General features: G+C 34.9%; 5 protein-coding genes, 1 long non-coding RNA gene and 1 pseudogene across 18 annotated transcripts in view; 3 read left to right on the forward strand and 4 right to left on the reverse strand.

Moving 5' to 3' along the window:
* Positions 1 to 5,434: 5,434 nt before the first annotated feature.
* On the reverse strand, positions 5,435 to 18,372 carry LOC18423101 (stem-specific protein TSJT1). Of its 3 annotated transcripts, XM_088871558.1 has the most exons (5): positions 18,080 to 18,372; positions 15,450 to 15,608; positions 14,683 to 14,892; positions 7,086 to 7,206; positions 5,435 to 5,732 (listed from the first exon to the last, which is right to left on the reverse strand). In XM_088871558.1, exons 1-5 carry the CDS (start codon positions 18,320 to 18,322, stop codon positions 5,533 to 5,535), a joined length of 933 nt encoding a protein of 310 aa, XP_088727684.1. In that variant the 5' UTR covers positions 18,323 to 18,372; the 3' UTR covers positions 5,435 to 5,532. The 3 variants fall into 3 exon arrangements, with proteins under 3 accessions (XP_088727684.1, XP_011626193.3, XP_006827778.2); XM_011627891.3 differs by lacking the exons at positions 14,683 to 14,892; positions 15,450 to 15,608; positions 18,080 to 18,372 and adding exons at positions 7,863 to 8,103; positions 9,831 to 10,115; XM_006827715.4 differs by lacking the exons at positions 5,435 to 5,732; positions 7,086 to 7,206 and adding an exon at positions 13,308 to 13,753 and having other exon boundaries at positions 18,080 to 18,369.
* A 2,777-nt stretch (positions 18,373 to 21,149) lies between these two features.
* LOC18423137 (MLO-like protein 14) lies at positions 21,150 to 30,809 on the reverse strand. 7 transcript variants are annotated; one of them, XM_088871561.1, is made up of 16 exons: positions 30,409 to 30,809; positions 29,521 to 29,630; positions 29,179 to 29,236; positions 28,742 to 28,980; positions 28,389 to 28,505; positions 27,545 to 27,605; positions 27,157 to 27,251; positions 26,762 to 26,818; positions 25,242 to 25,327; positions 23,784 to 23,833; positions 23,479 to 23,519; positions 23,202 to 23,372; positions 23,051 to 23,086; positions 22,477 to 22,544; positions 22,332 to 22,392; positions 21,150 to 21,714 (listed from the first exon to the last, which is right to left on the reverse strand). In XM_088871561.1, the coding sequence occupies exons 3-16, from the start codon at positions 29,186 to 29,188 to the stop codon at positions 21,340 to 21,342; spliced, it is 1,467 nt and encodes a 488-aa protein (XP_088727687.1). In that variant the 5' UTR covers positions 29,189 to 29,236; positions 29,521 to 29,630; positions 30,409 to 30,809; the 3' UTR covers positions 21,150 to 21,339. The 7 variants fall into 7 exon arrangements, with proteins under 7 accessions (XP_088727687.1, XP_088727686.1, XP_020525744.1 ...); XM_088871560.1 differs by having other exon boundaries at positions 26,762 to 26,836; XM_020670085.2 differs by having other exon boundaries at positions 26,762 to 26,836; positions 30,289 to 30,809.
* A 5,087-nt stretch (positions 30,810 to 35,896) lies between these two features.
* LOC110007717 (DNA-directed RNA polymerases II, IV and V subunit 12 pseudogene) lies at positions 35,897 to 36,060 on the forward strand (annotated as a pseudogene).
* Positions 36,061 to 36,754: 694 nt separating this feature from the next.
* LOC18423139 (DNA mismatch repair protein MutS, type 2) lies at positions 36,755 to 46,041 on the forward strand. Of its 2 annotated transcripts, none has more exons than XM_088871563.1 (4): positions 36,755 to 38,679; positions 41,468 to 41,992; positions 42,793 to 43,269; positions 45,708 to 46,041. In XM_088871563.1, exons 1-4 carry the CDS (start codon positions 37,249 to 37,251, stop codon positions 46,005 to 46,007), a joined length of 2,733 nt encoding a protein of 910 aa, XP_088727689.1. In that variant the 5' UTR covers positions 36,755 to 37,248; the 3' UTR covers positions 46,008 to 46,041. The 2 variants fall into 2 exon arrangements, with proteins under 2 accessions (XP_088727689.1, XP_011625477.1); XM_011627175.3 differs by having other exon boundaries at positions 42,793 to 43,260; positions 45,696 to 46,041.
* A 346-nt stretch (positions 46,042 to 46,387) lies between these two features.
* Positions 46,388 to 58,464, reverse strand: ALN (allantoinase). Of its 4 annotated transcripts, none has more exons than XM_011627179.3 (16): positions 57,942 to 58,464; positions 55,999 to 56,092; positions 54,817 to 54,934; positions 54,407 to 54,480; positions 53,332 to 53,408; positions 52,866 to 52,902; positions 52,565 to 52,650; positions 51,989 to 52,048; positions 50,932 to 51,089; positions 50,711 to 50,837; positions 50,323 to 50,478; positions 50,062 to 50,172; positions 48,903 to 49,013; positions 48,317 to 48,415; positions 47,932 to 48,079; positions 46,388 to 46,627 (listed from the first exon to the last, which is right to left on the reverse strand). In XM_011627179.3, exons 1-15 carry the CDS (start codon positions 58,026 to 58,028, stop codon positions 47,954 to 47,956), a joined length of 1,521 nt encoding a protein of 506 aa, XP_011625481.2. In that variant the 5' UTR covers positions 58,029 to 58,464; the 3' UTR covers positions 46,388 to 46,627; positions 47,932 to 47,953. The 4 variants fall into 4 exon arrangements, with proteins under 4 accessions (XP_011625481.2, XP_088727692.1, XP_020524580.1 ...); XM_088871566.1 differs by having other exon boundaries at positions 46,388 to 46,772; XM_020668921.2 differs by having other exon boundaries at positions 46,388 to 46,808.
* On the forward strand, positions 49,012 to 51,482 carry LOC148781459 (uncharacterized). Its single transcript, XR_016059028.1, has 2 exons — positions 49,012 to 49,584; positions 50,846 to 51,482. It is a non-coding gene; the product is annotated as an uncharacterized LOC148781459 (long non-coding RNA).
* Positions 58,465 to 69,448: 10,984 nt separating the features above from the next.
* The window catches only part of ATNUG2 (GTP-binding family protein), a 10,528-nt gene continuing 8,667 nt past the window's right edge, over positions 69,449 to 71,309 (reverse strand). The window contains exon 13 of the mRNA XM_006827719.4: positions 69,449 to 70,142. Coding sequence (XP_006827782.1) covers positions 69,853 to 70,142 — 290 coding nt within the window. The 3' untranslated portion in view covers positions 69,449 to 69,852. The remainder of the gene's footprint in view (positions 70,143 to 71,309) is intronic.

A 71,309-nucleotide genomic window follows, 5' to 3' on the forward strand; every position in this document is an offset into this window, starting at 1 on the left:
CTCACAAGTTTGATCACTTGATAATTCGTATAATTTTGTGTGTCTCCTTTGTTGTTGTAAATAGGTACTACATTATTTTTTCTCTATTTATCTAGACTTCTCGCTGCACAAGGGTAGTGTGGCCCATCACTTAAAAAGAGCACCCAAATATGAGTATATAACATTGATTCAAGGTTTATGATAAGATGTTATAAAATTTTATGTTAGCTGTCTACTTAACACAAACCACTTGTTTTACTGAGACTTGGGACATAAAAAATTTAATGTCTTTTACCATAGACCCTAAAGTTTCATTGATTGAAAAGTCAAAAGATATCTGACTTGACTAAAAGATTGTAGGCTGGAAAATTGTATCTATTGATATTACTACGACCCCAACTTTTTAAAATGTCTTTAAAAAATATCATCTTAAGATTGAATATAAGACCAACTGCCACATTCAAGTGTCTATGAAATTAAATGCCCAATTCCATTTTTTCTTTTAAACACTCAACTTGTGATTTTAAAGTATCTTAAATTTTGAATTTTAAAAAAATGTACAAATGGCCTCTTTCATAAAATCCTCCTAAGGGACCCTATAGTGTAATCTCCCTAGAGTAGGCTGTAAGCTTCTAAAACCTGGGGCTAGGGGTCTTGTTTTCATAATAATTCAAGACGTTATGATAACATGACGTCCTTTCACTTTGACCAGCTAGCCTAGTGGAGTTAAGTAATTACCATAATTAAAAAAAAGAGTTGTATACTATAAAACCATTTATTTTTTAATCCAACAGGGTTATAATCATTATTATTCATTGAATTTTTAGGTAACGGATTAAATGTGTCACAACAATTTGAAAAATTTTATTTTTGATATTGTCCCTGACGCATCCTTGATCACCCCATTCTACATCGAACAATCAATTAATAATTGTGATAATTTTTAACCAAAAATAAATAATCTTATTATACATATTTTCAATAAAAAAAATTGGGGAGCATAAAAATGGTCTAAATAAGTAAAAAATGCCACATGTATTTTTAGATATTATTTACAAAAAAACCATTTATCTTTGGGTACAGTTTGTATATATCTGAGGCTCTAAACAATCAAATTTGAGCCCACCTTCAAATAGTATCAAGAAATATGGTTTTAATATTATAAAACTTTGTAATAACCTTAAAATATATTTTCATCTTTAATTATAAAATTTAAAACTTCAAAAATAGTATAGATTGAGTAGATTTATGAACTGTTGAAAATCTTGAAAATTGATAGTAAAAAAATGCGATACAAGATGCACTATTTCCAAAACTTGACATCCATTTTTTTCTCATGTCCATGCATGTTGATGTCGAGATGATCAATTTGATGTTATTTGGGTGTCAAAACAACCTCATCTGGTGAAATTTTTGAGGTAGGCTCTAATTTGATTGTTTAGAGCCTAGGCTCTACATAAACTTTCCCTTTTATCTTTTGTACACGGATGTCACAATCATTCTCACTCATTAGATGTCAAATTGGATGGCTTGATGTGAGTCATGAAGTCCGAAATTTTTTTTTTTAGAACTTTGTGTTTATTCAGTAACACTCTTACAACGATCCATTTTGTATACATTTTCAATAAATAAAAACAACAAGGAGCATAAAAATGGTTTATTTAGGGAAAAAATGCCACATATATTTTCACGGATTGTCTAAAAATAGACCATTTATCTTTTGTACATGAAAGTCAAAATCATTCTCAATCATTAGATGTCAAATACCCATTTGTACACTTTGTGTCTATTCAATAACATTCTTACAAATACCCATTTTAAAATTTAAAGAAAAAAAATGATATATATGAAAAAGAAATGATCTCTTTGTACACAATCCCATACTGTACAGCATCGTTTACAAAATGGATTCACGCCCATGATATTGATATTGGTTTTACTGAAAAAATGATACTTGAAAATGAAGAATGAAAATAACAGCCGTTACTGTAAAAATATTGAAAATAACGGTCATTGTATTCAAACAAAATCCTAGAAAAGTTTAAAACAAAATTTTCAATTGTTTCCCAAAATTTCCCTTCCTTATTTTCCATTTCTTTTACCATTCTAATACTTCATCCCTTCCCGTTTTTCATCTGTGTTATAACGACCATCACCATTGTAAAGTGGAAAAGACGTAGCACCCGTTTTTTTAACTTTGTTCCTAGAAGTGAACCGCTTTGGAACCTTGGTTTTAACTTTTAACGTTGAGAGAGAGGGAGTGGAGTGGACACGGAGATGGGTTACGTTGATCTTTCCACGTTTCTTTCCAAAGTTATCATCGTCATTAATTCGGATTGGTCCTATTTTTTTGGACTAGTTCATTTACCCATATGTTTTTTCAAAATGTCACTAAAAATTTTGTCTATTTTTCATCGCAACTAAGAAGCACTACCGCGCCTTGTTTATGAGAAACGCTCTAGTTAACCCTTACTCATTTCTCACTTTGCTCGGGTTATGATACAATGTGCTGCTTCAAGGAAATACCTGTAGGTTCTTGATTCATAATAAGTTTTGATAAAGTTTTACGTTAACTGTCTACTTAACACAAATCTAATCTCTTTAGCTGGGCATAACAACATTATTATTTTATATTGGTATTGTATATTATAGAACAAGTTAGGAAAAATTCCGTATAGACATCTAATTCCTCATATTATTTCATAGTAGACCCTCCTTCCGTTTTTCTTTCAAGTAGCATAAAGAAACCGTTAAATATTTTACCGTACCCCCTCATCTCTTATCTCCCTCTTTTATTAACTTTTGACAATAAAAATTAGCACGAACAAATTTTTTTATACCATTTCAACTCAAAAACTTTTTAACATTTTTTTTTCTTTCCACCCATTAAAAAAGTCTTTGAGTTAAAATAATATGAAAATATTTGTGAAGGCTAATTTTTGTGGTCAAAAGTCAATAAAAGAAAAAATTAAGAAATGAAGAAGTACGGTGAAATCCTTAAAAATTTCTTTTTACTGCTTGAAAAAAAAACAGAAAAAATACCTACCATAATAGAATATGAAGAATTAGAAGCCTATACAAAATTTCTCAACAATTTGTCCCAGTGCAAAAAGTCACATTTACTCATGCCTATCATATATAAAATTCATCAATATAGGATATGTCATAAAGTTGAAAAAAAGCTTTTTAAACTTTAATTTTAATTAATAGTACACTCGTAACCACCGAATTTCATAAAAATGGGTGAAAGAGAGAGATTGTGGCATCTTGTATTAAAAAGTAAATAATGACACCTTTCGCATTTTAGTGAAATTAAAAGCTTGATGATAATTTGAAGCTAAAACCTCCAAATACAGTGAGCCACGTCGATCCTTATCACTCTTCTCACTTTTTTAAAGTTTAATGTTCACGATATTTGTCTACACTGAGAGCGATCTCTCGGGTAACCAACTTAAGTCTTTGACCAACCTTTTTAATGTTTAAAAAATCTGATCCGTGGGGTCGATGGTCCATCTCCAATCTCGATTTGAATGGTTGTATTGACAATTTGGATTGTTTTCAAATCGTCTAGATTGATTATCCAAAAAATTTTAAAATAAATAAAATTTAAAATAGAGGTTTATAGGTTGGTGATCTAGAAGAGACCACAAACAACATTAGATAAACTTAAAAGAAAAAAAAAATAAATGAAAAAGTACATTTCAAGGAGGAACTAGGCTAGAAGTAATGTCATTTCAAAGCTGGTTCAGTCCTGACCGATTCACATTCAAATAAGAAATTGTCGGATTTTAAAACACTGCTCGTTCTAATTGGAACCTACTACACTTGAAACTTAAGAGACTAATGACAGGAAAATAACAGGAGGTACTCGAGCGATCTTTACAGGCGAGGGAAACCCGTGAGCAGTGAATATTGATATACATTTCAAACTCGAGTAGATACCGGGGGTAAAAAAGGAATAGAGAAAAAAAAAAGCAATGGCATTATCCCATCAAATCAAAACCAATTCCGGGATGGTATGGGTCTTGGCCGAGTTACCCTTTTCGGAAAATTGACTCGATAAAGGTACTCGAGCACTCACCGATGTGATTTACTCGAACGATTCCGAATAACTTACCCGAATCCGACTTAATTATTTTTTTTAAAAAAATAAACATCAAAGCCAATTATGTATAGTACAAGCGCCGCTTTTTATCTTTGAGTACCACATTGGCTATCTTTAAGTAACACATGGGCCTGTTGGTTATTGCTCCCTCTATAAATAGACCTCTTTACAAGAAGTCTTGAGATTGGTATGCTGGTTATTGCTCCCTTTATAAATAGCCCTCTTTATAAGAGATCCACTATCGTGGAGGCTATTAGGAATGACCGAAAAGATATTTTAACATATCTAATTTAGATTTGAAATATTAATAAAATTAAACTAAAAAATAGAAATGTACAACCAACGCGCCCAAAACTCGCCTCGTCTATAAGGTGAAGTCGAATTGCTTCACAATTCTATTGAATTACTCAAGTGAGTTCACTGTTAGATCAATATATAGGCTTCTCTATCAAGATCGCAGACAGTCGTTGAAGTTGGATCTAGCAAGAATTTGGAAGTTACATGTTCCTGTCAAGGTACAGCTTTTCTTATGGATCGCTTTCGAAAGTAAATTGGCCACTATTAATAATTTGAAAAATAGATGATTCATTTTGACAAACGATGCATCATTTGCAAAGCTGATAATGAAACTGTGGACCACCTCCTTCTTCACTGCCCTTTCACCATGGACCTTTAGAATTGGGGTAGGAAACTCTTAAAACCTACATATCCAAACCCTAAACATCATTAGAATGGTGCTACAACATTGGATGACCCCTAGGATTTCCACCTGAAAGAAGTATCAAACTTAACTTTGATGGCAAATCCCGCTAGTTTTTGAAAAATTATAAGAAATAACTATGGTAGATCCCTTTTTCTTGTTCTAGGCCTTGTAGTTCAACTACAGTGAGTAAAAAAAAAACTAAAGACCTGTTGAAGGGACTCATAATCATTTCAAATCTCGAGACGTATAAGATTATTGAAAGTGATTTTGCCAATGGGATCAGTCATAGTTTTTTTATGAAATTAGAGCAATGATTAAGCTAATCTCTCTGCTAAGCTTTATCATTGCTGTCGAGAGGCTAATTGTGAAATAGATTCTTTGACTAAAGGTAGTGTGCACCAGTTTAGTGAGTCAACCACTCTTTATATGTTATGTACGGTCCCCCTTTAAAATCTAACATACAAATACATTTAGCCAAAATTTTAGAGTTTGTTGATGATAACGAATTTGGAATTTCTTTTTTTGCAAAATAAAAACGATAGTTTTAAATATTCTCTCTTATAGTACCATTATAACTTTTATTGGATGTACCTTTTTTTTATGTCCATCTTTAAAATGGACGTATGATGCATTAGAGGACGCACATGTTTTGGTGAGGTCCATGCTTATTTTATCAACATTTAGTTCAAAGACAAGAGTATCCCTCTATTTTAAGGCAAAACACATTGTTAGCACGTGCAAAAACCTATTCGCCTTCATTTGTTGTGGTACTCATCCAATTCGCTGTGCTCCCCACACGTGGGATGCTCTTCACACGGTTGAATAAGTCCACTTGGAAGAGGGCTCCACACTTGTTGTCGTGTGCGTCCACACGTGGGATTGCCCTAACCTTATGTAGAGGATGGATGAAGCTTTGCAACCCACTTTGGTTCCAGAACATGAACCCTAGGTCACACAACAAAGGAGATTAAGATTGGCATGCCAAAAAACTGATTTACTTAGAAGTGGAAAAAAAATATTGGTGATCTGCCAGCCCACATGGTCTTGCACCGAAAAAGTATTGTAAACAGGTTGCAACTTTAAACAATTAAAACGAAAATGAGGTACACCTCCAAATTTTATAATAAGATGTAATTTGAATGTAAAAAACTTGGCATGAGAATCTATTTTATCTATTATAAAATTTTAAAATTCAAAAATGGTTTAAATTATTGTTCAATCGTGATCGTGCGATGAATTTTGGACGGTGATGAGAGTAGACAAAATCACTGTTCATTTTCGCCTATAGGCATTTAAAAGACTTATATATATATATATATATATATATATATAAGGAGTCACTATTGTACAACCATACGCGAATGGCCCAGATTGAATCTGACCCATTACGTGACAGATCTGATTCTCACAAATGTCCAATAGTATTAGAATTTTAATTTTTTTTTTCTACAAATCTAAATCACTGGAAATTTTAGGCGTATGTTCTTCACATCAAGGCGCACCTAAAAAAAATAAAAATAAAAATTGATGAATAACAAATTGATCAAAAACCCCCCAAAAAGTTTCATGGGTATTTTGGTCAATTTATTTATGTCAAAATATTTTTTATATTTTTCGTAGATTCACCAATTTTTGAAGAACACACGTCTAAAATTTCAAGTAATTTAGATTTGTAGAAACAAATTCAAATTCAAACACTATCAGACATCCGTGATCGTTAGATCGGCCTAGATTCAATCTGGGCCGTGGACATTTACTGTAGTAATACGCACCTAGGCGCACATCATATTTTCTCATATATATATATATATATATATATATATATATATATATATATATATATATATATGAGTAATGATCCTATAGGACCATCCCCCACCCGTGTGTGTAGGACCTCAAATGATCACCCCCACCCATGTGTGTAGGACCTCAAATGATCACTAATAAAATTGATACGGATCTCTAGAAAAGTTATCACATGGGTGTGAGACTTGACTTTTCTATAGATCCGTACCAAATTTAATGGTGATCCTTTGTAGTCCTACACATATGGATGAGGGAGGGTCTTGTAGGATCATTTATTTATATATATGTGCTATTTTTATTTTATTTTTAGCCATTTATGAAAAATATATGATTTACAACAAATTACTTTGAATAAATTGAAAGCATCCTTTAAAAAATATAAACTTATATGTAAAACTGCCTATATAAGTTTATCTTAGATAACTTTACAATAGATACTACTAAACAACATAAAACAATAAATCAACCATGACATTAGGTCAATCCAATTACCTGCTGGGAATGGAGCCCAAGAGTTCTCACAAACCTTAAGTATAGTATCAGATTGATCCGAGAAAACTAGTGATTGATCTTTGCAAACTCCCCAATTTAAATTTGCTGCACCACCACGATCCTACATTCCAATTGCAATTGTTAAAAACCTAGTAAAACTTCTAGAAAACCCAAGTACTATCGTTTCAAGCCCAAGCATTCTATATCATTATTATGCATTTCATATGAAAATGACATTACACATCAAGAAGATAAAAACAAGGATTTCATACAATAAGATCATTACTTTTTATATATGAAAGTCACAAACAACCCAAGCCATCGATATAGATATAAATAACTAGGGTTTATCATTTCTCTACACAAAGCCAGGATAAAAGTTCTATGGACTTCAAGAGCTACTAATGGTATATCCTCAGCCACCCAATTTTAGGATTAGAGGTGATTATGATATATTTTACAGCTAGAAATGATTGTGACCATTTTCTACCAAAAATAATGTCTTATCATACACTTTCCAATAAAAGTATATGAAGTTATAGAATCAAACAACTAGTTTTCGTATACAAAAGTCACAAATACCCCAAACTATCACAAGTAAAATTGCACTGTCAGGGTGTGTTATTTTTCCCCAACAACTTTAAAGAAAGGTTTCTCATACTTCAAGGGCAGTATTTTTCACCAACAAGTCGAACGTTAGTGACATGCCTCTAGCCGCCCAATTTCACATCCAATAGCTGGAGATAATTGTAACCTTTATACAACTAGAAAACTTACTCTAGCCACAAAAAGGGTGCCTTTCTTTGTGTCAAATAAAATGAATGCGAATTTTCCCACTAGATCCCCAACAACTTGATCAATAGGGTAAGGTGCTCTTTCTTGATAAACACTATAAAGCTCCACCACAAGCAATGCTTCATAGATGTGTCTAGAGAGGCCATAGTGTCTCCTAATATCACAAAGGTTGTCTAGGCTTCCCATGAAGACACAAAACACATCTTCCTTCACCACAATTGACCTGTTGGAGAGTTCAATAACCAAAATAAGGATAGAGGGATGATAGACATGTGATAATCAATATGATGTAAATTGGAACAATTAGGGTTGGTGGAGCCCATATCAACAATAACAAGAGCAATTGATTCCTAATATAGGGCTGATAATTTTCTGGTTAGGGTCTAGATCCAATCGAATTCATAATGTTTGGATCTGGATTCGGATCCTAAACCTATTCATAGGATCCGAATCCGATCAATTCCACAATTCGATCCAGGATTAGGTCTTTAAAAGTTAAAAGTATTATATACATTACATATATAAATTAATAAATATAACATATATACAATATTACAAACTATTTTAATAACTGAGTCGGATCCAAATCAGATCCACCTGTACCTGGATTTGATATGAATTTGAATCCAAAGTTTAGATCCAGGTCCAAATTTCATATCCAAATCTTGGATCGGTACCCAGATCAAGTAAATTCTCTGTCCTATCCTAAGGGGACTTGTTTTTGTGGTCTTTTAGTTTGAACAAGTAGTTTATGCCCCCCACCTTTTCTTCATTAGTTGTGAAAACTGATTGTGCTTTTTATGATGGGAAATATTTGCAATCAGTGCCTTATAATTGAGCAATGCCTTCAATCACATGGGTTATGGAGATAGCACCCCAAAGCTAGTTACGTTGTGATTTCCACCACCGACACCTTTATAAAATAAAAATAAATAAATAAATAAAGCTAACTCCCTAATATGAAACAAAAGGCCTATCTTCCCCTACTAAATCACCCCAAAAAAAAAATTCACTTAGACTTGCTCTTGGTTTATTTACCTTAAGTCTAAATCCCCTTTCATTTTCTCATTTTCTAAAATTACAACAACAAAAAAAACCCAAAAGATGCATTTCACCATTTGTTTTTTCTTAAAAAGGAGAGATTTCAATGCCCGTATAAATTATATATATGTCAAAGGCAAAAGTGACTTGAACAAGATCTTGATCAAATGGTTAGGAGTAAGTTGACAAAAATATCACGATTGATTTGATACGATGAAAAGTGTGTTTTTAGTTGAGAACAAATTGTTTTGGTTAATTTCGTAGGGAATATAAGCCCAACCTGTTTTTTCATATAATTTGGGAGTTAGTTTTTTTGAAGACTTACTTGGGACGTTCGTGGGGTGGTATCAATAGGTATAGAAACCACAAGACTAGGGTGTAGGGATGCTAGCACAGTGACCCCACCCTTTTCTCTCTCTTGATGTGTAAAGATACATGAAACATATAACGGTTTCCAAATTTTATGGAATTTTGACTTGCCAAAAATAAAAATTATATAAGGTTCCAATCCTACACAGTAAACATAAGGTTTACCGAAGAAGTCTACTCGATAAGATCATTCCCATGCTGGCCAACCTTTCAATCGATCATCTTGACATCGACATTCGTGTATATATAAAAGAAAAGGATTTTAAAGTCCTAAAAATGATTGCCACATCATTTCATTTATTTTTATAATTTTCAAGTACTTATAAATGATCATCACACGAAATTTTGAATTTTAATCATAACTAAGTACGGCAATAGATTTTGATGCTATCGCAAGAGGCTTTCTGGCACCTAAACTGCATCTTTCAGACATAGTTATGAGCTGCACTTTAATAGTATGAGGTCCACAGCTTAAACAACATCGCCTTAAAAAAAAGGAGGCAAATTTAGGCAACACATATATAATAACACATAAAATACCTTAATTCAGGCCTCTCCCTCCGCAAAAAGGCCATGAACTGGCCACCCAAGTGACTGTAGAAAATGGAATCCGGCCATAAATTACTAAACATCTCTTGGATTTCCGGCCTGTTCTTGGACTTTTCCGGCCATATTGCGGGAACTCTCAGCTCTTCCGGTGCTTTCCCGATCGATTCCTCAAAAACAGCCAGCATTTTGCCGAAATTTCAGCAGCATCAATAGCAAAATTTCGGCTATTCCATGGTACTATCTCTATGAAATTTATAGCTTATTTCAAAAACCAAAAAAGGACTTTCAAAGTTTTTATAGACCAGGTGACGTGTCAGTTTTTTGGCTTCAGTTATGATGCCACGTGTGATTGTTAAGATGACGTGGACCTCGCCCTAGATTTTTGCCATTTGCGGAAAAGGTTTTAGCTTCTTGCCAAAAATAGTTGGGATTCGCTTTGTTCTATCTCCAACCTCTTTTTTATTTTATTTTATTTTATTTTATTTTAACAAAATGATTTGATCACTTATCGAAAATTACACTTCAAGCATTGAAAAAATTTTATATCGATCATCTTTTTTTTCTTTTTTTTTGAACGTTCACACAACTTTTATATTAGATTCTCGGCTTGAACATTATAGTTGTAAAAAAATAATTAGGATTTTAAACTCTATAAATAATGTAAATTGTAATAAATTATCTAGAATGTCTATTTCATCCCAAAAATAAGTGTTCATAAATCCGCAAGATTTACAATATTTTTTTAGTTTTATATCTTATTTTTAGTGTTAAAAATTGATTTTAAATCCATCATGTAGATTTTCATTACCAAAAGTGCTTTCTAAACGAGGATTTGATGTGAGGTTTTATTTTGTTTTCATAAAACATAATCCTTTATTTAGCATACAACGAATTGAACCGATGCAGGTAGGGTTTGATACTCATGGGTTTTGACTAGAATTGGTTTAGGTATGGGCTAGCAGTGGGCCGGAGCCAAAGTTGGCTTGGACTCAGGCCCATTGCCAAACCTATAGTTCCAAGTGCAGTCCAGACTTTTCGAAGTTGGCATTGATCAGACGCGTACACACATATAATTTTATGAGTTGGTTAGCCTATAGCATAAGTTGGACGGCTCAGACTGAATGAGAAATGATCATCTGAAAAATAAAAAATGGATATGAATTTTGACCTACAATTTTTTTTTTTTTTTTGGCACCAGATCAGACCTACATGTTCCGACAAAATTTTATTCATATAATGTGTAGTTTATTAAAAGAATGGAAATTAATATGCAAATTTGGCCATTCAATGCTTTCTCCTCCAACTTGGATCGTCCAGTCCATACTATGCCATAACGGTAGTCAGCTTGTATATTTTTTTTTCACTCACACAAGGCTGGTAGTTGGCTTGGACCAAGCTGGGGCCATAGACTAAGGCCCATAATAAGGGGCCTACAGGGCCCAAATTACTTTCGGCCCCTAGCCAACCCTAGTTTGACCTAGAATATATATTGACTTTTGCAATATATTAAGGCCCGCAAGTGAGCCCCTGCAAGCCCAATTTACTTTCAGGCCCGGGCCAACCCTAATCCAACCTACGCCTCTCTTTCTCTCTCTCTCTCTAGACATACTCGTACAATTATTCTTATCTTTCAAATTTCAAATCGAGGAGTTGTAAACAATTCATTGACTAGACTTGAAGTTAAAAAAAAAAAATTCTCAAACTTTGTGATATACTCCAAACCATCCAATTTGATATCTAACAGTTGTAAATATTTATGACCTCCTTATAAGAAAGATAAATGATCTCATAGTATTCAATCCCTATATATATATAGTGGCCCGAGAACATCTTGATGGTTTTTCAAGGCCCAAATTTTTAGATTTAGGTATGGGTTGGGGCTAACATAAATCCAAATTTTCGAGTTGTAGCCTAAGCAAAATTAATTGGGATGGGTTGAGGCCAAACCTAAGGCCAGACTAGTTGAAACTTGCAACCAAACACACACACACCCACACATTAATTAGCTAATAGCATATGCATTAGCACAAAGAGAATAGACGAAAGATATTTTTTGAAACATTAAATCAAATATATTGACATCATCATCATCCAACCATTATCCCAACTAGTTACAATCGGCTACATGAATCTTGGTCCATCATTCCACTCTATCAAGTGTTATATCCTCAATTAGATCATAAATCATTATATATTTTCTCAATACTTCAATCAATGTATTTTAAGACCTCCTCTTGCCTTTTTAAAGCCTTTTGTTCTAAGTCGACATTGCCCATGAGCATACCACCTAAGTCTACTTTTCCTCATTTTATCTCTATTAAAGAAACCCTTAAGTCCCCTTGAATGTGTTCATTCTAAATTATATCCATATCTTGCCATTCACCCATCTCAAAATCATCATATCAACTATACTCATTCTATGGATAAGTTGTTTCTTGACCATAAACACCCATAAAGCATGACTGATTTTACAGTTGTCCTATAAAACTTTTCTTTTAATTTTATTGGTATGCGACAATGATATAAAACTTCAAAAACACATCTCCACTTCATCCACCTTGCTCTAATTCTATGAGCAACATCTTACTCACATTAAATCAAAAATGCATTTTATTTTCTTCTATTAAGTATTATTCTAGTAATTGTTTAATTTTGTCTAACATTTTCTCATTTACATTGAATAATTTGAATATGATTACTTTTACAGAACTTATTTGTATAGTTCCTATATTTAGTAAGCATAATTAGCATATAAATGTCATTTCTAGATTTCTTAGTAAATTTTTTCACTCTTTTTTCTTCACCATATTAGATTACTTTCTCAACTCAAAAATTTGAACAAAGCATAATAGAGATTTTTAAGAAGAGATGGGTAATTTTTTTGGGCAACTTCATCATTAAATTTAGAGAACCAATCAAATAAACTTTCAAGTGAAAAGATTTGACAGTCAAAATATAAAAAAGAAGAGATGATTTAATATATTTAAAAGTTAAAATATGAGCGAGAGCTCTCACGCGCAAGAAAGGCAATTTCAATGACTAGAAAGAAAAACCATGCAAATCAATTAATTCGGGAGTGGAACATGCCTCACATTCAGTAATGCAACATTACAATAAAGAAAACAGAGTTATCAAGAAGTTTTGTATGAACCTATTCCATGAAGGAGTAGGTTTACATAGGCACACCTCAAATCTAGCCAGAAAACACAATCTTGGCATCTAAAAACCTGTTAGTCATTCATCTTCACTATAATCTAGAAAAATTATTAACGCTTTTTTAAGGCCTAAAAATGATCCATCTTGCATCACTTTTTTTTGCACCATCTACTTCCAGCTGTTATTGATCTACATCATTTTTTCAACGCTTCAAATTCTATAGTCAGAGGGTGGATTTGCAAGTCATCAAAGGGGTTTTTGGCAACAAATTCGGTTTTTACGGCAGGCTCTGAGGTGTGAAATAGCTTCAACTTAAAAAAAGCCTCATTCTTCTTGCATTAAACAAAGAATCCATAGCATAAAAGTAAGTTAGATTACCAGGCCACACACACACACAAACTCATGCAACAACATATTCAGGAAAGAAGAGTTATTAAGAGAATTATAGTATTATACAAAGAATGGATGGTAAAGGAAGAAGCCAAGTTACCGGTCCAAACATAAGAGCAACCAAGTACACATCCTATTATAAAGAGTTGTAGAGAATTCTCAATAGAGCAGTGAACTGCACTAAAAGCACATGCACTGATCACAACTGCTTGTGTCCAATTTGTTGTTGAGGCAATAGAATTCAGAAGAAAACCCCTGTATACAATTTCCTCCAAAAAAGGAGTGATGAAACAGTAGACTAGGAAGCAAGCACAGAGAGAGATGGGGCCACTTTCTAATACCTCCTTCATCATGTCATTATTTACAGCCTGTGCGGGCAAGAAAACTATCAAAACCTTTGAAAGCTCTAAAACTCAACTAAGAGGAAGAACGTGCCACTTTTAAAACTCCCTTCCATAAAGCTATAGATAAAAGTAAAGAGAAATGGACAATCCGTTAGTTCTATAGGCCATCAAAGTGGTGAGAGGTTATGTGGAAAGAGCTTATGTTACCCAAACATAGATAAGCGTATCAGAAACCAATATTAAAATTATCCTTTCGAACACAATATGTCGGTACATCATTTAAAGAGGAGGTGGCAGCGCCGGGGGTGGGGGGTTAGATGATACCAAGTACTCTCGTAGGAAGATGTACCTAGATTTCTAAAGGGTCTGACACGGCTGTCGTGCACCTCGTGGTCGAACATGCAAAAACCATGAACAAGTGTGCCCAGGGAAGAGATATACAGTCTATGTACATTAGAACTGCAAAAACATATACAATTCCCTGTTCTTAAATATGCAAAGTCAGTAGCACAAAGTGGACGAAAACCTAAAATCATTTGCATGACTATATTGAGGGTTTTGCCTACATTCCCATTTTGAATATTTGGCCATTTATTTCCTAATCAAAGCAAAGTTTGAACACGAAAGTGTCTTGCATTTTGTGGAGACAGAGGTAGAGCATCAGTTGTTATGGGCATGAAACAAACTACTACAATCTTTAATGTACAGGAATTGACTTTTTCTGCCGTATACCCCAACTGTTTCTCATGGAAAAAAAATTTCTGAAATACTGATCAGTGATCACCTAAAATGAAAACCACAATTGAGAGTTGCAATATCTTCGTATCATTCATCAATTTTCAACACCTTTTCACCATTTCCTTATTTGCATTATCCCTGTGTTTTCTTTTCTTATAATTTTTTGGATCAGCTAGAGAAAATAGGAACTGTCACACAATTGAGCTTGAACTCACCTTTGGTCCTACCACTATGTCAGCAAGGAGAGATGTCAACAAAGCTAATGAGATCAGGAAACCAGAACCCAAAGCAGATACTTTTATCCAATCTCTTTCTTTTGAATCTTCAAAGAAGTCGGAAAGTTTAAAGCATCCATTTGCAGTGTATTTCAGAATTACACAAACCCCAAGAAGCTCCAAAGTTTGGGTGACAATCAAAGATAACGCCTGCGCAATCACAAATGGAAAGAATAAAGAAATTGAATATCCATCCCAAATGCAATAAAAGATGGCTATGAAAAGCATTGTTAAAATCAATCTTTCCAATCTAAATTTGGAAAAAATAAAAAATAAAAGGGGTTCTTTTTCCTTTGTAATATGTGCCATCTAATCTCTTGCATCCTTCTACATATCAAGATCAAACTGCTTTTTCACAAAGCTATGAGAACTTTTGATATTATGGTAGCAAGAAAACTCTTACCATTTCCTAAAATGTATCATATCTTTGAAATATTAGCCTTTTATATTCATCGAGCTTTCTATGTATCCACGCAATATAATTGTGTATGGAGAAATCCAGCCATCCTACCTTGATCGGACTGCTGAGAATGAGCTAACAACAACATCACGTGTTAATTATGACTTGACAAACACAGTTCGCATCAACCTGTGACATTGTTGTCAGCTCTCTCCTATCTATCCTATCTGTGGGTATTCAAATATGTGTAAATTATATATGTATGGAGACACATAGGAAGACTTCCCTTTTATGTTTGCAAGCTTACCTTGGTTTGAGGGCTAAGGTCATTGAGATGCAATATTTGCTTGACCATAAATAGGCCTCCATAGCCTAGAGGAATGTGAAGAGTGAGTATGTATACAGCCAAGGTGCTCCATGTACTCCCCTTGTCCCATGGAATATCTGGTGAAAGCATTGAGAAGGCCTGTTACTAAAAAAACAGAAGTTCAATTCTTGCCCACAAAAGTGCAACTACCTCACATGAGAGTGTGAGAGAGGGAGTTTGATGGAAATAGAAACAATATCATAGAGAAGACAGTCACGGTAGATATGCCTTATCACTTTTCATCTTGCTCCATAATAGGGAAGCACAAGAATACCAATCAAAAGAAACAGGTACACAAAAGATGAAACAAAACCTTGAATTTAAGAAACTGAAGACTCGACAATGAAAAATAACCCTGAACCAAATAAAGCACAACCCTAAAAAAAAAAAATATATGAGAAAAAATCTAGAAAAATAATCCAAAACTGCCTTTTCAGATTTTCCATCATTGACATTGACTTGTTACTGGAACAAATAAATTCATAACTTCAAAACAATGCAAAATCATTGATATTTCTTTATTTAAAAAAAGATAAAGAAAAAAAAAGATAAATCATAAATTCAAAGGATCCAAGGAAATATGTGAAGTTTCAGAAGATAACCGAAGGAATCAAAATAACGAAAAATCCTAAACAAAAGTACCAACTTATGAGGAAAATGCACTTTCCATATCTCTGATAAAAAGCACAAGCTCTCTTAAGTATCTAAATATAATTTCATCTCTAAAAGAGAATTAATAGCTATCTAGATTAAGCATGAATAAAATAATTAAACACAATGTTCAAAAAATCGACTCAACCAAGGTACTCGGGCCCTCGCCGAGGCGATTTGCTCAGGCGAGTCTGAGTTACTCGCCCGAGTCCAGCTCATTTTTTAAAAATAAAAATAAGAAAAGCACATTTTATATATATATATATATAGGAAAAAAATGGGATTAGCCCACTAGCTCATATGAACATATGAGCCCAACGTCCCAGATTGAATCTGAGCCGATCTGACAATCACAGATGTCCGATAGTATTTGAATTTTAGTTCTTTTTCTACAAATTCAAATTGCTTGAAATTTTAGGTGTGTGTTCATAAAAAATAGGTGAATCTTTGAAAAATATCAAAAAACTATTTTGCATGAAATTAATTGACCAAAATACCCCTAAAAAGCTTTGGGGGGTATTTTGATCATTGTTTTTTTTGTGGATAATTTGTTTTATATTTTTATTAGGTGTGCCTTGGTGAGAAAAACACACACCTAAAATTTCAAGTGATTTGGATTTTTAGAAAATAAAATAAAATTCAAACACTACCGGACATCCATGATCGTCAGATCGATCCAGATTTAATCTGGGCTGTTGGACTCATATGCTAATATGATCTAGTGGGCTAATCTCATCTTTTCCCATATATATATATATATATATATATATATATATATATATATATATGGTGCGCAGTTTCTTTTACATCAAATAGTTAATGGCGTGTTGGTTGTCCTGCGGGATAGTGGCGTCCTCCCTAGCAGACGTTGCGGGGCACTAACCAGAGTGTTTTAACAAAATATGATTTTTTTAAAGCTTCTACGAATGAAAAAAAGTGATACTATTTATAAAAAAACGGGATGCTCTGGCGGGATTCGAACATTGACTATACAAAATCTTCAAAATTTTACACGTGAGCGCTAACCAGAGTGTCTTAACAAAATATATGACTTAAATATGACATATAAGTATACATCTTGTTTATAAAATTGTTGTACAACTGACTCACCTTAAACTCGCCTCTCCAATAGAGCGAGGCCGAGTTACTCGGCTGATTCCGAGTGGCCTCGGTCGAGTTTCAAAACCATGATTAAATAACTTTTCATGTTAAGTTGCTTAGAGTGTCCTTAAAAAAATATATATTACTTAAATATGACATATAAGTATACATATTGTTTATAAAATTGTTGTACAACCGACTCACCTTAAACTCGCCTCGCCAATAGAGTGAGGCCGAGTTACTCAGCCGATTCCAAGTGGCCTCGGTCGAGTTTCAAAACCATGATTAAATAACTTCTCATGTTACCTTGCTTAGAGTGTCCTTTTTTTTTTTGAAGGAATTTTTAGTGAATACTGAGAAAATCATGTAAATGGAATGGATGCTATTGATCTTGATAGAGGTTCAATATCAATATCACTGGGTAAAAAGGAAAGATCAATAATTAAGGTGAATATCTCTGTCAAAAACCAATTAAATCTCCCTTATTTCCATTATTAACAAAATTTACAACGAATTATATTCACAACAAATTCAGCAAAGCGAAATAACATCTCGAGAGAGAACAATCAAAGGAAGACAAAATTAGGTCAAAATTTATGGATAATTCATTTAAACTCTTCAAACCACGTCACTAACACCAGAAAGTGAGTACCAGAATCAGAGAAGCCATAGATGAAGACTGTGGTGCCGAAACACCTCCATGTCCCATTAGGTTCTCATCACCAAAATTAGGTCCAACTTAATGATAAAACTGAATTAGATTCTCGGAATTTTGCTTCAAACCACAGTACTAGCACCAGGTAAGTATATAAAAATACCTGCCATATGTCGTTAGGGTTTTCATCATCGTCCATGGTCGAGCACCTAAGGAAATTTTTAGCCCTAAATCTAGAGGAAATGGGGAGGAATGAGAAAGCAGCTACAAAATTAGCAGGAGGTAAGCTCCATCTAAAGAGAAGAGATATTCGAGAAGGGAAAGGGGAAGGTGAATTAGAGGAAGTTCCTCTAAATTTAGAGGAAGGAAAAGAGTAGAAGAGAGTCTGAACCCTAGTGAGCTCCATGACTGCAAATCGTGAAGCTTGGTCTAATAAATCTTGATTTATACTGTTTTTGAAAACTTTTACCTTTATTAGATAGAGAACGGCTAGATTTTGAAACGTGGGGGAAATATCGACCGTCCGATTTGCGCAATTTCCCGCGTGATTTATCCATTGCATAAAAAACGAGTTTTGAAAACAAAGAACTTAAGAGGAGTAAAAATAATTATTATTATTTTTAGAAAATATGAAATGAAATTAGAGAGGGAAATTTTGGCGGTTAAGATGATTTCCGTTGTACTTAGAGGTATTTAAAAAAGAGTGCAGTTGGCATACGGATGCATATGCAGCTGTAGAGGTAAGGTTCACTTTCAAAATTTATTATTGTGTATAATTTTGATGTAAAATGTTTTTAGGATTATCTTCAAATCTATTTTTCTATCTAATTATAAAAATTTCAATTTTAAAAATAGTTAAAATCAAGTAGATTTATAAATATATGAAAATCTTGAAAATGGACAATGTAAATAATATGTTGTAAAATGTATTATTTTTTAGACTTAAAATATTTTTATTTTTCATGGTCATACATCTCAATATTGAGATGATCAATCAAAAGGTTTTTTAACATTAAAACTACCTTTTTCGATGGATTTTGAGGTGCATCCATAGTTCTACATTATAAAGCTACTACCATATATAAACTTTTTCCATTTAAAAAATGATGCAGTTGGCATTCGGGTGCATCCTTAGGTGTAGAGGTAAGGTGCACAATCAAATTTTATCATGGTATGTAATTTTGGAGTAATGATCCTATGAGCTCCTTACATATGCGGGTTGTAGATGACCCCCCTCTATCACTGTTAGATCTTTGTCCATATTTCGATGACGCATCGGGGTGCTAAGTCACCAGGTAAAAAATAAGAAGTCACTTGGAGAGAGAGAGAGAGGTAGGTCCAAACGTTGTAGGCACACTTTTCAGTCTCCTTCCCGAGCACTATTCTCAGCCTCCTTCTTGACTACATCACGCTCAAGAATCTATGAGCTTTGCCCCCTCTGCCCAAATTTTAGATCATTCTGATTTGTAGAAAAGAAATGAAAAATAATACCAGACAATCGTGACCGTACGATGAACTTTGAACGGTGATGAGGGTAGATGAAATCACTGTTCATTTTCGCCTATAGGTGTTTTGTAGTATATATATATATATATATATATATATATATATATAAAGAGAGAGAGGAAAACACTACAAAAGTCTTGTAGATGAACACTGTCTAAATCTAAAGTTTATCACATGGTCACAATTATCTCATAGTATTTTAATTTTAATAAATTTTTTATCATCCAAACTTATCTAAAATTTGGGGCATATATACACATGACCTAATCACACCAAAATAAAATATAAAAAAATAATAGTGATAAAATAAAATGATGAAAATACCCTTGAAACTTGGGTATTTTATGTCATTTTTTCATCCAACTTATTTTTTTATATTTTATTCAACTACATCTCACTAAAGCTCACACGCCTACAAAATTTCAGATCATTATGATTATTAAAAAAATATTAAAATTCAAACACTATCCGACATATGTGACCGTATAATGAACTTTAGACAATGATAAAGCCGTAGGTGAAGTATTGTAAAAGTTAACCTATTTGGTGATTATAACGTTGATCAAAAACATTTAGATTAAAAAAAAAATTTCCTCCTAAGTAGTTATTTTGCTTGAGGTAGCAAGTATAAACTTGCTCATGAACCAGAGACTATAATTCTAAAGAGTGAGCTAAGGCGCAAGACCCTGAAAGTAGGGGTGGCAATAGACGCAGACCCGACCCGAGACCCACGTCCGGAACTAACATAGGTCCGGGTATAGGTCCTAGAATTGAATTCGACAGGTTGAGTCCATATCCAAATATTGGACCCAAATACTATTTGGGTCCGGGTCCATGTGGACCCAACCCAAATAGTGTTATTATATAAATGACATTGAATACATAATATTTTAATATTATTTAATTAATATCTCAATAAAGACAAGCATATATTTTTAGTTGTATATATTTAACATAATGTTTAAATATATTTAAATACAATTTTTTTTTGGGGGGTCAGGTCCAATCTGGTCTAGGTTTGACCCCTACCCGACCTGTTGCCACTCGTAACTGGGTGAACCTTTACACCCTATAATAGGGTAGCCATGCTAAGTCATGTAATAATGGAAGAGAGAGAAAGTCTGTCGGTCTACAATACCAAATTGTTGTGCCTGCATAAGCCCGCTACGAGAACATCAGCTATCAGCTACCATGTTCGGCTCGAAAGACCATATAGACCACATATGGGGCGAGAGACTTGAACAGCAGGTATCATGTGACATAGCAATTTTCATAGTATCTACTTCTATCTCTATCAGGAAATAGCCCATATGAATAACTAAGAGAATGCCTTCCTTTAGAGCCTGGAATTATGCATAATCATTATACGCAACTCCAAGTGCTAACGCATTTCTGGATGAAAAAGAAAAGTTACAAGTTTTACATGAATTGGGAAAAAAGTGCTAACGCATTTCTGGATGAAAAAGAAAACCTACAAAATGGAAAAAAGAAGGTTCTCCAAAAGTCTTAATATCACTTTCTGTGATTCAGAATGGAGAGAGAGAGAGAGAGCCCAAAACTTAGTCCTAACAAATGCCCCTCTAGTGGAAGAGAAAAGAAAATATTGCAGACATTAAAACACTGTTCTGAATCCTTTTCTGCTGCAAAAGAAAATAAAAATAAATAATTAAAAAGAGGAACAATATTCGTTACTGCACATATAACTTTCTTACGTAAAAAGGGGTGTCTGTGTAGAGATAGTAAACTATTTTACTTACGCCACTAAAACCAGAGGAATTAGGGTTACACATGTTCTTGCATACATCATATTTATCCAAAAAAACCCATAAAAAAAGAAGAGATACATTGTAACACACGCAACACTCTCTTTCTCATACAATTTTTTCCCAAAATCAAGAATATGTGCAAGATACCTTCTTACTCTCGCCGTACTGGCATAGACATTGATCTCTGTATGTTCATTCTATGGCCCTCTGTTGAAGTGAGAGGAACCACCAAACTTGAGTTTCTAAGAAGTGGAGCATTGCTTGAGTTTGAGTCCTCATTAGCAGCAATGGGCACATTTGAACCCGGTTGTAGCTCCACTTCTTCAATGACTCCATTGTTTTTGTGTTCTTCTTTTGGTGGATCTTGCTCATCTTCACTCGAATGTATCGTGCTCGTATCTGTGCGCACTGTCGAGTCATCTGTTATGAAACCTTGTCGACGTTTCTTCCTCGCTGCTTTTTTCCATCCATGAATTGTTTCTCGTATCCTCCTTGGAATCAATGCTGCTTTGTAGTTGGTACCCATCTGCCCAATAGTAAAACAAGCAATGGATTCCACCATCCCATATCGTCAAAACAGAAAATAATCTCTCTCTCTCTCTCTCTCTCTCTCTCTCTCTCTGTGCGCGCTACCATGATTTTAATTCTCAAAGCATTTGACTGAGGTCAGAGAGCCCCCTTAATGATAGCACAAACACAAAAGTAGGTTCTTACAAGGTTTGTATTATTAATAGATATTATATCATATAAGCCTATTTACTTTTGGTATAAAAATGTCCCAATCACTCTAGCCATCAGAGAGTAAAATCAGGTAGCTATGGTGGCATTTTTTCTGCACAAAATCCAAGAATAATTTTCTCTGAATTCGAGCGCCATCAATGGTACACCACCAAGCATCCAATTTTATATCTGATAGCTAGGAATCATCATGAATTTTTAGTACCAGAGGTAATGATCTTATTATATGATTTATTCAATATAATAACCCTTATGTAAACATTGCACTATGGATCTTCACGATATACCAAATGCTAGCATTTCCAATGAGCACTCCAAAAAGTCAAATTTCATTCTAAATGGGACTCGACATGGATATAAGTTATGAAACTTCATGAAGTAAAGTGCAAAAATAGCTACCATTACCTGAGTCACCAATGCATAGAGTGGCAAGGTACTGTAGCTGCATAAAAACTGACCAGCAAAGCTGGGAAGGCAAAAAAGTTAACAAAAGCTGGGTTGATAAAATCATCAATTGAAAGAATCAAAATGGTTACATAACACGACTCACCCCAGAACGAGGCGTACATACACAAGCAAGTGGTTCTGGATGAAACAGGAATCGTACCCAAACTGCCACTGAAAAGGTTAAACAGGGCTCTAATTAGATTTTAGAAGTGTCCATAGAATTTTAATTATACCAACAACTCAAAAGAGTTTGTGTTTTATTCGAGTGTCACTAAATTTAATTTGCACAGAGAGGTCCATACTGAGTTTCCAATCCAGAACTTAAGAAAACTTAAAGTGGACCAGGCGACACTGGCTGGTTTGATTGACTAAATAAGTCCTTACAAAACAAAAAAAAGCAATCTCACTAGATCGAACCAGCTGGTTTATTCCGGACTGGATTGCAATCAATCGAGTTCAGGTCGAACCAGCTGATTTTAATGAGTTCGTATAATCAGAGCCCAAAGATGAGAAAAACTTTAACCAGACAGACTAAACTGGACAACCACCTTCCAGTCCAATTTTATTAAGATTTTCTTTTCTTACAAAAATCAACTTAGTGAACTGCAATAACAAATAGGCTACAAAATGCCATTGACCAATAAGGGAATAGAAGCAGGCTGCGTCAACATACATACCCAAAACCAGAAAAAGGAAGCCAACTCGAAAGCATTCTGCAAAACCATAAAAAATCCAAGAAAAATTATTTAAGCAGCATATGGTTAGATTGTGGATATTCTCAAACAGATGGATATAAGTTTCAAAAACCTCCATATGGAGCCAACCTACCTGAAAAAGAACAAAATGAATGAAAGAAAGGAGGAATTCAGGTTTCCTAAACCAGAAAAGATCATCCCGAGGCCTCAGATTTGTTGCTCTAAAGGAACCCGTTATACCTGCATTTTCTAGGGCTAGGGTTGCAATGACATGCTGTAACTTTGCTCCTACCAACAGAACTAGCTGTATAAATGATACACCAATTTGAACTCAATCTCATGCCAATTATCAACTCAATATCACGTAATAAGAGTATACTCTCCAAACTAATCTAGTGTAACAAACTTACAGTAATTGGGATGATGGCTATCCAAAAGTAAAGATTAGAGCCTGCAAGCAAACAGTGAGCAAATCATTGTTTGATATCTTGTCAGTGCTGTGTACCATTTGTACTGGTCAGAAAGAAAAAAAGAAAAAGAAAACCATTCTTAGTTATTTAGAGTTAGATGTAACATTTGTAGTTGATTACAGCTGAGGCTGAATGATGACTGAAAGTTTATGAAATAATGGGAAACAGTTCAACTTATGAACAACTTCATATATATGATATGTCTAAAATAGAAAAGGTGAAAATTAGAACAGAGCCCAGCTTACCATTTATGTTAAATAACAAAAAAGCAACAACAAATCCCCATAGAGGCGCACTGCAAGACATTAAAAAAGGACATCATTAATTTGAAGTGCTACATTAGCAGGCATTCCTAACATGAAATTGATATTTTCCTACTACAATCTTAGTAGTGAATCACAATGAAAAACCAGAAACAGTTTTTGATGTCTTTTTTTTTTTTTTCATGTCTCATTATGTGTATCCATAAGACGAAAAATAGGAATAAATAGAATAAAATTCAGTGTTTTAAAACTCGCTGAGTCCGACACAGACTCAGCCAAGTCAATTGGACCCAGCAGGATGCTGGCTCATAGTGAAAAACCTTAGAAACTGACAGAGTCTCACCTGTTTCCAAGGTTTCCAGGAGTCAGACTTGCTGACTCAGAACCAGGCCATATCCCATTTCAGGTCTGAGTCCAAGTCTAAAACACTGATAAAAAGGGATGGGAAAGAACCAAGACAGAAGAAAGGGAGCCTGAAACACTTTCTTTGACTACAGAAAAGGTTTAATAAGAACAAAGATGACAGGAGTTTTAATGATGCATATGGGATGTTCAACCTGAAAGTCTCACGAAGGGGGCTTAGTTTGGCTACCCATGTTTTAAGTATCCACGCAATATCAGTAAAAAAACACTGCATAGCCAAATAAAAATGGGTCTAGTATTGTCACCCACGCTTATAGTGGCAGGATCAAAAACATAAGATGGCTTCTTGAAACGCAAGTGCCCAACGTAGCCAACATCAGGAAGGCAACACTTACAAGACAACTTCTGTAAAGTTCAGAATTATGCACAGAAACTCGCACCACTTTCTAGGTTCGAGTAATATTCTTGACAAGAGATGAAGAGACAATTGCGGCCACTTAAATTTCTGCGAGCTAGTAGACTGTGAATCTGAGGCTTAAATATAGGGTTCTGCCCCAAAGGCATAGGACAAACATATGCAAGATGAGAAGGAAATAGGAAGATTTCTGATATACATATAATTTATTGTGAGATGCTACAAAAAGAAAATTTCTATCCGGATCCTTAGAAATTTAAAAACTGCTTAAAATATCTGCACCTTATAAGTTATAACCACTTCAATGATGAGCCAATAAAAGAAAAAAAAACAAGAAAGCTTCTTCGCTATGCATTAAGTAAAAAAATAAAGCTTCGATCATGATTACTCACGACTTTTCACGACCCATGCATGCGTTCAGTTTAGGCTCCACTTTGGTTCTAACTCCTAACAATATATGGATTCAATATTTTTTATGCTTAATGTTTTAATTTATTCCCAAACCAAATTCTTAGTCTTCATTTATGAAAGCAATTCTTAATGTTTCATTTCAAATAAACAAATTTTTATTTTATCGCTTGACCATAAACTTTCTAGCAGAAACAAAAAATAAAACCACTGCTGCACTGTATTGAGGCCTTTCTTACTAGTGTATGGCTTACCTAACACCAACTATTACTTGAAATTCTTCTTCCATGGAACGAATCATATAGCTATGAAAATCATAATTTGCCATGAGTTTGTGATTCTGCAATCACAAGTCAAGAAAATGGTGGAATGGAAGACAATGAGCACTCACAAACACTTCTACATGAAACAGATTGCAAAGAACAAGCCAATTGATCAATTTATATGAGCTGATTTATGATAATAAACAACCTAACAACCACCATTTTGGATAATGCATTATAAAGAAGATGATAAGTATCAAAAAACAAGATACGCTTTCCAAGCAATGATATCATGCAAACTAAGACCCTACTTTCTCTTACATGAAGCACAATTTCTATAACTAAGAATATAAACTGATCCCTTAGTCACGTTTATGGCCCATTTTAGGTTATTTCAGACTTTAAAATGACACTTTAAGAAAAAAAAAAAAAAACCAACCATTTGTATTCCATTTTCTTTATCCTGGAAGAATAAACCATCACTTAGGACTCCAACTTTCATGGAAAGAAACAGGATTCTGTGCGACTTCTCTTTGAACTTTGAAAGGAAAAGAGGGACAGACTAACAGCAGCATGAAGCCCACTATTTATTGTTATTTTTTCTACTGTGAAGGAAATTTAGAGACTCAGGGCCTAGAATCAACCACTTTCTCCTGTGCTATGAAGAAAGGACAAGTGAAAAGTAAGGACTCCAGTTGCTAAATTAATATCAGATGCCACTTGGGATGGAGCCAGACCTATAGGTATATAGCAAATATTCTTGGTAAATAAAGGCTGAAAAACTGCACATAATGGAACTAAGATCTCACATATGAATATGCCAAGTTGTAAGAAGGACAATGAACAATGTGCACATAATAAAAACATCTCATACATTTTTTTCCGTTTTTTATCATTAAAAAAAACTTTCATCACTAAGACAGAGGTAAAAAGAAATACCCTTCTGTCAAGGCTCATCCCAGCCGTGTCGAACAACTTATGTCATTTGCTAAGATGTATGCGTGCATACATGACCATGCAACTTGTGGAAATGGTAGTAGAATCACCAAGCTTGCTTTATTTTTTAAATTAGAAATTGTCCATTGGTTTGTTTGTTATTCTCTCTCTCTCTCTCTCTCTCTCTCTCTCTCACACACACACATACACACACACACACTCTCTCTCTCTCTTTCTCCCTCTAGGTTGTTAAATTAGAAAGCAGGTAGAGAGACAAGGATATAGATAGAGAAAAAAGGCCGTATAACTAAGATTAGGTAGGGAAGCTCTTATATTTGCTCGTGTATTTCACAATGGGGTAACTAGCCCCTATTTATAGGGCTTGGTACTTATACCATTGCCTTGATGACAACTAAGGCAGGTTTCACATCCAATGAATGATATTTATCCTTGCCTAAGATCTATGGTTAAACTTCCCATCTCTCTCTCTCTCTCTCTCTCTCTCTCTCCTCTATTTTCTTTAGTTCCAAGTCTGCTATCAAAGACTGTATGAAATCCAAATCTCTATGACATACCGAGATGAAGCCCATGCGAAGTGTGAGGTAGTCGGCCCGAACCACAGAATGACCAAACTGCCGGAAAAAGCAAGTCTGAAAAAGCCTCTCAAATTAGGAGACACATTTCCAATATAACATGCTTGAAAAAAATGCTATAATGTTACAAAATCTGCATATGTATCACTTTAAGGAACAAAAATATCACACCACAATCTAAATGGTAAACGAAAGCCATTATTTACTTGGGGACAAGTACTAGAAGTTTAAACTACATCAAATGCCAATACAACAACAAAATAATATAAAATTATGAGAATGCTACAGAGACATCCAAATTGCATGCCTCTCTCATGAACTGAATCAAGTCCTACATAAATGTCTCTCTTGATAAATAAATAAAATACCATACGTACCACCCATATAATAAATCTATTTTGGCTCCAAGAACTTGATGTGCGAAATTTTACAAATGTTGATTGCCTTCGCATTGTCAATGCTCTAGTGATTTCTATAAGCAAGATTTGTGTTAGATAATATGAATGAAAGATTGAAGTAATCAATTAAGACAGCACTATATTTAATCATGACAAATTAAAATTTTAATCAGTCCCCCACAACAAAAGAAAGATAGGAAGGAAGACAAGAAAAGGAAAACAAAGTAACAGAATGAGAAACAAAAACGAATGACATGATAACGAAACAACATAATACATAGCCAAATATGAAGCATGGTCATCAAACAGCATGATTTAGAAATGTTTAGCATCCAAATTGAATCAAATTGGAAAAAAAAACCTTTACCTGTTAATGAATCATGATGGGCCATTTGAGCCTCATCTTCCCACTTCCTCCAAGTATGGATCTGGCAAAAGTAGTACAATATGTATAGAACAAGGCATCTATGTTCTTACAGATCCAGAGTAAAAGGCGAGATCTAAGTTCAAAGAAAAGATTTAGGTTTAAGTTTCTAGTTAACAACACTGAGAATGTCCCAGGAAAAATAGAATTACAACACCTAAGCAGAAGAGATTCAAGAAATGAATTATTTGGGCAATTACAAAAAATCAGTGGTTTAAGGCATGCTAAAGATCTTCTAAATGATCAAATTCTACTTTATAACTGACATGATGGAATTTATTTTATTGTCTCACCCATTATGTGGCCCCTTTTTTAGATAACTTATCCACTTCCCGTTTTTTGTACAAGTCATGGGTCTACTAGAAACCACAAATAACCACTGCACAAATAATAAAACAACCAGATATTTTTTTTCAAGTCTAAAGGCATCTTTCTCATGAACGTCTTTTGTTGGGATAAATATGGAAGACCTTAAAGATAATGTGAGATTTCCAATTTATCAGAGTAAATTGGAGTCTTTAAGGCTCTCGATATGATAAACCCTTGGTGAGTACAAAGACATAATCATGACAACTCCCACTAACACAGCCATCTGCCAGATTAGAACATGTTTCAGTTGCTTATGATATCCTCTACTATGACGGAATCAAACTACAGACCTAGAATGGCCCCTAACATAAATAAGTAAATACTTCCCAAAAACTGTCAACCTGATCCATGCATGCAAGGCATTCAAAGACTTATATATCAATAATCTAGAAGGCATCAATGAAGTGGATTTGCTAACCTTTACAACAGCCAGAAGCATGGTTAAGCAACTATAGAATACATGAGTTATTGCCATGATAAAAATGAAGCGATGAAGCTGCTCCAAACCTTCAAATGAGACAAACGGCTCATGACCCTGCACAACAGTTTGAGATTTAACATGCGTGCAATTTCTATTTCAAACTCTAGATGAAAGCAATAGAGGCCAAAACATTTTGATAACTATAACTGAAAACATGACTTTCATCTAGACATTCCAAAAGGCCAAAACCAAACAAAAAAGGATGGCCTCAGTTCCCAGGCAATAAAAACTACAAGGATTTTATACACTTGAAAACAGTGCACATTCATTTGAATGATTCTATTAGTTACCTCCTTGCATGTGTTATGATTTATGGCACCCAATGTCCTCCTAGATGCGTGATTGAGAAGGTAGCCCATCAATCTCCGCTCTTGAAGTGTACTATTTTTAGCAGAGGCACCATCATCAATCTCAGACCTGGTACAAGGAGCAAATCTGCCATTATAGAATTTTGATTCGATACAAATGTTGGAAATTAAGCTTGATGTGGCAGTAAGAAGAAGGGATACAAAACCCAGCAACATCAGTTCTGCAATGAACAAACACAGAAGATGAGAAAAAGGATAAAGTAAGAAATGGATGAGACTACCAACTATGAGAAATCGGAAACTTTGTTCCTAATTTTCCAAAGCTTACAGTAAATCCTTTTCTCAATAAAGTAAAAATAGAGAAAACTGAAAAATCTTAGGAGTCAGACTCGCAAAAGAGAATGGAATACTACAGGTACCTTCTTTCATTTTCTCCAACGCTTCAAACAATGGATTTCTATTGGTTTTCTTCAACCACTGCAAAAGTAAATTTCAATAAGAAATCAGGAAACAAGAACCACACTCCATATTCATATTCGAAATAACTCACCCTTCAAAACCTATAAAATAGGTCATAATACATAAAGAGAAGAAAGAAAAAAGGAAAAAACAATTTGAAATTAAAGAAAAAAAAATCTACAAATTCTTCCTAGTAACCAAGAGAGACATAGCTCTTTGTGTCAAACCCTTGGTTTTCAGGTGAAATGCCAGTACCATTTAGGATAGGAAAAGCATAGAAAAGTGAATAGAATTGTACTTACAGAGCTTAGACGGTGAATTAAGCGCTCGACAACAAGGGAAACTGCAACAAAGACTGTCAAAACAGCGGCAACTGACCATGTTGGGGTCAATCCCAGTGACCTAACTTCATCTGAATCCATTCCCGACATTGTCACTGGCTATATATTCAGAAATACTTAAACCCCATTTTCTGCAGATTCATGGCTATGCCTATGACTATACCAGCTAACTCTAGCACTAATTCCAGATAAATATACAAATATTCATGAGCAGCAATCTTTTAACCAAACAACAAAAAGCTGCAACCTTACTTGCTAATTCTACGCCCCTAAATAATAACAACTTCGGCTAACTCCACTTGAATTTCAGCATAAACTTCAAAATTCCTGACCCTTTCATCACTATAATGTTCAAAATTTATCAGTAAACTGCTGAGACTTGACAAGAGCAAAATCTTGAATTTGCAGTAAATTTTCCCAGCTTCAAATTTGATTATCTCGCCTTCGTTTTCTTAATAATAATCAGAAAAAGTGAGAACCCAAAAACATTTTGTTGCTAATATTTCTTAACTCGGACAAATTCATCAGAGTTTAACCAACAATATCTATAGCAGATGAGACCAGACATCGAGACCGTGCATTCTAATAAAACGGAGGATCCCAAGGTCGTTTTTCTGTCGATTAAACAGAAGGCATGGCGAAATTCATCAGAGCACAGCCCTTGTTTTCTAGAGAGAGAAACACCACATTTCTCTAGTGAGTGAAAAATAAGCTGTGGTCAATGCTCACCTTTCAAAACCATGAGTTCTCATAGAAGCCATGGAACTTCTATGGAGCTGAAAAGGAGACCATTTCTCACCGATCTATACTGAATGCTGGTTTGTACTCCACACTCATGGAGATTCCTACCTTCTTTAATCGCGCTTCCGTAAAAATGTTGAGCATGAAACCGGATAGAGATCCAAAATTCAGCAGTCCAAATCCGCCATTTTCGTTGTCATTTTCAACCTAGAAGCTCCAGTTTGTTTCCACTTTCCACAGTTGCAGTTGTCTGCATTTGCCTTTATACTCGTATCTGGATCGCCCGAAGCCTCAGTTTATTTTCTATCTCTAAAAACCAAAACGCAGGTTTACTCTCTCTCTCTCCTCTCTAACTACCCAGTTTATTCGGTCTTCTCCATTTGTACCAAGCTCTCTCTCTCTCTTCCTAAAGACACACCTTCCTCTCTCTTGAGAACCAGTTGACTCTCTCTCTAAAGACCGAGCTTATTCTCTCTCCTCTCCACTGGTGGTCATTTGAAAAATTACACCTACGAATCTTACTTTCCAGGTGCCCCTCTCTCTCTTAAATATCTCTCTCTCTCTCTCTCTCTCTCTCTCTCTCTCTCTCTCACTTTCCAGGCGCCCCTCTCTCTCTCTAAAGTATACGTATCTGTGCGCTCATTCCGCGCCCTTTCTCTCTCTAAATCTGTGAATTGTGAGTAATACTCTCTCTCTAAATCTGTGAAATGTAAATAATAAAAAATTGTCCGTTCTCGGTCTCTGTTCTCTCTCCTTTCCCCTCAAGAAGCTGTCCAAATGTCGCCTCCCCTCGCTCTTTCTATCTCCAACAAAAATTTATAACTAGCTCACTCTCTCTCTAAAGTTTTTTTTTTTTCGATAAATATTTCTACTTTTATTGATCACTTTTAAAAATAAAATAAAAAATTACATCTTTTTAAAAGTTTATATAATATTGCAATCTTAAAATGTAGAATCAGATCCACCTCAAAAATCTATTGAAAATATTGTTTTAATATTGAAAAAGCCCTTAATCAATCATCTCGACATCGAGATCTATTAATATGAAAAAAAAAAAATTTGAATCTCGAAAATGGTGCAGCTTACAACACATTATATAGACAGTCCATTTTCAAGATTTTCATATATTTATAGATCTACTTGATTTTAACTATTTTTGAAATTTAAAATTTTCTAATTATGTTTGAAAATAGATTTTAAAATAATACTAATAATTTTTTAACAATAAATTTACATGTTATGATAAAAATTTAAAGTCCACCTTAATTGGATTGTTTAAGGTTACAACTTTATAGAAACCACATCCTTTTTTATTGATCACTGAAAGAAAATTACATCATTAGAGATAACAAAAGAGGCAAATAAGCACCACCCTTAACTAAAGCATCGGTTAAAGAGATAAACAAGGAAGCTACCAAATCCATAATCTCCAACTATAAAGACCGAAGTTAGCAAGTAAGTCGCTGCTTTTTATTACACCATCTAATTGCATTACACCATCTAATTGTATACAGATAAGGGTGCGGTTTGCATACGGATGCATCCGTAGTTGTAGAGGTAAGATATGCCTTCAAATTTTATCATGGTATATAATTTTGATGTAAAATGTTCTTATGATTATCTCAAAATCTATTTTTATATCTAATAATAAAATTTTAAATTTAAAAAATGGTTAAAATAAGTACATCTATAAGCATTTAAAAACCTTGAAAATGGACGGTGTAGATAATATGTTGTAAAATGCACTATTTCTGAGACTTAAAATCTTTTTTTTTTTTCATAGTCATACATCTCGATGTCGAGATGATCAATCAATGAGTTTTCAACATTAAAACTACATTTCCAGTGGATTTTTGAGAGGCATTTGTAGTTCTCCATTATAAGGTAGCATCTTTATATAAACTTTTTCCTTCAAAGAATCCCATTCAATCGTGCAACTATTACCAAGATTCATATCAATGAAGATCTTAAACCCACTTAGTAGAGCATTAAGCCCGGCACAGTTATTGGTTGGGTTGCCTATCATGCCGGAATGTTACCACAACAATCATGCAACACTTCAGCAATTCCCGCTAAATCAGGATCACCAAAAGAGCTACCATCAAAATTGAGCTTCAAACTTTCAGCAGAAGGCGCACAATCCAAATACTTTTCTGTCTATCGCTAAAACAAATAATAAGGAAAAGACTATTGAGGTTAACCATGACATCTACCTTTTAGATTTGTACAACAAACACACATTTGGTAAAACTTTTTCCCTTTTGATCAAATTGTCAATGATTAAAACCTTATTCAGAGCAACCAACCAAATAATAACTTGAACTTTATGGGAGAATCGGTCATTTCCAAACTTGAGCAATATGAGGACAATACTCTCTTTCTATAGTTATGAACTTTGTGGAGAATTGGCTATTTCCAAACTCGAGCAATATGAGGACAATACTCTCTCGCTCTAAAGTTATAAAAGAGAGAGCAAGTTTTATAAATTTTTGAGGGTGTCATTGTGTACAATATGAATCGGATGATTATTTGGCAATGTACAATATGGACATTGCCAAATAATACATGATAAAAAAAGTTTTTACAAGTGCAATGCTCTAAACAATCAAATTAGGGCGCACCTCAAAAATTTCACTAGCAGAAGTTGTTTTGATGCTCAAATATCCTCAAATTCGACCATTTTGACCTCAAGATGTATGAACAAGAGAAAAAAAAAAAAATGAAAATAGTGCATCTTGTAACACATTTTTTAACTGTCAATTTCAAGATTTTAAATTTTCCATGGATTTGCACGATTTTCACTATTTTTTAAACTTTCAATTTTATAATTAAAAATAAAATTATATTTTATTGGCTATCATAAAGATTTTAAGTATTGAAACCACAATTCTCAACATTATTTGAAAGTGTGTTTTACTTTAATTGTTTAGAGCATCGACTTTATACAAACGGCACATTCATTATCAGTATTAACTGCCTTTTCTGCATAACGTATATTTTGAAGTATTGAGAGAGGGAATATCCCTTCTAGAGAGAGAGAGGAGAGAGAATATTTTATTTCGAATTATTGAGTATAAGCATTCCTAGATAAATAATACATACATAGTAGTGATTTAAAACCTAGAGCTAGATTTGAGCAATATTGAATTTGAATAAGGGTGAGGTTTGTATAAGGCCGAGGCTCTAAACAATCAAAATAGGGTGCACCTTTAAATAGTATATAAATATGTTGTTTTAATATTAGAAATCTTTATGATGGCCTGAAATTTTATTTATTTTTTTAATAATAAATTTTAAAGTTAAAAAACAATGTAGATCAAATAGATCTATCAACACTTGAAATTTGACAATCTAGATAACACATTACAAGATGCACTATTTTGAACATTTAAAAAAAAAAATTTCTTATGTCCATACGGTTGAGATGATCGAGTTGAGGGCTTTTCAATATCGAAACAACTTTTTTAATGAATTTTTGAGGTGCGACTTAATTTGATTATTTAGAGCGTCGTGTTTATATAAATATATGGCTTTAATATATATGTTGTGATTAGTGGAGAGAATTAGATCACCCACCGACCAAATCCAATCAAAATAACTGATTCATGATCTGCATGGTCGGCTTTTAAAACCTTGGTATGTACTATGGTTTAAAATATAATTTTTATAAAATAAATAATGGGTGTTATAACACTAACACCCACCTAACTCTGATGTTATGTTAGGATGGCTTGTGGCGTAAAAAAGAAGACCATACAAAAAACAAATACCACTTTATTTTATAATGACGATTATATAACGGTAGATATATGGGAAAATAGGATAATAAACAATTCAGATAATGAGTTACAAGATACATTATTTTTTGGTTGAAAATATTTTTTCTTCCAAATACATATATCTCGAGGTCGAAGGTGCTAACACAATATTTTATATGGAGAGGTACACCATATTGCTACAATATAAAGTTAATTCCAGATCAAGTTTTTTTTGCCCTTTTTAAGTTTTGAGGCAATGCATTAACACACAAATAACTGCAGGTTCTTTAAACTCTTGTGATGGAATCCGACAACAACATTGGTTACAGTTTTTCAAGCAAGGTGTGGAAAGTTTTGGTTGTGTAGTACTGTCGCAATGTGGCAATCAAAGTTTTTGTCAGAAAGATGACGACATTCAACGACATTCAACGACATTAATGTCGACTTTGCGAATTCAGTTGAGTTCATTGCATTTGAGACAACAACCTCCATCACCCTAGACCTGCAAACTCAAGAAAGAGCAGACCTCAACGTTTTGCATGTATCGATGGATGAGATGCATTCGCAGATCGTTCGTGACCTCAGTTGGGAAATAGCTCGTGTCAAGACGCGCTTCCTTGACAAGCCCAACATGCAGGTATAGTTGCGATTCTTTCAAGAGAGAGAAATTGCAGAAGGTAACCACTCCAATCTCGAAACCGAATATGAGGATTTCCAAAAGATGAAAAAATTCCCAATGCTAAAACCGAATATGAGACCCCCAAGAAGAGGAGGAAAATCCTGAAGTTGAAACCAAATATAAGGCTGCCAAGAAGAGAAGGAAATTCTCGAAGATGAGATGGACGAAACGGTAATAGAGCTCGAGTTTCGACAATTCATAGAAGTCACTTCGTGTTACATTTTTGAAGGTGAGTTTCGACAAATGGAAACCGAGCTTCTTATAGCCATTGAAGCATAGCAATGACTGATATCGGGACGGAAGAAGAGGTTCTTTGCACTGTGTGCATGTGCAATATCAGTGCTTGCAATGGAGAAGGGAGGGTACTCCCGTGCTCACACATGTATCATGAGAATTTGCATCTTCACGTGGTTCGGTTGAGAAATTCATGCCCAGTCTGCCAATTCCAGCTTCCTCTTACTTGAAAACGTTAAATATTTGTTTAAGTTTTAAATGGTTCGGTTGAGAAATTCATACCCAGTCTGCCAATTCCAGCTACCTCTTACTTGAAAACGTTAAATGTTTGTTTAAGTTTTAAATGCTACTTTTTGTGGTAGTTAACGATGACAGAGGGAAAAAGAGCAGCTCCATTTCAATGCAATTATATCGATATCTAAACTTGTTTTAGGGAATGTTTGGCGAACCATGATATCCTAATATTTTAGAATATCGTAGCATCTTAAATGATTTCGATCTTAAAAATATGGTAAGCACTATCGACTCGTTTGATTGACCAAAATAACATTTTCTAATATTAAGATAAAGCATACTTATCTAAATTCCACATAATTCAAGTAATACTTGAAGTTTGCGGGATTTAATTATCAGTTTTTCAAGTCGAAGATGATGTACTCCCTTTTTCCCACGAACCCATATCCCTTTTGGGCTTTTCTTCTTTAAACGACCTCGTTAAAACTCAAGTCTCACCCTCCCATCTCTCTGAACCCTGACCCTAGCTCTCCAAACCTTCTTCAAATCAACTGGCTTTGTAAAACTTATCAGCTAGCTATAGAGTTCCCTCTTCTCAAAGACACCAATTAACAGAGGCCCTATATGTCCAAGCACCAAAAATATCCTCTCCTTAGAGCGAGATTTTGCTACCCAGCAATTAGAAGCTCCCATGGATCCTCCTCATACTGAACCAGTAAGCTACATCTGGGGAGATTGTGCAGTTGAGAATACGTTGAAGCCTGGGGATGTGATTCAATGCAGAGAATGTGGTTATCGTGTTTAGTACAAGAAACACACCTGTCGAATTGTTCAATATGAGGCTGGTTGAAGCTGTAATGGATTGTAATCCCTACTGGTGATCTCCAAATCTGGCTTTCTATGATAATGTCCATTTCTCTTTTGTATACGTGAAGGGTCCCGACCCGTTGCGACCCCTAGCACACTACGCACCTTCCTCTACGTTATGGACGTTTTTTTTAAGCATCTTCCTCAAAGTGTTATACGATTTTTGGTAGTTGCAGTTTCACGCCGCTTCCAAAACAATGTTAGAAAGTGGAAGTGGTGGGTTCCACTGGGGTTGTGGAAGCACCTTGGCAATGGGTCTAGTTCGGGTCGGCCCCCGACTCGACTAGGTTTTACCTAGTCTTCGGTCAGGTCAAAGTGGCTTGGTTCAGAAACAAACCGAGACCAGGTGGCGGCCAAGTCATTTGAAGGCAGACTGAGGTCTAAAAATAAAAAATAAAAAATTATTTAATATATTATTTAGTATGTGTGTATACCCTATAGGGTTCATGCCAGACTCAGATCCGATCTAGGTCGGCTCCAAGTCATTAGGGCCCAGACGCAACCCACATGGTCTGAACCCAAACCAAAAAGATGGTTTCTTTGTAGACAATCCATATTTTTATGCTCTCTGGTCTATAATGTAGGGAAACAACCAAAATGCACCCATAGATAATTATGCTCTCTGGTCTATAATATACATTTTGATCCGGTGGGCCCACGATTGCTTTTCAATGGATCATGGTTCTCTGAAATCTTATCGTTATTTCCCTCCAAAAATGAGTGCACTTGTAATCGCAGTAAAACGCCCTGCTATCTTCTCTCTCTAACCTCAACTACACAGCTTCTCCTTCATCAACGGAGGTCTATCACTTCTGCAATACCTTCACGAAAACCCTAATTTTCCCCTTTAAAAAGCCCTGCACTTGACAGTTCCTCTCTCTACAATCCATTATTTCTGAAAACCCTTAGTTAATGGTTGTCTCTCTCAATAACACCTTCTACAAGGCCGTAATTTTCTTTTTTGATAATGTTAACTCTGACAAGGCCCTAATTTTCTCTGCAAAAAACCTGTACTCGAGAGTTTCTCCATCTGCAATCGACTCTTCAAAACCCTAAATTAATGGATGTCTCTCACCTCCATAACACCCAGTACAAGACCTTGATTTTCCCTGTAAAAACCCCTGTATTTCACAGTCTCTCTATCTACGGCCCAGTCTTTGTTAGAACCCTAAATTAATGGATGTCTCTCACCTCCATAACGCCTTCTATAATACCATAACTTTCCCTGTAAAAACGCCTGTATTTCATAGTTTCTCCCTCTGCAATCCACTTCTCCTCAAAACCATAAGAGCATCCAACCCTCCATTAAACCCTAATGCGACTGGGGTTCCAGTGGATCTCCAATCTGAAACACTAAGAGCCCTAGAATGGAAATCCGTTTGCTTACAGCTCTCAGCTTTCACCTCCACAACCATGGCTATGAACCTTTCAATAAATGGTAACGTCCCTTCAGGGCAAAACCAGGAAGAGAGTGAGAAGCTCTTGGATCAAACGTCTGCATCAGTTGAGCTTCCAAATCCACTAGACTTCTCTAACATTCAAGACCTAACTGAGATTCTGAACACTTCCATTTCAGGAAAGTTATGCACAATTCAAGAGTTATGCACAGTGAGCCAAACTCTTCGATCTGCGAAGAGGGTCTTGAATCAGTTAATGGAAATTTCATCAGATGGGTCTTTGAAAAGGTACTCACCTTTGCTTGATATCCTCCATGGAACTGATTTTCTACCCGGAATCGAGGGAAAAATTGGGTTTTGCTTGGAGTGTAACCTCTCTGTAATTCTGGATAGAGCTAGCACTAATTTAGAGAAAATTAGGTTCGCGAGGAAGAAGAACATGGAAAACCTGGAAAATCTATTGAAACAAATCTCAATCAGGGTTTCTCAGGCAGGAGGCATCGATACACCATTAGTAACCAGGCGTCGAGCTAGAATGTGCGTTGGCATTAGGGCAACACATAGGTCTTTGTTGCCTGGGGCCATAATTCTTGATACCAGTGGCTCTGGTGCTACTTATTTTGTGGAACCAAAAGAAGCAATTGAGCTCAATAACATGGAGGTTAGTCTCTCTGGTTCCGAGAAAGCTGAAGAGCTCTCTATATTGGGTATCCTTACCTCTGAGATAGCAGCTGCTAAATCTAGAATTGGAATTTTGATGGACAGGATAATGGAACTGGATCTAGCCTCAGCTAGAGGTTCTTATGCTCGGTCTCTAAATGGGGTTCGCCCCATTTTTAGCAGAAATCTCCCCAAGTTTATCAGAGTTCATGGGAATGAAGGAATAGAAACCTTTAAAAAGCAGAATTTGACTGCCAATACACCTGAAGAAAGGGATTTAGCTGTGGATATAGAAGGTATCAGGCACCCCTTGCTTCTCAAGTCTAAAGATAACAATGAAGAATTCGAGGTAGTGCCAGTAGATATAAAGGTCAAGAAGAGAACAAGGGTGGTGGTGATATCGGGGCCAAATACTGGAGGGAAAACTGCAACCATGAAGACTTTGGGATTGGCTTCTTTGATGTCAAAGGCTGGTATGTTCTTGCCTGCCAAAAATAGGGCAAAGCTTCCATGGTTCGATTGTGTTTTGGCAGACATTGGTGATCATCAGGTAGTGCAAGAAACTTAGTTACTTTTATCTACTTTTCTTTTTGGATGATGAAAAATCATGTGATTAAGAAAGATATGTTTCTCCATCTCACGTGATCTTTCCTTTTTTCTGCATTTCCCTGCTTTTTTTCTAGAAAAAGAATAATCTTATGCTTTTGTTTGAATACAAATGCCTGTGTAAGCTATTAATTAAAGCACAACTGATGAAAATACAAGAAAACTAATAAGTTTTTGAAACAATCAATACAAAACTTGTTTTTTTCTGTAAACGTCTGATATTTTGATGAGGGATTCTTTTACAATTGTGTATTCTTAGTTTATTGAATAATTACGCGGAATTGATATCTCCGGTGATTGTGAAGGGAACCAGCCAAATTCTCACATTTTTTTATCATCTTACTTAGGGTGAAGTAACTAGAACTCTACCTTATTATCAATTTGACAGAAATAAAAAGAGCCCATATTTCCTCTAGGAGAGTCTATACAGATGGTATGATATTCATTTTGTTTGGATTGAAGAAATAAAAAACTTAAACTTCAACGTCTAGGCTGAAGCCAATATGCCCTTGAATCTCTCCAGCTCTTCTTGGCCTCTTTGACCGAAAAGCCCAACTTGTTTAGCCTAATAGATCACTATTGATTCTTGTAACCTTTTTAATTTGGCGGATACACTTGATTGCTAATGTTTGCCTTATATTTGTTAACTTACCATTTAGTGGGTGTGGTTAAAAGGGATGCAAACCTCTTTCTCAAGCAAAACAATGTTTTCTCTCATCTGTTTTAACTTCCATGTTAAGACTTCTAAATTTATCAACAAAAATTGAGCTCTAAAAATTTTATATTTTGACCAAAATATCAAAATAATTATCTCTATCGGGGACATTTGGTGGTGGCATTGGGTCAACCATCAACATAATGAAGAACTGGACTTGAGATCAATTTTTTGTCTCTGTTGTCATTAACAAAAAACTTTATTATTTTCTAATTAGTCTTAAAACGCTTTTTTTTAGTTCTTTTTCCTAACTTTGTTCATTGGAAAGAACTGGGAATGAAAAACCATGAAAATTGAAGTTATGTGGCTGACAATAAGGGCCCCCATCCATTTTGTTATGTAGCAGCAATGGGCAGACCATGTAGCTGTTATGTGTATCCAAGAGGTGTCTTATTTTAATTTACCCAAAAAAATAAAGAAGAAAGAACAGGCATTACATCCATTATAAAATCTATTATGCTTTATGCATGTTATTTCTTAATAAAGGAACATGGTTCTGTGACTGGCTGAATCGCTCCGAGTTGTAGTTCCTTTTCTTAACTTTGTTGATTGGAAAGAACTGGGAATGAAAAACCATGAAAATTTAAGTTATGTGGCTGACAATAAGGGTCCCCGTCCATTTTGTTATGTAGCAGCAATGGGCAGACCATGTAGCTGTTATGTGTATCTAAGAGGTGTCTTATTTTAATTTACCCAAAAAAATAAAGAAGAAAGAACAGTCATTACATCCATTATAAAATCTGTTATGCTTTATGCATGTTATTTCTTAATAAAGGACCATGGTTCTGTGACTAACCGAATCGCTCCGAGTTGTGTGTACAACTTGGAGCACATAAATTTTTTTAAAAAATTCAAAAAAATTAAATGAATGGTGTATAATTTTTTTTCATATGATTTTGACGTTTCTAGAAATGATTGGGGACTGTTTTTTGCCATAATCCCTATTTTTATGTTACCCTTCTTTTGGATTTTTTTTAAATCTCCCCATTTATAAATCAGCTTTTTCTAGATCCATTTATTTTATACTTTTTAAAGCTTATTTGGACTTTTTAAGGTTGCTCTTAGTTTTATTTTACTTTTTCTACCTTCATTATATTTTTTATATTTTTATAAATTTTTAAAAATTTCTAGGGCTTTTCGCCACCGTACAGGACTCGGGTGAGTCCACCAGGACTCGTCCTTGTCATTCAGCTTCCCCCATTTAGAGTTGCAAATGCCGATAGCGAGGTGTCTTTGTATGGCCGCATTTCGTGGCTGGAGGCACTGGACACAGCCAAGGGATGAGCACCTTGGCCGGATTGAGTTTCAAAATATTGTTTTATATCCATTATTATGTAAGTTAATTTTTGAAAATGTAAGTAATATTCAAGTGATAGAAATATAAATTCCAATTATCCATTATGATGCTGTTATATCCATTATTTTGAAATAACATCCTTTATCACTATAGTTTAAATTGTTAAATCGTAAATATTTATTGATTTCCCCATTTTATAAATGTTATAATGGTTGTTAACCTCATGTAATGGCAGTTGCTTGGCCTGTTGTGATTCATTATAACAGATTGTTGAACATTGAAAAGAACCTTGAAGTCTGTTCACAAGGATGGCTGAATAACAGAAGAGCTTCTTTCCCTGCCATACATTCTCTAAAGCAAATTTATAACGTTGATATCCACTCTTAAGAGAGATACCTATGTGATCTCTATATATATTTATTTTTGTTTTCTTTTTGAGCCAGGAATGGGGGGCATAGAGGGAGGAAGAAGGGGTAGTTTTTGGTGTGTTTTTTGGGGGTGGGGGGTGGGGGCGGGTAGGGGTGTGGGGGTGTGTGTATGTGTGAATACTTCACGAGTTAATATATATACTGTGCCCATTTATTGATAGCCATATATTGCAAACGATAATATAGAATTCGTTTTCACATAATTGTGAATTCTTTTGCCTTTCTTCTGAAACCTGTCTTTCGGTTATCAGTTATTTGATCTCCTCTTCTGAAACACTTCTTTCGGGTGAAGTCACTAGAGCACAATCTCTCCACTTTCAGCGGACACATTTCACGTCTCTGTAAGATATTGGAAGTGGCCTCAAATGAATCCTTGGTTCTCATCGATGAGATTGGGAATGGGACTGACCCCTCAGAAGGCGTGGTCCTCTCTACAAGCATTCTACAACATCTTGCTGGCTTGACTAACTTGACTGTGGTGACTACCCATTTTGAAGATTTGAGCATTTTGAAAGATGGTGATATTCGTTTTGAGAATGCTGCTATGGAATTCGACCTTAAAACTTTGCAGCCGACCTATCGCATAATGTGGGGCAGTAAGGGAAATTCCAATGCTTTAAGTATCGCTAAATCTCTAGGTCTAGACCAGGCAGTATTGGACCGTGCACATGCATGGGTGGAGAAACTGATGCCTGAGAAACAAAGGAAGCGAAAAGGTTTGCTTTACCAATCCCTAATGGAGCAGAGAGAAAGGCTGGAGGCTCAAGCAAGGAAAGCCACTTTCCTTAGTTTACAAATCAAAAAGCTATATCATGAGGTACCCTTCTGTGTGTGTGTGTGTGTGTGTGTGTGTGTGTGTGTGCGTGTGCGTGTGCATGTGTGGGTGGATGGGTGTGTGTGTACATGAACATGTGTGTGTGTGTGTGGGTGGGGCCTGCATGCTTGTGTGCATGCATTGTGTGCACGTGCGGGCATGTATTAGAATATTTCATTTCTTTTTTTACAAAGTTATTAAAACAATTATACTAGTGTGGAGAAATCTATTCCTATGTAATGTCTATCTTCTTCTAAGTTACTTGAATTACTCATAAGTGTGTACTGTAGTTTCTTTTCACATTTGTATTTTCATGGTATTATGTGTTGGCTGCTGGCTAGTACAATAAAATGGGTATATCAACACCCAATTTATGTACCCATAAGAAAAAGTTGGACTGTACTTGCCCCAGAAGAGGGAAAACCCTGGAGATAACTGGACCACCTGCATAGATCATGCATGTGGTTGATATACTTGAAACATCACAATAATTTGAGGACTCTCATTTTCTTGAAATGGCTATTTTACCTTCAGTCGTGTCCTTTTTTGCCCTGATATATTTAACAGCAGATTGGAATAAATTAGCCATTTTAAGAAGCACATTGTTTCTTTCAACTGCTGTCTTGACATTTCAAGTTTATGGACCACCTGCATATCTATTAAGGTGTTACTGGTTCTGGTCCCAATGTTTTCCTCCCTAAAAGGTAAGAAGTTATATGTACCACAAATTATTTTGTTCCTCTCTTAGTTCTGCATGTGTTTTTTTGTATATTATTCTCACTGCCTTCTTTATACTGTGCAAGATCCTCCAAGAGGCTGAAGATCTTGACAAGCGTGAGGCATCATTAAAATCAATGGAAGTGAAAAAGGTCCAGAATGAAATTAAAATGGCAGCTTTGGAGATGGATGGAATAATCATGGAAGTCGAGAAAAAACTGAGTAACTCAAGTTTGGATCGCTTTAATTCACTTCACAGGGAGTCTGAAGCTGCCATTGCTTCTGTTGTGGAAAAGCACTGTGCTAGAGACAAATCTTTGTTGGAAACTGAACCAGATCATAGTAATTCCTACATTCCTCAAATAGGGGATCATGTGCGTATAAAGGGGTTGGGGGAGAAGTTGGCTGTTGTTGTTGAAGCACCTTTAGATGATGGAAGCATGCTGATCCAATATGGGAAAATGAGGATGCGTGTTAAGAGAGATGACATCAAGGTGATTTCAGGGAGCAAACAGAATGCTAAAGCTGCTTCTGCCTCAGGTCTACGAAGTCAGGTATGTTTAGTATTGGGCTCTAATAGTGATATTACCACTGCCTGAATAATTATGTAATCCATTTCATTTTCTCCCATTTTTCCTAAATATTTTTAAGACTAACACAATAATTCAGATAAAAGTATGATGGGAGTGCATACTCTAATCCAGTGATTATGTGGACAGCAAACCAAGAGTCGGCAAATTGTAATGTATCTTTCCCAAGTATGAGTATAATTAACTGGAAATGAGTTGTTAACTCCCTTATACACAAATAGATGTGAGTACAAGGCCAACTAACCCTTGCCGGGTGATTAGAATAGTTGCAGATGATATAGTACCCATATTACGATCACCTTTTTTTTTCTATAGATAATTCTTTTCTCCTTCGTCTGAGATATTTCTGGATTGTTGTCAGGCTGTTTCTTTACAAAATACAGAACAACAAATGTTTTTAGATGTTTATGCTATTTTACATCTGTACACTAAGAAATGAAAATCTTTTAGGTGTACAAGTGAACTAAAATACGACACTGTATTGGGTTTCTTTATTTTGGAGAGGAAGAGGGAGGTGGGGAGGGGAAGAGTGCAAGGGAAGCATGAAAGAAGTAAATGTTCTTCACCTATATTAATGATCATACCCCTTATGCTATTGGGGTTTGTGGCCTTTAAAGCCCATGGGAGCATATAAATAGAGAATTATAGTGGACTATACACTTCATTGGGAGTGTGTGTTGGTTGATTTTATATAGTGTTGGGTAGTCTATGGCATTGGTCATGTCCAAAACCCTTAGCCCTAGGCATTTAGATAAGTATGTCTTGTCTTAATTTTAGAGGATGCTATTTTGGTCAATCAAACAGGTCAAAGGGACTTATCACATCTTCTAAGATCGAAATTATTTAAGATTCTACAGTATCCTAAAATATTAGGATATCATGGGGTTGCCAAACATACTCTTAAGAAATTTTTATGTGAATTTTAGAAATTTTTTGGAAAATTAAAAAATAATTTTCCGGCAGTGAAAACCCTTGTAATGGCATTTTAGAAAGTTTTGAAATTGTGGAGGAGCTAGTAGGAACACGTGTGAGGCCCTTGGATCCAGCCCCACACGTGCATCACACCTACATCTGTGGGATGTGGGGCCCATAGGGTCCACACATCACACAGAAGTAGATAATACTGACCAAATCTTTTTGACTTTGAATTCCTCCAATGTTTTGTGAGAGAAGGAAATTCTATTCAAAATAGAAAATATGTTTTGATTGGTCGTAATCTTAGGTTGACTAGAAGTGGATGTGGGTCAAGGTTCTTGGAATCCTCCCTAAACCATGATGGGTAATTCATGGGGTGGATGGCTCCTATTTGTTTCTCTTACCTCACAGATTACCTAGAAGTCCTATGGCCAAGGTGAATTCTAAATTAGATGGGCTCTTGAAGGCTATAATAGAGGGTACCCCTATCATTCTCACCATCTGGCTATCTAGCATCTCTTTCTCTCCTCTCTCCTCTCTCCTCCATGCCATTCTCTTTTTCTCTCCCTCTTTCTCTAGTCTAGTCCCTACGTGGTGGCAAGCACCACCCTAGGAAGTTTGGGATGGCACGCCACCCCACAAATATAAGAGAGGGGCATGCTATGTTCTAATTTGATCAAGAACGGTGCCACTTGTGGCATGCCCCATGTAGGTCTAAAAGGGGTCTAAAGAATAATTTTGTTTTATGCTCTCAAAACCCTAGATTTGAAAAGGTAGTGCGCAAGGAAGATTCCCAACTCAGAATTCAGGAGGGCCAATAGAATCACGGTGAGCCATCGGTCAGGTAATCGGGTGTACCAAGACCTAAAAAGGTGACCCTAGACAAAGTCAAGTAAGTCTTCCCAGCTATTCTACGTTTATTTTCAGTCATTATTGCTCAATTTATTTTAATTTCCAGGAATATTGTGTTAGACTTCATAGTTAAAGTTTGTATTCAGGTCCTTGTATTGAGTCATATTTATTTAGCAGTAAAAGAAATATTCTAGGTTGTATTTAGGGTTTGTGTTTCTTGTTACAGTATTGTTTAGTAGCTCTTGTAAGTGGATTTTAGATTTACTAATAAAAGAGAAAAAGAAAATTTTGTATTTTAGTCCCTGGAATTCTACATAGCCACTTCTTTCATATGCTTCTCTTTTGTTTCATAATTGACCATGTGCTTTCACTGTAATCAGATTATGCTTGGTTTTTGACTAGGTATAGATGAATAATCATAGGCGTGATGCTTCAATCTCGTTTTATAATTGTCAAAATCCTTGAAAAATTTATTTATGCTGATATTTAAAAGATCAATTAGATATCCTGGTTTTGACTAAGAAGCCAATTCAAGGACAACTATCTTTTGTTCTTATTTAGTTTTTTTACGTACAGACTAGCAGTCTGTTTATGAATCAGTGGCCTAATATCAAAACAATAATTCATTCTAGGTGATAAGGAAGAACATGAAAGAATCGTCTACCAAACCGGACAAGGATGGGGAGGTCCCATTCGGCCCAGCAGTGAGGACTTCAAAGAACACTGTGGATTTACGTGGCCTTCGAGTTGAGGAAGCCTCTCATCATCTCAACATTGCATTATCAACAACCAGTTCCTATGGGGTTCTCTTCATTGTTCATGGAATTGGTACTGGGGTACTCAAGGAGACTGTTCTTAACATATTGAGAAAGCACCCACGTGTTGTTAAATTTGAACAGGAAAGCCCAATGAATTATGGATGTACTATCGCATATATTAAATAACATATTTAATTTAACTTTATTTATTCTTGGATAATCCATGGAGTAATATGCCTGTGTTATTTTCTTCAAGTTTCATGATGCATCGTGTCCTCAGCCACCTACTTATGTGCAGTTGCTCTTTTGTAATGCCTGCTGAATTGTTTTAGGATGCTTTAATGTAAATGAGAGTCCTAGACATTTCATTTTTTCTCAGGATGATGTTGTCCAAGATTCGATTGTTGACATATTTTTTTTTCCAGAATAAAAATGTTGTGTAAACTTATTCAAAAATGTTTTCGAAGAAATAACTGGTGCACCTAACTGTTCATGGAAAGAAAATAGCACTATGATTTTTCGAGAAGGAACAGTAATACTCTGTCTAAATCACTGACATTCTGTAATACTTGGAAACAATCCTATTTCATTTACATACTTGAGAATAAGAATATTACAATAAAACATATATACAAAGAAAGCATCAGGAGCCAAAGTATTTGACTGTTTCTGGAATGGTAGATAGAGAATTCACGACTTCAAAAAATATATAGAAGATTTTCCAAGTCACAAGCTTCACTATGTCATCTCCATTTGTGTTATGCTTCCCAATTCTTTGGCTTCCCCTTTCATTGCGGTTCCTGGTCCTGACATTTATCATATCTATGAGTCCAACTGGGATATATTTAAGGGAAAGTCCACTGTAGTTTAATGAACTATGATATGTTCGAGGTACTCCATGCTACATATACTGTCAGTTCTGGCTGATGGATGGATGGTGATTCACTGTACCTGGTTGTACCGAGGTAAATGTTGTTACTGGCCTCACTGTAGTTAATATCCATCCAAACATCAGTGGAAATTGACAGTGTATGTTGCGTTAGTGTCACATACCATAGTACATCAGATCATAGCATATTTTCATTCTCAATAGAACTACAAGTGGAGGAAATGCATGATCTATTTGCAGCATACACAGTATATCTTAGAGCTGTATATGATATAAGGTTAATATGTATTAACCATGAAGTGCAATATGTTACAGAATTCTAGCAAATAATGCATGTTAAGAGTTGATATTATTTTCCTTATGTCCTATTCTCTCATGATATTTTGCATGTTTTCTTCTGGTATTTCACCTTGGATTTGGCAGCCCTTAATTTGGGAATATGATAGGGCCGTACTTGGAGGTTTGAACACTCTCTTAAATTGTCCAGCTGGTTCAGAATCTCGAAGCATCCAGCGGTACTTGGACATGTCAATTTTCTAGAAGTGACTATTCAACCCCTGTCTTTCAGATTAGGGTAAAATGGTCATCATTAAAAAATCGATAGGTTCATATACGGTTGCGATATTTCACGTTTTTGAGCCACCTACATATTTCTAGGTGTTGTCCTGATCTTGGTCTTAATTGTCCTGATATTTACCTTTTTCTTGTTTGGCTCGTCATTGCTCATATTATATATGAAATATGATGCTGGATTATCAGTAGACAAGGTTTCAGTTTGTGACAAATATGGAACAACATATCCAAAGTTATATGAACATATTTATTGATTAATCCACAATTTATATTCGATGGACAAAATGATTACATGTGAGAAGTAATTGACTTCAGGATGCAAACTTTTGAAAACTCGGCAAAATATCATTTTTAAAATCCCTATGAATGTATTCGATGAGTGTGTCTCTGAAATAAACTTAGTTCATGCAAACAGCTAATTGATTTTTTTTTGGACATGGTTACATAGGAATGGAACTTGAGGGGTTGGGCTATGAAAACCTAGCCTCTACCGTCTTGATCCAAGCCCATTTCTAACAGCTAATTGATTTTTCGATTTGAAAATGTTAAGACTCACTCTAACTGAAACTAGTTTCTTAACTTCTGAGGTTATTTTTGGTGAGGAGGGGTTTTACTTCTGAATTACATATTAGAAGGCAAGAATTTTACCTGATTGGAGACCTGCATATTTTCATTTTGCAAGGATAGGAATACCACATGCAGCTGGAGCATGCTCTCCTTCACGGTAAACTAAATTGCCTCTCACAAAAGTCGCCAAGACTTTACCGTGCATTTGCTTCCCCATGTAAGGTGTTACCTGAAGAACTCAATGCATGATTTGAATTAATTGGAGCATTGGGAGATTTTATGTCATAATGAAAGCTTATGTATCAACACAGTTTAAAAACAGAGAATTTAATGATAGGTTAACTCTTCTACCAATATGAGGGACTGAAATGCCAAACTTTTACCCAGCCTAAATGTCTAAGGATCATTAAGGAGGAAGAGTTTGGGAAGAATCTACTTAAAAGGTTATCATATAAGAACTACATACCGGGTGTTTGTGGTAAATGTTATAGTTCTCATCAAGTGTGAAATCAATGTCTGGGTCCCATACAACAATATCTGCATCATTTCCCTTTGCTATTGCTCCCTGTTTCAAGATAAGCACATAATCATAAATCAGTTATCATAATGAACTCAATTTATAGCACCTCCCATGATCAATAAACCTTTACTTGATTACACCAATTCGCTTATTATATGTGGACGATTGAGTAGGAAAAGGTGTATCATGAAGATGTTCCTTATTATCCATAGAATAATACGACTAGTGTTATTTGAGGATGATAAGAAAAAGAAGCCACTGATACTGTAATATATTTTTTTTAGAATGTTAACTTTCACTGATACTGTATTTATACTTTTGCGTTATTTAATGGGCAACAATCCGAGTTTAAAATACATGTCTCTTTCCAAAGTGCAGTATATGTACTTAAGAGACATTACGATTATACTTTCTCACAGTTTATAGCCTTATTCAAACCACAGGGTATGTATTGAGGAAACATTAAAATAGTACCTTCTTACAGTATATAACCTTGTTCAAACTGTGGAGTATGTAAACATTACATTAGTACCTTGAATTCTTGACCAGCAAGCTTGGCAGGCCTTGTGCTCCACCATGATGCTAATTGATCCAACGCAATTCCATGTTCGCGTCCATATGACCATGTTGCAGGAAGAACAAACTGCATTCCCACCTCATCATTAGTATTATTATTTAATCTCTGCTTAAGTTATATTATTCTCAGTAAGATATCTGCTGCCTTATATTGAGACCAACTAAATGAAGGAACGAAGAGAAATGATGAACTTTGACCCTCTTATGTGGGACCTTATGAAGGAAACACTATAGGATTAGATTAAGAATCCATGGTGTTTTTGGGCCAAACTCTAGATGAATGTGACATTGCCTAGTGCACTCATGGAGAGTGTCTTTTGGTTATGATGGAATTGAAGGCTGTTTATAAGTAGTAAGCTTAGATGCTACTTCCAACAGAATACTTTTCTCCTCATTTAGTGCAGTTCACTATCTGATTTCAATGAAATTATCTATTGAGCCACCAAAGCATCACAATGAGATAATTGTAAAGTATAAATTGTTACAATATTCTAACTAGGTATATCCTATTAATTCCCATTATTATTACAGGGATTAATACGATGAAGAAAATGACAGAGGATAGCATCCCAAAAGATGTCATGAAATATTCAAAGGGAGTGGTTACCAAGAAATATTTTCAGTTGGACTGGGTTAAGGTGAGTCAAATTTATTTTATTTGTGTAGTTTCGGATGTAGTACTTCATTGCGGACCTTTCAATGAATATTCTTTAGGAAGATATTTTGTTTGCTGCAAGAGATTTATGTCTCAGTAATGCGACACATCGCATTGGTTATCTCTGTCTCATTAAATGGTTGTGACAATGCTCTATTTTTCCTATATGATCTTATGTGAAAGAAACAAAATAAAAAGAATAGATCTTGTCAAATTTGCATGGAAAAAAGCAATATACTTCATTTACAAATAGAGTTTATATTTTTCAGAAGTTTGCTTTCCAAATGTGAACATCAAAGTCTGAAACATGCAATACAATGAAGCCATCTGCCCATTTATATAAAATACACATCTGCAGTCACCATGGACCATGCTAGCCCTCTGCCACAAAATTTTTCTTGTTATATTTAAACCAACATATATATTCCATTGGTGGTTGTAACAATCTACGAGAGTTCACCTGCAAAGATGATATTCCACCCCATGCCCTCAAAAAGTCACCCTCATCCAGAAGCTTGAGCTCAGGAACCGATGGTGAATGATCTGAACTTAGCATGTCAATATGTCCTTCCTGTAGAAAAAACAATTAGTACAGATTAATGAGGTGTAAATATCTTAGTAGTTTGCTTTTTCTTATTAGTTCTGGAGTATTTTATTATTAAATATATCATGTGAAAAAATCTTAGGAACAGTTTCATTTAAGAAAGAAAATTGTAGTAACTTTGAGGGCCTCCCACAAAATTTTCCTATTTGCTTCTTCACGTATGGGTGGTGCACACTTGAAACGGGTGTCCCCACTCTGGATCTCTTCTGCTGCAAATGCCAGGTAGTGTGGGCAAGTTTCAACAGTCAGACTGGCACCATTTCTCTTTGCCTCCTGTTAGAGAACCAAATTTCAATTACATGATCAATGTTTCTGTGTAGAAATGGCCTCCAATCCAACAAGAACAAAAATAAATAGTTGATCTTTCTACCTTTTTCTTGGGCAAATAATACCTCACCTTTGAAATTAAAGAATATTCCTAGAGCACGACATTATCACTTTTGTATATTTATTGACTTGCATATTTATTTAATGGCAATTTGCTATTCAGAAAGGAGTCAAACACCTTTATTATGTCTAGTGAAACTCTTGCATCTGACAAATGAACAATATGGAGGTGACCTCCTTGTGCAAGTCCATTTTCTCTTGTATCTTCTGCCACCATTGATAACTCTCTAATGGCTGCTTCCTCCCTACACAGGAGAAGAAGAACGATTAGATGAGTTTGCATATGAGGTCCAATATCCATATGTCTTCCCAGCTCTTAAAAAGCTTATTAATCCTCACCAAGAAGGTGGTCTTGTCTTAAGATATGTTGAGTAAGATCGAGGGTCATCCATATTATGTTGTGGTCGTTTTTCGGACCCGGACTCTGATTGATCTGGTTGGATTTCTGCATGTACAAGCAAAGGTCTCCTGTACCTTGCTAGTATGGGTAGTGCTTCCTGAAAATTGGAAAATAAAAATTAACAAAACCAGTGATTGCCAGATGCGCTGAAACTATATATGGTACACAAAAGAAAGTACATGTTAGGTCCCCGGAGATTGAGTGTTCAATTTAGTTAAAATCTAGGTCTCATCTAAATGCTAGTTTTATACTAAGTTAGCAACTATATTTATAGGTGGTCATTATGGATTAACACATCATACAATTCCTTTTAGAACATGATACATTTCTATGTGATTTGACTAAGTGAAAATGCAATTTCTTAAAGCTATGGCCCCATAGTCTCTACCTAGGTTGAGAAGACCATATAGCCCACTCACTGCATGTTTTGATACCCAGCCAGTCTGTTGAACTATATGGCTAAAATATGGATACATGTTTGCAGCTAAAATTGTAAACATGCATTCCTTGTCCTCATATGAAGGCCAATAGCCCATGCATTTCAAGTTTACTGGTGCTGAATGTAAACCAAACTCTACATCTTAACCCCTGGTATGTGGAGCATAATATTTGTTGCCAGGGTTAAATTGCATTGCTTCACATTTCTATCCACATTATTTTGGGCTTTATTTTGTTTGCTTCATGATTTTTTTCTTTTTTGGTGATTCATTTGCCATCATGGTTTTGTTTTAATGCTACAAATGTTTTGTCTTCTAGATCAAAATTGCAGACAGGGAGAGAGTAGGACTATGAAACATGAAACATAATGAACCTTCAACCTAAATTTGTTCTTCTCGTATAAATATTTACAAGGAACGAGACTGACATACTATTAAGCTATCTTTAAGAAAATATTTAATCCTGAAACTGTGGCCAATGTATGCCAATAAGACTGCTTAGCAATTGACATACTCCGAATGAAAAATTCCTTACGAAGGCAAAAGATCAAGAGCAAACCTTGATATGACTTGTGTTTGTCATTGGGAAATCAGCTATTCCTGAAGGACACATAAACGACTGAAAACCACAAAACCGAAGAAATATCAGTTTAAAAGTACAGCTTATGTATGTGTCTGTGTGTGTATGGATGGATGTATTTTTAATATATATTTAATATATTATACTTTTGTATATTCTGGGTCAGGTCAGATCCTGTTGACTCCAACCTGACCTGTCAGATCCAGAATTTGGGTCCAGACCGAACCGATTTTCCACCCCTACATATAATTATAAATTCAGCTGAGAAATAATTGGGATGGCTAAGAGCAGTCAAATGGGTGCGAGGCATAGAAACGCACCAGAGATGAATCCTATAAATATATAATGCAAAATAGAAATGATAATTAAGTGAGAAGGAATGCAGCAGGATGGCAAGTTTCTAAGATATAAAGCTATAATGAGGAGCAATAAAACAGAGACATCATATCCCGCTCTTTGCATTCATATTCCTTGGAGATTACGGAGGTATATCTTTCGAAGTATTTGTGCACATCATTTCTTAGATCCTATGAACTATGACAGACCACTAACTACCTTGAGCCCAAGAACACCTGCTTTTAGAAGTCCATCCAAAGCTGTTGCATTGAAGGCATTCTCCGGCACTAGCCCTCCCCAAAATCCTGCATATATCAAGCACAATCCACTCTTTAGCATAATCCCCAAGGAAACTTAAATAATAGCAAACTTCATTATTTTAAATGCTATATCATGAAGTAACTTGAAGGTTAGTTCTCTTGATTATCTTTGGGAGATGATCTTAAAAAATGCAGTACTCAAAATTTTGTTCTTGCTTTGAGAATAAACAACGCTCAAAACCATGGTTCCAAGAGCATACCGACATCCACATAGATTTTTGCTTGTGCAGCCTCCACCTATCCACACATTAACAAGCTAAATGAACTGATCAGTAGTGCATAGAAGTCATATAAATCATCAAAATATCCAATATAATATCTCAAAAGTAGCCCCACAAATTGAAAATGAATGAAACTTTCGTAGTGATCCCCAGTCAAATCATTAGGAATAAGTAATGAAAATAAACCTCATCAAAAAAAAGAAAGAGTACTGAATAAAAAGTAGAAAGGCATGGAAGCACTACAAGTCCATAGAGCAGATTCTGTCTTTTCTTCAAAAGTATGATGTACATAAATACACTTAATTGCATGTTATAAATACAGAATAATAGATTTATGATATAAATACATGTTAAGGATAGATGTATTTATGGGAAACTACAGTTCCAATCTAAATTTGAACACTTCATCGAGGGAAACTTCTAAGTTCAAGTCCAAGAACTAAACCTTAAGTTGCAGTGCTTCTTCGGTTGTTGTTGTTGGGAAGCTATTGAGGGGCATATCAATCAGGGTCGTGATGCCTCCTGTATTGCCACAGCAATCACTCATGTTCACTAAACTGCTACATTTCTACTATATTTCAACTGTCGTTAAACTTGCAGTTGAGAAACATGAAAGGTTATCCGCTTACTACATGACAGATAAGATTTAGGGCGTTATAGTATCTGGTGATGAAACTAATAAATAATCAAGTATTTATAATATCCGAGTCCACGTAAATGTTATATGGTAAAAGATCATAAAGATGGTCAAACCACATCGAAAAGCACTAGGGTGAATGGTTACTAAGATCATTTCTCTCAAGTACCTCTTCGAGCGTTTTGTTAATAAATGACCAAACTGCCCCCTGTTTAGGCCCATTTAGAGTTTGGAATCATGAACAAGTAGGGATATTTTGGTAATTTCGACCATGCCATTGGTGGGAGGCCAAATTACCCAAACGTCCTTATTTTTTAGATTTTAAAAGTGAAACAAGAGCATTATAATACATCTGCTGGTTTGGAACCTGAAACAAGTTGGGTTAGTTTCATCATTTAGCTCAAGCCGCTTAAGTTGAGCCAAATGGGATAATTACCCTACTTATTCTGGGTTCCAAACCCAAAAGAAGATTTTGAAACATATTCTGTATTTGGAACCTGGAACAAGTGGGCATATTTATCTCATTTGACTGAGTTAATTTAGTAGGGCAAAATAATCAAAATACCCCTAAATATTTAGGATTCTATATATAGAACAAGGGGTATTTTGGGTACTCATTAAAAAATAATGAAGTACTTGAATTAAAAAGATTATTTACTTTGTTGATGAATTGGTTAATTTGACCACCTCAATGATTTTTGGAGGTGGTTTGACCATTCTAATGATTTTTTCACTTATTGTATTGTACATATCATGAGAATAAGATACTTAGCAGGAAGTTAACAAAAATATTTCTCATAAAGGATTTTATCCTTTAAAAAATTATAGAGATATTGATATAGGACCATGTTCATTTAGTTATTTTTCCATGGTTAAAACATACCTGCAGCAGCTGCCCTGGTCCCTGTTGCAAATCCTTCCCATTCAGCTCTTCCAGGTTCATCAAGATGAGCATGCCTGTACAATTATCAGAAGGTTGTACTCAAAAGATAGGTACTCTAGTAAATGTGAATTTCAAATTTAAGACAACAATCATCCTAGGAAAACAATTGATAAATCAACTAAATGATAAAAAAGTTCTTATAAAGTGCCTGTTTATGCATAAAAGAATAGAATTATGCCTCTTGAGTATATATTTTATGTATTAACTTTGACAGGTGCAGAATTATTTCCAGGAAAACAAATTAGATTCTAATTTGAATTGGCAACCTTACAGCCATTTAAAATAAGAATAAAAATTGAATTATAGTTGGGAGAACTATGGAAAGTTTACAAGTCTTAGACTATACTTACACATCAACCAATCCAGGCATGATAACAGCTTCTCCATAATCGATCATTGGTTCTTTAAAAATTGCACCATCTTGAGGCCTTTGGACCACAGAAATTATCTTTCCATCTCTCACCTCAACTTTGCACGGGAAACATCAAGTTTCAACAACTTGAGGCACGTAATCAAAATATTCGTGAAAATCATTTGCTTAAAATCTGGACTTTCCCTAGTCAGAGGGAGTTAGGCTATTCTAGCCGAAAAATCCCACAATTGCCCTAGTTTCCTAGTTTTTTTGTAATATATAAATAGCTCTATTGAAAATTTGCTACTCCATCTTTGACTCGTTTGAGTCGGACTGGAGAGACTCAAGGTGACCCTTGGGAAAGTACAAACTGGAGTCTGACTACTTAGCATTGGTGAAAATTGTTGTTACTTAGAAACAACTTAGCTTTTCAATGAATATAAAGAAAATAGCTAGAATTACAATATCTTATTATTTTTTTCTTTTTTTGAGAATGATCGCTAGAATTACAATATCTAGAACCCAGAGTGGCATCTGGGTCATCTGCCCAATGAAATGATCCATGGTGATGGAGAGGATTGGGGTGCACCTGAATATCAAATGACCCTAAAGACGGACACCACTCCTCTAAATCACCACCCATCATTTCATTAGATTTTGATGACCCAATGGCCTACATTGGAAAAAAGAAGGAAAGGTGTATTATAAACATGATCACGGTAACATTATGGACACAGTGTTCATCGCCATCCAATCAATGGTTCGAGTAGTGAATTGGTGACATATTTGGCTGGACTCACTTTTGATCATTGTTTGACCAATGTTGAGCAGTAATGACCCGTTTGTGACCATACCATTACTATACTTCCCAAAGGTATCTTTTGTACAAAGAAGTCACAATCACTCGTCCCTTAAATTTCAAAATGGGCGGTTGTACGAGTGTTATTGAATAGACACACAGTTCCAAAAAAAAATTCTTGAACTTGTTGACTCACTCAAAACCATCCAATTTGACATCTAATGAGCGGGAATGGTTGTAACCTCCTTACAGTGAAGATAAATTGTCTCTTTGTAGGAAATCCCAACTGTAAATGCCAGAAAGAAATTAGTTTTTCATTGCCTTGGGTCATTCTAAAGATTAGTGATTCATTTATTATGTATGGACTTTATATTAACAAACCTGCACCAGCACTGACTCCTCCTGGTGTGACAATCCTTTGACTAGAGATCCAAAAGTGGTCATGAGGAAGAAGGCTACACTCTCCACCGGTTGGCTACAAATTTGAAAAAAAATTCCATCATATTTTTGACATCTCAATCTCATATGATTGGTAAGGTCTATGTGCAAACAGAGTAGGAGGCAAATACAAGTTCTGTCTATAATTAAGCATGGTTAAAGAATCATAATATTTGCAACCGCCAAGGCAAAATGGAGAAGAGTTCAAAAAGTTATCCACATAACTTCAACTCACACAAAATAAGGCCACATAACATGAACATGTGAGTATATGGTTCTTTGGCACATGTTGACGGCAAAAAGGGTACGACATTTGTGTCTGATATTATAAAAATGTAGACACTTCTTTTTATCTAGATAATGCATCGGCATGTTGTTCTCTTAGGGTTTGCCTTTCTAACACTTGTCTCCATGTCAGACACACTTATATGTGTCTTTTAAAATAGGAGAATAATAGAATTAGACAGGTCTATTGTGCAATTTTCAAGTTATTATGAATTATGAATAATCATCACCACCGCATAGGACTAGGGGAAAAAAAAAGAAAATCCTATCCTTGGGTTTGTGGTTCAAAGTTCACAGAAATAGAACCTATGTTATATAGACATGAATACATGTATCAGCATCTGATACAAATATAATTTTACAAAACTTCGATCTTATAATTGGCTTTTCAAACACCACACATTTACAAATCATTTAAAGAAAGGGGAGGTGGCATTTTAGTTGCTAGAAATACTCTTATTGTGAGTTTTCCAAGAAGAAAGACTAAGAAAAAGTGTCCAAGTTTCTATAGTGCTTGGTAAGGATTTCGTGTCTTTAGAGAACACACACAAAAGGTCATGGACTCGTGTCCGTGTCGCATACAACTGAACTATGGGAATCATAACCATCGTACTGCACTAAAAGATCACTGAGTTAACCAAAGTCAAATGATAAGAAAAATATGATCAATCAAATTTTAAGATCACAAAATGCAATCAGATTTACGAAATAGTAAACATCTACGGAAATTTCATCAGTCTAAACAACAATAAATCTCTAGATTTAAACCAAAAACAAGTTTACTACTTTAAGGCTACAAATGATTAGCAAAAGGAGAGTGATGTCTGGATAACCTTTTTTAAGTAGTAAAAATCAGAGTCATGAATATTCCAGGCAAATATCCAAAAAAAAGTTAAAATTAAAAGCAAAGGAGGATTCAATGGTTGACATGTAATGTTGACCCAGGTCCAAGCCTGACCTAATGGACCCGGTGGGTTGGGCATGTGTCCACCTATCAGAGTTGGGTCGATCAGATCGTAACCTACCTCATAATAGATCCAACCTATCAGAGTTGGGTTGATCCGATCGTAACCTACCTTATGATAGATCCAAGGTATCAGAGTTGGGTCGACTCGATCGTGTCCTACCTCATATAAATATACAAAATGCAGTCGTGATCGCTTGATCGGCAATATGACCTGTTGGGTTTATACTATTCCATCAGCCCATGGGCTGATATGATCTTTTTCTCTCTAGAGAGAAAGAAAGAGAGATTCCGGGCTCAGTTTGGACGCCGTCAGGTGTGGTCTAGATCAAAATCAACTTGACCCAGACCTGACCCTATTTGTAGCCTTGTTGATTGATGTTCTGGCCAGAGATTCAAGCCAACGACTAAATCAATAGAAAGAAAGATTTAGGGCATGGAGTTTGAGCTCACGAGCAGTTTGTTTGTGAATCATAAGTTATAGCAAGAGGAAATATTATACAGAGCTTAAAGAAAGGTGGATGTATTACACAGCATTAGAGAGGGATATATTTAGCAAAGCCAATAAGCAAGAGTTTTTCATTTCTATTTTCATTGTACACAAAAGAGGGGATGAGCATAGAGGGAAAAGAGTAACCTTGGAGAAAGTTTGGGTGTAGAAAATTATGAGGAAGGCAGACATAACAGAGAGAAGAGGAAGAGCCCATGACCTCAACAAGTCCATGCTTTGCCTCTGCAACCTCAGTAATACAGAGAGAGAGAGAGAGAGAGAGAGATCCTGTTCTTTGCCTCTGCTAATGAGATAAAGCTTTCCGGATGTTTTGCCTATGCAGAGTGAGATCTTGATGTTGGTCTCTGCATAAGAGAGAGAGAGAGAGAGAGAGAGAGCTTTCCTGATGTTTGCCTCTGCTAAATAAGGGGGAGAGAGAGTGCTTTCATCTTTCCTGATGTTTTCTATACAGGAGAGAGATGTTTTGCCTATCCAGGGGAGAGGGAAACAGAGATGTTTTGCCTATACAGAGGAGAGAGAAATAGCTTTTACGACGTTTGCCATAGCTAATGAGAGAGAGAGAGAGAGAGAGACAGAGCTTTTCTGATGTTTCCCTGAGAGAGAGAGAGAGAGAGAGAGAGCTTTTCCGATGTTTGGCTTTGCTAAATGTGAGAGAGAAGGGAAAGTTTTATCCCATATTAAGAGGTGGAGGGGTGAGAGAGAGATGGTGCATAGGAAAATAGTTTCAAAAAGTTAAATTCGGGCGTTCCTCCCAGCCTGGATTGGTGGGCCACTTTCTTATTCTAATTCTAGAGAGAGAAAGAGAGAGAGAGAGAGAGAGAGGGGGAATCCAAGTGGATTCTAGAGAGATCCGAAATCGAAGTGGATTCTGTTGCGTCGCATTTGGAATCTTTTGGTATCTTCCATTAAAGAATCAAGTTGCGGGGGACACTGCGTTTTCGTTCGTACAATAACGTCAGCACGGCGTTAAATGATACTTAAAATAACGGAAGATTCCTTGGACCGTCCCAATAGAAAATAATAAAATAAAGGATAATGGCTGATTCCGTCACCTTCTTTGTGGCCACAAACTGTGCACTCCTCTCTTGTCAAAATTCACCTTCTCCTGACTCTCTCTCTCTCTCTCTCGCTCTCTACATTTCCACCACCACTCATCTAAAAACCTCTCTCTTGATCTAAAAACCCCCTTCAATCATCTCTCTTGATTTAGAAACCTCTTTTAATAGATACGAATCTCACTTCAAAAATTTATTAAAGGAAAACGTTTATATAGGACGATCAAATTTGAGTCTACCTCTCAAAAATAAAATTTCATTAGAAGAGGTTGTTTTGATGCCCAAATATCTTTAAATTGGTCCTCTCCGAATCAACTGGAAAAGAGAAAAAAATGGATTTCAAAATTTGAAAATAATGTATTTTATAATACATTTTTGGACGGTCAATTTTTTAAGGTTTTTAAGATTTTATATATTTGTCGATCTACACTGTTTTTGAATATTTAAATTTTATAAAAATATATTTAAGGCTATTACAAAGATTTCCAATATTGAAACGACATTTCTCTACACTATTTGAAGGTAGGTTCTAATTTGATTGTTTAGAACCTAGGCTCTATACAAACCGCACCCTTTATTAAATGTCTACTACGGCTTTTTTTTCCGTGACATTTCTTTATTTAGACACTATTTTTCATTGAAGATATTTTATTTTAAAAGTAATTAATATTTTAAAATAAATAAATAGTTTAAAAAAAATATAAAATATCTTTATTTATTAAATTAAGGTTTTCATAAGTCATTGTTATTATAATTACAAAATAAATTTTCTAATATTTGTCCATTCTCAACTTGTTTTTCCCTCTCCAAATGGTAAACCACTATGGCCAAGCTCTGTGGACTAATGGTTTTTTTCCTCTCTAAGCTATAGACCATCATAAACCACTTTAGCACATTAGGCGGTCGGGTATAAAAGGATTGAACGTGGGTAAAGGTATCCCCTTTTCGCTATGCAAGTTCAACTGCCTTTTGATGTGGGCCCTCTCATTCCTTCCAAATCTAAGGATCATGGGGTCTGAAATATTTATCACAATTCTTTAGCTTTTATATGCTATTTTCTCATTTGCCTCTCATTTATCTTGTGTCATGTAAGTTCTTTATTTTTTTACCATTAAATGTATGTGCAATTTCTGATTACTAATTTTCAGAGCTTGTACTTTTGTTATAGAAAGTATCCTACTTAGATAGAAAAGGGGCTGGGGCTGTGGTAACATCCCTACATCCAGTTACCACAATCGTAGTATCTATTCATATCGTTGATACCCCCAATTAACATCTTCAAAATATAACTCCCCAATCTATTACAAAACGGGTAGAGGCTTGCTTCCCCGTTGCATTCCTATCCTTGATGCTCCCAATTAACATCTTCAAAATATAACTCCCCAATCTATTAAAAAACGGGTAGGGGCTTGCTTCCCCGCTGCATTCCTATCGTTGATACCCCCAATTAACATCTTCAAAATATAACTCCCCAATCTATTAAAAACACGGGTAGGGGTTTGCTTCCCCACTGAAATACCCAAAAAAAGAAGTATTGTACTTTATACTTGATAGGAGTTAATTCTTCAATTTTTACTATTAAATTTTATAGCACTCCTTGTGTTTTTCGTTTGTATAAATGATTTTCTAGTACTTTGTAATATTTTAAAACTTGTCTTCTTGTATTTTATATTTTTTATATTTTATAATACTTTTGTCATATCCATTGCTTGTCCTTGTATCAAATTTTGATATATGTAAATGTATATGTGAATTACACATAGATTTTAATATATGTATATATAGATGTACATATATACATATATTTGTCTATTGTACGGACATGTTGTGTCAAAATGTCAATATTTAGAATTTACATTTTTTTATACTTATATCCGTGTTATAAATGGACAAAGTGTGTCCGTATCTATGTAACATAGCCTTCAATGAGGTCAATCAGATCTAGAAGACCCCTTCAATCATCTGTCTCTCTCTCAAACTCATCTTATAAAAATAATCTCCAATGTTCGACTATTTGTTCCGAGTTCTGAGTACTTAAGCTCGCCACAGTATCCGTGTCTCGCTTGGGATATTAAATAAATTTAAAAAATTCCAAAAATAAGGAATTTATTTGTGATTTTTTATTTATATTTTCTATCATGTTTCCAAATTTTGGAAAGTGTTTTGGCCGTGAATACTTAATTTTTACTTTTTTCCTTCTTTTTGGATTAATTTTTTAAAAAACATACCTCCCGTCACAAATTGATTTTTTCAAACTCCATGTTTTGCTTCTTTTTTACCATCGTGTCTTGCTTAATTTTACTTTAAATATATTTGTCCATTTTGGGGGGGATTTTGTTTTTTATTAAAAAAAAAAAAAACATTTTTTTGCCTTGGCCATAATCGGGCCAAGTATGGCTGTGGTTTTGAACACCGATAATCTGTCTTATGTGCACCACTTTTCAAGTATTTCTCTATGAAACTCGAGCTTCAGCTAGTCCAAGCCTAGTTGAATATCTTGCAAGGTTTGAAGCTCTTTAAGATTAAAAACTCGGATAATTTTTGTATGGTGGAAGGGGACTCTTTGAATGTCATCAGATGGTGCACTTAAAACTGAGAGTCATGTTGAATTAAAAACGACTCTCCAACAAGTGTTACATCTGGCAGACTTTTTGCATCTCACTTTTTGTCATATTTATTGGGAGGCAAATCATGATGCTGATTGCCTTGGAGGGGTGCTTCCCTACTTTTGCTTGAGGTTTTTGATGTTTGTAAGAAAAATAAAAATCCTTTTCAAGCTTAGATTTTGGCAAAGAGGCGCTAGTTCAAGCCTAGTTATATTGGGAGGCCTAATCCACCCTATTATTAGGGTCAAGCTGAGCTAGAAGATATTTAGTGTTTTCAGGCCGAGCCCGGTCAAGACCATTAGTGTAGGCCCATCTGGAAGGGACACCTGGTCCAGATTAAAAGCTAGAGTTGGGCCCTTGGCCCGAATTTAGTGGACTAGGCGGCCCCGCCCTTGCCATCCTACCAAAAAATTATCGCTCGTAAAGATGGTATACCTTTCTACAGGCCATCTTCAGGTCTCTCTTATCATTTTTTTATTTTTATTTTTTTCGAATTATTTATGAGATTTCATTGAGTTAATGAAAGAAGTACATGCACTTGGCCTCAAAATCCAAGGAAATAAAAGAAAAAAAAAAAGAAGAGGAAGAAAAAGAATCCATTGAATTATTCAATTAATGTATCAGTCATTGTCCATGTGCGTCCTCTTATTAGAGGCTCTCCAAAATTAGGAATCCATTGAATCATGACTTCTAACTTCTTCTTTTTTATATCCTTTTTCATTTATTTTATTTTTGGAGTTGAATAACTTGTCTTGATTTTGGTGGATACCATCTTCAATCCTGAATAGGAAATCAACTTGCTCACTTTAACAAGAATATTCTTGCATCTTCATATTAGACAACTTGAAAAGAAGACCACATATTATAAAATCCACTGAGGAATAACCCACCAAAATAAATATGACATATTCTTATGTGGAGAAGCATTAATAGGGGTGGCAATCGACCTGGACACGACGTGGGACCGACATTCAGACCCGACTTGGGTCCGGCTATGAGTCCAAGAATTGAAACCGGTGGGGTTGGGTTCGAGTTCAAATATTGGACCCGAACACCATTCGAGTCTAGGTTCGAGTCCGATAACTTCAGGTCCGGGTCCTATAATTTTTTTTCGGGTCCAAGTCTAGGTCCGGCCTCGACCCCACCCTAAGCTGCAATAATTCAACTGATGACATTTTAATGGCGTTTACGATATTGACCATCTTTTCTAATCTAAACATGCATTTCACTAAATGTTTCATTTAATAGCATCGCATCTATATTCATCTCACCTTTTCACTATAATACAATGAAACAGCTCTCTTAAAAAATCATATTTGTAGCATTTGCGTGACCTCAAATTCTGTATAAATACTCTCATCCCCATAATCTAAGGAAAATGTTTATATAAGGTTGCAACCTTAAAATATAGAACTACGGATGCACCTCAAAAATCCATCAAAAAAGTTGTTTTAATGTTGAAAAGCCATGTGATTGATCATTTCGACATTGAAATATATGACTACGAAAAATAAAAAGATTTTGAGTCTTAGAATAGTACATCTTACAACATATTATGTACACCATCCATTTTCAAGATTTTCATATGTTTATAGATCTACTTGACTTTAACCATTTTTGGAATTTAAAATTTTATAACTAGATATAAAAATAGATTTTGAGATAATCCTAAGAACATTTTACATCAAAATTATATGGTATGATAAAATTTGAAGGTGCACCTTAATTGGATTGTTTAAGGTTGCAACCTTATGGAAACTACACACAATAATCAATTATAAATAGCAATAACATGTGACCCTAAATTTTGTATATACAGTCTCATCCCAATAATCAATCTTTAGAAAAAAAAAAAGAAAAAAAAAGAAAAGAGATTATACCCTAAAAAATATCAAACCACCTCTTTTATTTTTGGGTAGAAATTCCACAACTTTATTTAACTAAAATATAATTACGTAATCAGAAATAGAAACAAAAGGAAAGGAGGAACCTCCTTTGACAAGAGAGTCTACCACTACATGAGCCTCCCTGTAAACATGAACAAATGAAATAGAAAGAGATGAGGAGAGATCCAAAATCTGCAACAATAAAGTCTTGAAGTCCCATGGAAGCAATTTTTCCTTTTTGCACCACAAAAGCACATTAAGAGAATCACCCTCAATGATAAATTCAGTCCCTAGCTTCCTCTCCACAATAATTTGTAACCCAAAAAAGAAGGTGTATAACTCAGCATAATTAGCAGTTCTAACCCCAAGTGGCCCAGCATACGAAAAAATCACATTGCCCAGCCAGTCTCGTAGCACCCATTCAAATCCTGCTTGTCCCTGGTTGCCTTTCGAACTACCATCGAAGTTAAGTATGGATACTCCAGTTGGCGGAACTATCCATTTGCCTATAGCCCGACATTTATGAATATTGAAATGGAAGATAGTATTCAACTTTCTCCTAACATCCACTTCAGTGATGTCCTTACCACATGGAGTAAGGAAAGATAGAGCCATATAGCATATAGAATTATGTCTAACACTTTTTCAAAAGGCATACAAACACCCTAAAAAACTCTCATATTTCTCTCTTTCCAAATTTCGCAAAGGATAACACCTCTTGAAATTTGCCACACCACTAATCCAATTTTTAGGAGAGCAACCGTAAAGCCTTGTAAGATCCCTATCACCGACGCTGGCATAATGAAAGCCACTTATAGCTTCTAAAAAAACTACGTCAAAATACGTAAAGCAAAGGGACAATGAAAAAAATATAGTCTCCAGATTCTCCATCCTCTTTACACATCAAACATATATTAGTTAAAAAATTTCCTCTTTATAAGGTTGTATATAGTAAGCACTATATCTTGGGCCACCAACCACAAAAAACTTTGTACTTTTAGAAGTAAAGGCACTTTCACAAGCAAGTGATACATGGATTTGACCAAGTAAATCCCATTTTTGTCAATTTCTCAAACCACCTCATCAATAGCATTGACATCCTGAGGAATGTATACCTCTTCCAAAAACGCAAGTAGATCAGAATACTGAGAGACCAATATGTCCGAAATCCTATTATAAGGGAAAATAAGATTCCAAACAATATGATCAGCCATACGCACCACATAATCTCTCTCTCACCTGTTGGGCTCTCTACGGTCCTCTATTTCCAGCCTAATTAGGTCTTTCTCTCTGTTTTTCCAATCAGCCTAATTAGGGTTTTATATTTCCAGCCAACCTCTTCCTTGCTCTCTCCCCTGCCCCTTGTGTTTCCACCCGTCCTAATTAGAGATCTGAAAAGAGAATACAAAGAAGAGAGAGAGGGAGAGGAGGAGAGAGAGCGGGAGAGAGGCAGGGGTGGAAAGGGGGAGATAGGCAGTGGCGGACAGAGCTTACAATCTTTCATCATTAATTACAAAATTTAAAGCTTAAAAAATCGTGTAGATTGAGCATGTCAATAAACCCATAAAATTTTTGAAAATTAACTATTCAAAAAACGCATTACAAGATGCATTATTTTTAAAATTTGATTTTTTTTTTTTTTTTTTTTCCATTTCCTTATATCTTGAGGGTAAGATGATCAATTTGAGAATTTTTAAGCGTTGAAATAACCTCTTATTGTGAATTTTTGAAGTACGTATTGATTTGATTGTTTAGAGCCTCTCTCTTATATAATTTTTTTCCTTTATTTTTTGTATAAGGAGGTCACAACTATTCATACTCTTTAGATGTCAAATTGGATTGTTTAGGATGAGTTATGATTTACAAAGTCCCAATTGTTTTTAAAAAAATTGTATATATTTAATAACACTCTTACAACCACCCATTTTGAAATTTAAAGAACATGAATGATTGTGACCTCCATGTACAAAAAATTAATGGTTTCTTTCTAGACTATTTAGAGAGAGAGAGGAAATTATCGCAGATATACCTTAATTTAAGTTTTATTGGAAAAAAACCACAAACTTTCATTTATCTCGTCCATACTCTTTTTCTTTATTTTTTATGTTTTATTTACCAAAATGACCTTCACAGTAGTCTTATTACCATAATAGTTAGTGCATGTTATACGACACTTTAAGTACCGTAATACTTAGAGAATTTTGGCATTTTAAGTACCGTAATACTGAGGGCATTTTATACAAAAGTAGAGTAAACTTATACCGACCGTTATACGTACCGTAAAAACTAACCCATGTGATACAACAACCCTTTTTTATATTTATCTATTTCATCTCTAATTTCATTTATATTTATCTATTCTTTCTCTTTATATTTATCTATTTCATCTCTAATTCTTTTTATGTTTATCTATTATTTCTCTCTCTAATTATTTTTCATATTTATCTCTTTTTTCTCTCTCTCATTTTGTTTTATCTGTTCTTTCTCTCTCTACAATTTTATTCTACAAGGCAATTTAGATACGGTTTAGACACGGCAAAATATCCCAGTTAGGAAGAGAAGATTTAGAGAGAAAGAAGAGATAAATATTAAAAAAAAATGAGAGAAAGAAATAAGAGATAAACATAAAAAAATAGAGATTAAAGAGAAATTTTATAAGGAGAAAGGGCTTTACGGTATTTTAAGTGTCGTATAACATGGGCTAGTTTTTACGGTACTTAAAATGCTGTAAAATTGGTTTTAGTCTTTACGGTACTTAAAGTACTGTAATTGGGTTCACGGTCATAGCCATAGTTTTACGGTACTTAAAGTACGTATAAAATGATACCTATTAAAGTATTACGGTATTTTTAATTATCGTAATGTTCTTTACAGTAAAAAGACTATCGTGAAAGTTATTTTTGTCAAAAAAAAATCAAAAATTGTGAGAAAGGGTATAAATGAGGTTTTGAAAAATTGAAACCCCAAAAGATCACTATTAAAATTGGTGCGGATCTCTAAAAAAATTACCGCATAGGTGTGGGACCCTCTCCCACCTATATATGTAGGACCCCAAAAGATCATCATTAAATTTAGTATCGATCTATAGAAAAGCCAAGTCTCACACCTATGTGATAACATTTTTAGAAATCCATGATAACTTTAATGGTGATCTTTTAAAATCATGACTAGAAAAAAGTCTTTTATTTATTTATTTATATATATATATATAAAAGTTACGTTACCAAAGAACTGGCTTTTTAGAATTTAAGATCTCTTCATCCCTGATGCTATTGTGAAAAGTTTCAACCCATTTGTTGATATTTTCCTGTACTTTTGACGTAACGCGTGATGTTGATGCCAGTTGCTCAATATTCATGCAGGGCTCACGTGAACTATTAAGGGGCGGTGAGTAGGTGGTCGCTCGAGACCATTTTAAATACACGGGCAAGCACTAAAACCACTAAAATTTCAAATTTTTTGACCTCATCTATTATTTAAAAAAACGCTTTGACCTATAAGAACCCTTTAACCACAAATATTATTTTGAGTGCTAAAAAATCTTGTTTATCAATCATGCAGATATTAAGCTACAAAGCAATAGTCGAGAGTTGAGTGATGAGGATATGGCATTCAACAAGGGCAAGACGATGTTTACACTAAGTATACAACCGGACCCTACAAATTGAGAACTTTTGATAATTTCTCTCTTAAAATCCCATTTAATTTCTACTTGTTCTTATAATAGGGGTACCAATTGAAGATGACTTACCTCTTAATCCAATCCAATATCTATAATAATGCGTTAACTTGAAAAATTATCGATCTTGATCGAAATCGTTCGATCTGGATTGAATATCATACAAAGCAATTCGGATCTAATGATATATCGGGATATGAAAGAATCGGGTTTTTTACATTAATATAAAATTTATTTTTTAATATAAATTTCTTACACCACACGTACGTGCTGTATCCTGCATTATTTTATTTAAAAACTGCATTATTCTATTTAAAAACTGCATTATTTTATTTAAAACTTGTTCCACATACTGTTGCTACCATTAGAACCTACCAGTATGCAGCTTTGCGTGAAATGCTAAACGATAGACTAGTATTATATGGCTAGTTCAGCGTTTAATCGTTGGATGTGGGACTATTCGTTTTTGGTTTTCAAGTGCGATGAAAGACTTATTTGGACCTCATTTATAAGGGTGTGGTTTCAAGTTGCAACCTTAAACAATCCATTTAGGCACATTTCCAAATCTCATTGTAGTATGTAATTTTGATGTAAAAATATTATTAATATTATCTCAAAATCTATTTTTATATCTAATTATAAAATTTTTAAACTCCAAAAATGATTAAAATCAAGTAGATCTATAAACATATGAAAATCTTGAAAATAGACTGTCTATGTAATGTTGTTGTAAGATGCATCACTTTTGGGACTTAAAATCCTTTCATTTTTCATAGTGTTACATCTCGACATTGAGAATATCAATTAGAGGGTTTTTCAATACTAAAGCAACCTTGTTCAATAGATTTCTGCAGTGCATCAGTAGTTTTACATTTTAAGGTTGCAACCTCATAAAAACTTTTTCTTTTTTTCGGTATAAAGGCCTAGTTGGACTAAGGCAACTAATTTCTTTTAGAAACTAAAAGAACACTATTTTTAAATATTCATAATGATTTTTTAAAAATATTTTGAGACAAAATTTGCTTATTTGACCGATTCTCCTAATTTATCGTTAGATTTTTAGATTTTTAAATTAGATGATATTATAGGAAAATTTTCAAATTTATTTTTATTTGTATAGTAAAATAATGATAAAATAATAAAATACATACCAATAATTTTAATTTTAATGTATAATATTGTCTTTAGTTAGATTTTAATAAATATTTGATGAGCATCTTCATACAGTGAACGAAAATCTCAATATTCGCATATTGATTAAAAAAAATGAAAATTAATAATGTCGTACCCCCATTTCTTATTGGATTATTAAATAACAATATTTATTATGAATTTTAATAATTTTTTTTGAAGGTTTAATCCAATCGATTCGGCCGACTCCCACTCCGAATCGCCGAATCGCCGATTCACCGATCAGGATGTGAGGTGCCCGATCCGGGGCACCAATCCTTTTTTTAAACTGCTGCATTAACTTGATAGAAAATTATACAATGAGACTATTTACCCTTAATACAAAGTGATCACAATTAATCTTGACCATTGGATTTGATTCCATTTATTCTATTGATCAAATGTCAAGTTTAAACGAAATTTTCTTAAACTTTGTGACACACCCAAGATATCAAAGTTCAAATCAAATAATTATAAATAATTGTGACCTAATTGTATCTAATATAAACAAACTCAATATATATAATCCCTAAATGGAAAATATAATTGCGTTTTGTTTTTTTTAAACAAAAAAACTGCTTTCACTTAATAGCTTTACATTTAGGAAAAGCTATATGCCAGCGAATTCATATATGCCACTCTCTCCCAACCATCTAATCTTAACGGATGGATGGGATAACTTCAGCAATATCGTAACAAATGAGCCTTTGATCATTTGTTCTAGATCTAACGTCCTGAGCACTTTATTTTTAAATTTTCTACAAATCACATGCACATAAAATTTGGTGTGTATGGCCATCTCACTAGGGCGCACCTAAACAAAATAAAAAGATATTTTCGAAAAGTAAAATGACCAAAAGACCGGTAAAATTTGCAGATATTTTAATCATTTTATTTTACCAATAATAATATATATATATATATATATATATATATATATATATATATATATATATATATATATATATATCCAACATTTGATGTCATTATGATGTGAAAAAAATTAAAAATAAAACCGTGCATAAGATCACATCAGCTGTCCATTCACAGGCATATACCACTAGAAAGATTTCTTTATATTAGTCTATAAATAATATTTAATGTATACGTGCACACAAAATTCTTATTTAGAGAGAGTTTTATTGGATTATATTCTACATTGAATACAAGAGTAAATACAAATTTTTAAGGGACTCCTCTTTGGATTGGATTCGGAAGGCACTAGAGAGAGTCAAAAGAACTTAAAACTATTTTTTAGTTGAGATTTTATATAGCCATGTAATTAAGTCACAAAGAATGTAAGAATAAATACGATCGTTACTGTTACATGTTCCCTCCTGATTTTGAACATTCATGGATTCCTTCCATGCAAGAACCAAGAAGAAACTCCTACTTAAGGGAAAGGAAACCCCCTAACTATCACTCCACTGTATACGGACGATTCATTCTGACAATCCAAAATCTGAACCATCCACAAGTCAGAGACCGCAACAAAACAGAAAAAAGAAAGAGATCAACATCATCATAGCCTTTTCCCAATTAATTGAGGTCGGCTGGAAAAACAAAAGGATATAAGCACTTAAATACACAGGAAGAAAAACAAGGGTACCCCAAGCAAAATTTAGCCCGAATGGTTGGACCTCATGTCTCAGCTCTCTCAGCCATGGCAGCCTTCACATTCTCAAGTACCTCTTCCCATGTCAAGTTCTCATTGTCATCGCCTTCCGCCTTTTCCAACTTTCTCTCTTTGTGAATCATTGTCAACTTCTCGCCATCACTCTCATCTTCTCTCTCTAACTTCCGCTTTCTACCAACCAATCTCTCACTTGGATTCTCTTCCACTGTGAGCTTCTCATTACCGCCTTTACCCTGCTTCAATTCTGCGTCAAACTTGCGCCTTCGGCCTGCCAATCCATCCTCATTCAGCTCATCTGTTCACATGAAAATGGCAAATGAAGTAACAAGGAATAAGCAGCAGAAAATGCAAAAAAAAATTGGAAACATATATGATACAACCAACTATATTTGGTATATGGAGGACAAATTTAGCCAACCCCAACTAATTAGGAAAAAACTTCAACGATGATGATGACATTGATGGGCAAAATTGATCTTGACCTTGGATATGAAAATGGGTGCCTATGTTCATTCCTTTGACAAGGCTTAAAGTTTCAAAATAAATTTTTTCGAACTTTGTGATATACCCAAGCTGTCAGATCTTCTATCTGACAGCTACGGGTTATTGTGACCTCTTTGCACAAAAGGTAAACGCTCTAATAGTAAACAATACCGAGAAACTAAGCGTACTAGTGAAACATGGAGCATTTGAGTTACGAATCCACAATAGGCAGAAGAAAAGGAGAAAAATTCAGTGAAACTTGTGTCCATTTAGTAAATGACTATGCAGTAAATGCCACACATTACTCATCTTGATGGCTAAAGTTGCCGACATGGCAGCATGTGATCAACGTACATCTAGGTATTGGGTTCGTATCTGTGGGCACTCAACCCCCCCACACATCCCCCACCCTTCTTGTCACTCTACGCAAAAAAAAAAAAAAATATATATATATATATATATATATATTCACACACACACCTCTCTCTCTCTCTCTCTCTCTCTCTCTCTCTCTCTCACACACACACACACACACACAGAGAGGCAAAGCATTTCATCAAATATACCATCAAGTACTCATAATGAATGACATAGGCAGGTTTCACATACCAAACTTCGGGGGCTGCATTCAAAGCTTTGCAGGTGTTTGTAAGGTTATATAGAGCGGAAAATATTTTCTGAAAATAATAGTAATTTTGACATCTGCCCATTGGATGTTGCAGTATGGGTTTAGATGGATAGAATGGTCTTTCTTCTGTATATGGGTAGAAGTGTCACTTACAGTTTAGTCTCAATTAGGAGTTGTATTTATATCAGAATTAGAATTAGGATTAAAGGAATCCAAATAAAATCAATAAATAGCGATTCCACTACAGTTTTCATTCAGAGTGCATTACTACGAGTTCTTTGAGAATTTTAGTTGAATTTGTAGTAGCCATTGGAGCAAGATTTATTAGATTTATTACATTCCCAATCTAAT

This window comes from Amborella trichopoda, chromosome 7 (genome assembly GCF_054954075.1).
Source record: "Amborella trichopoda isolate Santa Cruz 75 chromosome 7, AtrichopodaSantaCruz75HAP2 v2.0, whole genome shotgun sequence".
NCBI classification, from domain to species: Eukaryota; Viridiplantae; Streptophyta; class Magnoliopsida; order Amborellales; family Amborellaceae; genus Amborella; species Amborella trichopoda.

What these genes read in the sequence shown, in the direction of transcription:
- LOC18423101 (XM_006827715.4), bottom strand. Translation starts at nt 18,322, where the DNA reads ATGGAGCTCACTAGGGTTCAGACTCTCTTCTACTCTTTTCCTTCCTCT. An exon ending in ACCTTAGCCCTCAAACCAAG is followed by an intron (nt 14,893 to 15,449) that starts GTAAGCTTGCAA and finishes GTGATTGCGCAG; the next exon opens with GCGTTATCTTTGATTGTCAC. An exon ending in ACATAGTGGTAGGACCAAAG is followed by an intron (nt 13,754 to 14,682) that starts GTGAGTTCAAGC and finishes TTGCCCGCACAG; the next exon opens with GCTGTAAATAATGACATGAT.
- LOC18423137 (XM_006827716.4), bottom strand. Translation starts at nt 29,649, where the DNA reads ATGTCGGGAATGGATTCAGATGAAGTTAGGTCACTGGGATTGACCCCA. An exon ending in GTTGGAGAAAATGAAAGAAG is followed by an intron (nt 28,981 to 29,178) that starts GTACCTGTAGTA and finishes TGTTCATTGCAG; the next exon opens with AACTGATGTTGCTGGGTTTT. An exon ending in TAGCCATCATCCCAATTACT is followed by an intron (nt 23,373 to 23,478) that starts GTAAGTTTGTTA and finishes TCATTTATACAG; the next exon opens with CTAGTTCTGTTGGTAGGAGC.
- LOC18423139 (XM_011627175.3), top strand. Translation starts at nt 37,249, where the DNA reads ATGGATGTCTCTCACCTCCATAACGCCTTCTATAATACCATAACTTTC. An exon ending in CAGACATTGGTGATCATCAG is followed by an intron (nt 38,680 to 41,467) that starts GTAGTGCAAGAA and finishes TTTCGGGTGAAG; the next exon opens with TCACTAGAGCACAATCTCTC. An exon ending in TCAAAAAGCTATATCATGAG is followed by an intron (nt 41,993 to 42,792) that starts GTACCCTTCTGT and finishes ATACTGTGCAAG; the next exon opens with ATCCTCCAAGAGGCTGAAGA.
- ALN (XM_088871564.1), bottom strand. Translation starts at nt 58,028, where the DNA reads ATGGACTTGTTGAGGTCATGGGCTCTTCCTCTTCTCTCTGTTATGTCT. An exon ending in AGGAGTCAGTGCTGGTGCAG is followed by an intron (nt 54,935 to 55,998) that starts GTTTGTTAATAT and finishes TCCCGTGCAAAG; the next exon opens with TTGAGGTGAGAGATGGAAAG. An exon ending in TTTCACTAGACATAATAAAG is followed by an intron (nt 50,479 to 50,710) that starts GTGTTTGACTCC and finishes GTTCTCTAACAG; the next exon opens with GAGGCAAAGAGAAATGGTGC.